We start from the raw sequence: 72,089 nt of genomic DNA, 5'->3' as shown, positions 1-72,089 counted from the left end.
TGCATTTGCCAACTATTATTAATAACAATTTAATAATTATTAAATTATTATCTCTTATAAAGAATATTATAGGAATACCTTTTACTCAAATTATTATTATGTGTTCACTCATCTCTAAGTTTCTGGCTTCTTCTTTTTCTTCTTCTTTTTTTTTTTTTAAACTATTTTGACAGTAACAATCAGCCCCCTCACGCAAGTGTGTAGAGTTGAAAGGCACACCGGGCCTAATGAGAGATCTTACTTTCTGGCCTCCCTTGGGTCGAAGTGTGGCCATATGACCAGGTCTCTCCAGCTGAACGTGAGTGGAAGTTGGTGAATGTCCCTTCCCTTTCAGGCAGATGGGGCTGATTTACATAGACACCAAGGCCCAAGCCATATATCGGCTGGACAGAGCCTGGCCCCATGAGTCAACATGTGGTTGAAAGCCATTTGCTGATTAGAACACCCAAATTGGAGTCTTTGGTGAGTAAGCAATAGCATTCTATTCTGATAAGCCACTGAAATATATTTATTTCTGCTGCTAGAGTTACCCTGATTAATACACTATTTCATCCCATGGTTATTCATGCATTCACTCATACAATAAATATTCATAAAATCTTCTCATATGCAAGGCACTGTGCCAGCTTTCTGACTTCAAGGATTTTATACGCTGGCTTAAAAATAAGGACAGGCTACTAATGCTTGCTTGCTTCACTATGTGGCAGACCATGTATAAGACATTATAACATGTGATCTTCACACTTATTACAATATAGGCATAATAGTCTCAGTTACCTGAGGCTTACAGAGTCTGGGAACATAGAACTTCCTGAGTTAAACACCTGTGTTTTTCCCAAGACATCATTCCACTTCCTAGAAGGGACATGAGGCGTGCTCATAGGAACTTTAGGCAAGTGCTTGAGGATTCAATGGCACGAGAGGGCAATGCTGAAATGCTGACAATATTCAGCAATCACTAATTACTTTGATATTCACACTTTCTCCTGGCGAGGCTGCCCACTAATGAGTCTTCTTCTGTCTGTGTTGTGACTGAGCCCCATCCTTGACTTCTCTGATGGCGATGCTTAGGGGGACAAAGAGGTGCAGAAAGGTCCACGCAGCTACCAAAGTGCAATGTGCCAAAAAAGCACCATGTGTAAGCACTCAGTGAGTCAGTAAGTGCTGCATCCCTCTGCACTGAGTGACTGCTCTTGGTGTTGCTTTTTTTAAACACTCCCTTTATTCCTCCATGAAATTGACTTGGTAAAGCCTGCCTGGGTGAGACTGCATTTGATATGTTCAGTAAAACCATCGACAGCATAAAGCAATCTTAGCAGTTATCCCATCCATTCATTCATTCAACAAATAATAATTCAATACATCCCCTGTCCCTGGTGATGTGCCCAAATTTTCTACATATCTTAATTAATTTCAGGCATATTCCACTCAGGAACATTCTCAGCATCCTAACTTGGCTGTAAAATCCAAGGCTTTGCATTGCCTTAGATGTAAATACCAGGGGGGCGGGGGTGGGGTGGGGAAAGGGGGAACCGCATGCAGTTAACAGCACACAAGATCTTCAGATCTGACACCTTTCCCCGCGACTGGTTTGGAGTCTTACGGAAGTGGACAACCCACAGACTTCAAGGCTTCCTGTCTTAGTTAAAAGATATACAAATTGCTTCCCCAGTGCATCTTCTCAGGGGAGCTGCTCAGGATAAAATGCTGAGATTGCATGAATCCATCTCCAAGCAGAAACCTGAGGCAGATGCCATTATTTTTTCATGTCATCTTAATAGACTTGCTTTAAGAAAACAGTGGCGTGTTTGTGCCAGGGTCCTTGGTATTTTAAATTGGCTTCTGTAAGGATGCTTTATGATGGCAGAATATGCTGTTTGGGGAACCAAATGTTCCCTCAACATTTCACAAGAGTTCCTTTACTCATAGTTCCTTTACTCATAGTTTTCCTTCTCTTCTGATCCACGCCTTTACTTTTGCCCTGGCTCAGAACAATCTCTGTTTCCTCTACTCAAAAAATACTTCTGAGCACCTGTTTCATGCCAGGCTCTGAGCAGGGCTCTGGGGATAGGGTGGTGTGCAGACGGCAGTCACTGCCCCTGACTCTTAAGGGGCTTGCCACTGAGGCTGCGTTCTGCTAATGACGCTTCTCCATTATTTAATTTGTCAGTGCCCTCTAAACAATGACTCCTTGAACACTGTCTAGGTTGTGTCTACCTCACTGTCCCCAGTCAGAATTACAGTGGCAGGTTTGTAGGGTGAGGGCAGGTGCTCAGCCCATGGCATTGAAGGAATAATTGAATGTTCGATAGGGTAGTTTGCCTGAATGTTATAACAAGAACAGTCTACTTTGTATTTCACACTAACAGCCTTGGTTTTGTTGCCCAGGGCCTGGAGATGAAGAATAAAAGGATTGAAATACTCTCCCAGGAACTCTTATTTCTGTTCTACAAGGGAAAAGATCTTTATTCATTCACTCATTCAGCAAATATTTATTGACGGCCTGCTATGTGCCACAACTGTTCTAGGTCTAAGACAGATAAGCCCTTGCACTAAAAGAGCTAACTTGCAACTCTGTAGGAATGATAGGCTATCGGTAAATAAATCATAAATAAACAATATAATTTCTGACCATGATAAGTACTGCTATGGAAAAGATATTAAGCAGGGTGTTCCAGTTACTACTTCATCATAACAAACCACCCCCAAAAGTAAATGGCAATAAACAAACCATTTGAGTATGCTCGTGGATTCGGTAGTTCAGGAATTTAACAGGGCACAATATAGATAGTTTCTGTCATGATATCTCCTCATCTGGGAAGATTCTAAGACTGGGGTGCTTGGCTGCTGCAGGCTAAACCCTCTGAAGGCACCTTGTGCACATCTGGTGGCTGAGGCTGGTTGTCACCAAGGATATGGGCTGTAAGTGCCAACTGGAGCCCTGGCCCATAGCCTTTCTATGTGGTTTGGGCTTCCTCCCACCATGGCGGCAGCCTCAGGATAGCTGGTCTTTATTCCTGCTGGCTCAGAGCTCCAAAAGCAAGTGTCCCAGCAGACACTGTGTAAATTCTATCACCTTTAATAACTTGACCCCAGAAATTACTGTGAGTTATGCAGTGTCATTTCTGCTATGTTTCGTTGGTTTTAACAGAGTCTTTGAGACTGGCTCAGATTCAAGGGGTGGGGATTTAAGCCCCATCTCAGATGAAAGCAGTGTCTAAGAATGTGTAGACATGTCATAGAGCTGCCAGAGATGATAGAGAGTGGCCAAGGAGTCAGAGAAGACCACCCTCAGAAGGTCAGTTTGGGGCTAGGATGTAAGTGACAAGAAAGCCATCCATACAACAGTTATGGGAGAAATGCCTTCCAGACACATGAAATGTCCAGCCCCCTGAGTAGGGAGCCTACCCAGTGCATTCTACCACATCGGGGGCACTGAGCCTGCCTGAGTGTGAGGCTCAGTGTTCAGAAACCCACCTTCTCATAGATATAAGCCAAAGTCTCCATCACCAACTGCATTTTAGAACATTTACCTCCATCTGCCATCTATTTAGTTTTTTCAGTGGGTTCAGAATGTAGGTGGGGAGATACCCTTTATTGGCACCCTCCACCCCCTAATAACCTGCAGCAACTGAGCAACTGGTCCAGGAACCTGGAAGCATGTCAAGGGTGTGCGATTGGTGGGTCACAATAACAAATGGAGATGCTTAGGATGGGTCTGTGACACAGTGTGGGGTTGCGAACCCAGCAAATTACAGATGCTTATGTTAGCCCTGGGGCTTGGTTTTACTATTCTGTGATTGGGCCCTAAGTGCTATGACCCAGGCAGGTGGCTTTAAGCCTAAAGTGCCAGTTTCACAAGACTTCACCATGGCAGAGGCTTTGTCCACAGGTGAACAGATATATTCTTGGAGGCAAGGTAGTGAGCAAAAGTGAGTGCCTCGGCAAAGATGCTTACCTTTGCTCCAAGGCACAACCTTAATCCTATGCCAAGAGGGCAGCAAACACCAGTCAACTGTCAGGAGCCTAAGAAGCAAATACTGTCCTAGACTCAACAAGGAAAAGCCTCAAGAAAGGTAGGGCCACATGGGTCCTATGCCAGCTCTGACCCAACCTACTCAGTGTCTTCAAGTTCAATTCTCTCATATTACAAAAGAGGGAAGAAAAGCACAATGGCAGGCACAGAGTATGTGCTAAGTAAATGATCACATTATTATCTGGGAAGACAAAACTAGTGTTCCTTAAGAGTGGATGGAATGAAAAGAGAGTGGGGCAAGGACACCTCATTAGCAGTGACAAGTATTAATGGAACTGATTCACTGACAATGGGAAGGACTTGATGAATATTTAAGCCAACAGTCTTTACTAGGATGAAGAAACACTCTCAAGAAGGAGAACTGCCTGCATTTGGCTGATGAGCTGACTGGTTGATTTGAAATGGAGGCCGCTCTTTCCCTTTGTACTGTCGTGCTCCCAGGAGAGGTTCAATGGGGAAAGATTTAGGGATTGGGTCCTTAGGCTCAGAGCAACCAAGGGGTAATGATATTCCAGGACCAGTTTTTCCTTAATAGGGAAAAGCTTACGCTGGAACACTAAACAGCCAGAGAAAATAGATATACAGCTTCTGAAATTAGACAGGACTTGTATCAACCCAATTAATAAATGACAGAAGGGATTTGAGTGCAGGGATGTCACATACAAAAGTGTATATTATGTCAGAGGATAAGGCCCAAAGGAGCTATTGATACCACAGACTGTGAACAGCAATCTTTGATGTTGTGCAGTGTACAAGTTGCACAGCTGTACATGTGACCCTGCTTAGGTGGAAACTTGTAACTTATTAAGCTAATGTGGAAATTCTGAGATCTTATTCCTTTGTCTTTGGAACAGTGGCAACTTTCTCTAGACTAGGCCTTGATGCAACATTTTTCCTTCCTGAGAATTAGGGCAGATTTGAGTTTCTACATGATTTCCCATGCTCTTTGAGAGTGTTTCCATCAATGTTTGATTTCCCATGACAGTGGAGTGACACCCTGCACCTTCCAAGTTGGATCACATGACTTTACTGCTTCTGTTGGTACTCTAAACTTCTGTACTTCACAGCCATTCAGGAATACAACTGGGTCCAGAAGCTATATCCCTGGACTTCTTCCCAGGGTTCTTTCCACTGGAATTTGAAAGTATTAATACATCACCTAGCAAATGGTGACTACATTAAGCTTCATATATCCACTTACTGTTTAAATGAATGAATAGAATAGACATTCGACACTTAGGGAAGATTATGTCCCAAGGTCCTTCGTAAATCTACAAATCTTCAAATGCTATTAAAGCTATAATTCTCAAACTGGCTAAGGAGGGTATGAGCTCAATACCCCCCATTAAATTTTTTGTTGGAATCATGAAGGATTGTGTACAGTTTAGGAAAAGCAAATTCAACATACCGATAGATAGTATTTTTAACATAAGCCATAGAGCACAAAGGTCAATAAAATTGTGGTAGAAATAGAAAGTAAACTGAGAGAGCATTTCAAAAGATATAATTAAAAAAAACAGACTGAGTAACTGTCTACTAAAACATGTAATTTTTTTTCCATAAGAGACAGTAAATTATAACTGGAAATTTTAAGTGACCCATTCAGACTCCTGAATATTCCATAAATATAGGATTAAAATCACAGATGCAAACTTCTGCTGAATAAGACATTTCACTCTTTAATTTATAGGAAACTTTGACTTTCTGACTAAGAACTGTCTCCTACATATCTATGCATTCTTTTCCTAGAAGCACTAGTAGCTGAATTTTTGGGATGAGGTGCAATTTTAAGGGAGGAGCAAAGCACTGTTCTGTTGAATCTCAGTTGAGTTTCTCCAAAGAGAAAACTCCAATCACACAGGCTGGAATGACATCAGAATTCACTGGCTTATGTGTCTCTAAAGTCCGGGGGTGCTGGCTTGATGCAGATGTCTTCAGGATCCTGAGAGCTGTGACATGGTTCTTCTGCAATTCTTTTGGTTCTGTCTTCCCTTGTATACTGTCCTTGTCCTCAGGCTGGCTTCCCCTGTATAGCAAGAAGGCTGCAAGGAGCTCTGGGGACTTCCGTCCACTTCCTTATTCGTATCCAGAAGTGAGCAAAGACATTTCACTCTGACGCTGGTAGACTGATTGTAAAAATGGCTCCAATTCTTTACCTCCACATCCCAGAAACCATGCCCTTGGCAATGTGAGCTTGTAGTTCCCCTCATCATGAAGTGGAGTCTGTTTCTCCACCCCATGAATGTGGGCTGGCCTCACGCCTCTTTTGCCAATGGAATAAGGTGGAAGTAACAAGGTGCCAGTTCTGAGCCTGGGCCTCAGAAGAGGGTCACCTTTCACTCTCACTTGGAATCCTGGCTCCGCTAAAAGAACAAACCTCGGCTGCCCTTCTGGGCAATGAAAGACCACATGAGGCAGAAACAATCTATCTCAGTTGAGCCCGACCTATGCTAATCTCCAGCCAGCTGACCTCCGTACACATGGGAGAGCCTAACCTGGAACAGCACAGCCACGTGCAGACCTGCAGCTAACTACAGACACATAGAGAAGCTCAGCTGAGATCAGAAGAACCACACAGCTGACTTGGAGAGCTATAACAAATTGTTGGAAGCAACTCTGAGTTTTTGGGTGGTTTGTTACACAGCAATAGCTAAATGATACCCAGATTTTCTAAGGTTGCCTTGATTAATTACATTGTTTTAAGCCACATGGTCACTCCCAAACCAATGACGATGGTTGACTCTCATCCAATCAAGGCCCACCTTAACCTGTAATGGGGAAGGAGAAGTGGAAAACTGAAGGAACATAAAAATGATCAGGAGGCAGAGAGGAGGAAGGTGGGGATGAATGCATTATGAGCAAACAACTGCTACCATCGCTGCAAAATAATTCCCAGGTGGGTGATGATGGAATGAGGCAAGGGCGATGAGGTGGCCCACTGGGTGCACACTCTTCCCCTTCACAGTACATTCAGAGTAAATGGCCTGCTTCAGCAAAATTACAAGTCACTAACTTCCCTGAAATTTCTTGAACATTTTTAAAACCACGTCAAATCCACAAAGCCAATGTTTTAAGTACTAATGGTTTCTCCCACTCCACATAAAATATATAAATAGATCAAATCCCATGGTTTTAAGCTCAGAAATACTTCAAAGAAGAGAGCTGATGCACTAAGTAGGGCACATTTCCCCACGAGTATCTACTGTAGGCCCATAACTCACACATCATTTTCTCCAGGTGCCCTTTGCAACAAGGGATCCCTCCTGCAATACATCTAGTGCAATGGAGCCACTTTGTAACTCTGTTTGGAGGTAAGTTACAACACCAGGTTTTACTTAAATATGCTTTTAAAATGCTATGTTCTAAGTCTTTTTGAAATGCAACTGGAAAGGGATTAAAATCATCCTTAAAGAAAGAAAAAGAAAAAACCATATGCAATAGAAGGATACTAAGCAATGGGTATAAATGTTGTGAAAGAATCATCTAATATAAAATCAGTAATGGCAGTAGGACTTCAAAGAGCAAAGAGCTACTACTAAAGGGAAAGTGAGTAGTGTTTCCTTTTCAATCAGGGGTAAAGATAATCACGGGTAACAAACATCCCATGCTCTGCATTTTCTTTTTTGAATCTCCCTTTTACTTTTGTAAGATAAAGAGCCAAGGAATGTATGTGAGGAGGAAAGTCATCTACAGTTCTAAAAAAACAAAACAAAACACCAATTTTATTGACATTTTAAAAATAGTATTTGGAAGTAGTCAGGTTTTTATTACTAGATAGCATACTAAAGCTTAGGGGAAGCCTCTGGCAACCAACAAAACAAGGTAACTCCAAGAGATTTTGGTGTGAAAACTGTCCAAATATGCTGGAGAGGATTTAACAAGAACAATTCTGTGTACATTTAAGAAATCATTTGTTAAAACTTAAGGAAAATTGGGTTGGATTAAAGAGCTGTAGAAAACAGGGACACATGAATGAGGGGTTTGCCATCTTGAAAATATTCCTATAACTTGACATATTTAAAGCAACCTTAGTGGATTGTGGTGGTACATTAACTGTATTAACAGCCCCAGTTTATAACAACTGCCTCATCCATGCCCTTGAGTACCACCCTCCCAGGTGACTCTGTGCTTGGACATGTGATTCTTTGGCCAACAGGACAGTAGCAAATTTCACTCAAGTAGAGGCTTGAAAAATGCTTGTGTATTTTCTCTTCCTCTCTTGGATTCCTGTCACCCTCATGCTTGCAAGTCCAGGCCAGCCTGCTGCAGCCATGTGAAGCTGGCTGAGTCAATGCAGCCTAGAGGGGTTTGAACCCATGAGAATATTATGCTCATAGAATCAAGGAGAAGACAGACACATTCTTAAAATCCTTAAAGGACCTGTTGTCCGACTTCATTTCTGGTGCCAAAATCTGTACTAGCTATCTCTTGGGGCATAACAAAGTAACCTAACATGTAAGGGCTTAAAAATAATGAATATTTATTATTCTATGCAGTTTTTGTGTGGGTCGGAAACCTTGATGCAGCTTAACAGGGTAGTTCTGGTTTGGGGTCTCCAAAGAGGTTGAAGTCACGATGTGGACTGAAGCTATAGTCAGCTGAAAACTTGACCGAGGCTGGAATATCTGCTTCCAAGATGGCACATGTACAAGGCTATTGCCAAGACACTTCAATTCCACACCACTTGGAACTTCCCATAGGATAGCCTGAGGGTCCTTACCACATGACTGCTGGCTGCCCACCGACTGAGTGATCCAAAAGAGTAGCTCAGAGGCTATGATGTATTTTACGGCCTAGCAGCTAAAATCACACATCGTAGGGGCGCCTGGGTGGCTTGTCGGTTAAGCGTCCGACTTCGGTTCAGGTCATGATCTTACAGTCTGTGGGTTCGAGCCCCGCATCGGGCTCTGTGCTGACAGCTCAGAGCCTGGAGCCTGCTTCCGATTCTGTGTCTCCCTCTCTTTCTGGCCCTCCCCTGCTCATGTTCTGTCTCTCTCTGTCGCAAAAATAAATAAAAACATTTAAAAAAAAATTTAAAATCACACACCGTTATTTGTGTGATAGCCTACTGGTTTCCCAGGTCAGCCTATCTAGTGTGTGCCGAATCCCACAACGGTTTGAATACCCAGATGTGGGGATCATTGGAGGCCGTCTTGGAGGCTGACTGCCATAATGGTTTTACAGAATTAGATTTACAATTTAGTGTTCAAAGACCTGTGTATTTTTTTCCAGATCAGTCTCTCGTATTACCTGAATTTCCTCTTGGCCTCCCCAGCTTGCAGCACCAAGGGAATACTACTTCAGTGGTTTCTCCTAATATCCGTGGACTCATTGGCTACCACAGCCAAAGGGTAGCATCTCATCCCACCCCTTTCCTTATATCTCTCCAACAGTCAACAGAGTTGGTAGTGGCTAGTTTTCTTTGTCTCATGTTTAATTTGTTGTAACCTCCTCTTCCGTTACGGAAGACATCTGTAGATGCCTCTCCTACTTTACTGGTCCACATAGCTGTTTCTGCAGGAACCTCTCCTGGGCACCTTTTCTCTCTGATGCTACTGCTGTTGCTGTCACTGCTACCTGAACTTCCACCCCCAGATACCCCCAGATGCCCTGGTGTTGAAAAGCCTTCCAGTGGGTCATGTTCTCAGAGGCACCAGGCAATCCATGAACTCGTGTGTTCATCTCTCCAGCAGATTGGAAGGAACTTTCCTTCTGCTCACATGTGTGTGTGTGTGTGTGTGTGTGTGTGTGTGTGTGCACGCATGCATGTATCCACACTTGCATGTGGAAAAAACTGCACAGTCCCTTAGTGAAATGTATTTTCACATTTTAAGCTACATCTTGCTCCTAACCATGGTGCAGAGGAGACCCCACCTATTGGAGCTTTCATACTAACCTAACACTTCTGGTCTCCTCTCCCAGCCCAGTCCCATTACTGAGAGTGAACAGTAACCTTCCTTACTTATGGTGATTTTGTTTTCCACTCCTGACCCCAATGCCACTTCCTGCAATCTGGCTTCAACTGTCCCACCTTTCAAGTCTATCAAATGTGTCTCTGTGTATTTGAAACTTGATTGTGGTCCATAAATTCTTACTTTCTTTCTAGTGCAAACAGATCTATCTACTGGACACATAGATCTTAGTACTGAAAGTTTTTGTGGGAATATTTTATAAAATTGTTTAAAGCAACTGAGTTTTGGGGTGACATGTTATTACATAGCAATAACTAACTGATACACAAATCTTCTAAGAGTGAATTTACATTCTAATGTTTTATCTTATTGTCTCTCTTAGCACTAGATTATTTCACATGTATAGGACTTTTAGTTTACAGGTTTATTTTAATGGGAGATCCTCCCCCAGTACACACCTCTTTCCTTCTGTGTGTCTCTCTCATTGTCTAATACTACAGTTGCCTGCACCTGGACCTCCACTGCCACCAGTTAGAACTAGATCTCAGATGGTGGTGCAGAGCCAGTGGCGGCTTGGCTCTCAAGGATGTGCCTGTATCATCCACTTTCCCATGCCTTTACTTGGCAGGAGCTATCATCAGTGGCAGTAGTGGGATGGTCTTTTTCCACCTCATTTTATGACTCTGAAGACAACGCCCAGTCTATATACTTCAAGCAGGGGTCTCCTCAGAAGAAATAGCTCATGGAGCCCATATGCCTTTCCAGGACCTACTTACTGCTTGCTTTGACTGCAAGACTGGAGCTGCCATCGCATGCACTCTGTGCATGTGCATGTGTGTGAGTGTGTGTTTCATTCCATTTCCTTTTCCTGGGTTTGTTTATTCTGTATGTAATCCCAGCTTTGCTGTTCAATTTTTCACATGTAATATATACGTTCATTACTATTTGTTTAGAGAAGTGGGTAGTTGGGGAGAGAGTGGTGGTTGGGAAGCACTGAAGTCTTCACTCACTACACCATCCTTTGCCTGAAAATCCTGATTTATGTTTTTGAAAGAAGTTCCTCGTTGCTATTGGGAAAACATTCTAGAGTGGCTAGGTTTGGATACCAGGAACGTGTTAGGGGGCTGTTTCAGGTGAAAGACAGTGGTGATTAGGGCTAGCCTATGGGCAGTGGAGTTGAGGCAAAATAGATGAGAGGTCTATTTTCAATGTCAAAACAGCGAGATTTCTTAACAGATTAGATGTGGGAAATGATGCAAAAAGAATCTAGGATGACTGTGTCTTAAGTATTTAGATGGGAGCTCGTGACCTGTACTAATACTGGGAAGATGGGCAAGTTGTTTTTGTTTGTTTGTTGCTGGGAGGCAGTGGTGACAATCGAGACTTTCATTTTGGAAGTGGACATTTTTAGATGCTCACTTAGAAATCCCAATGGAGGGGCGCCTGGGTGGCTCAGTTGGTTCAGCGTCCAACTTTGGCTCAGGTCGTGATCTCACGGTTCGTGGGTTCAAGCCCCGCGTTGGGCTCTGTGCTGACAGCTCAGAGCCTGGAGCCTGCTTTGGAGCCTGGAGCCTGCTTCGGATTCTGCGTCTCCCTCTGTCTCTGCCCCTCCCCACTCACACTCTGTCTCTCTCTCTCTCTCTCTCTCTTTTTCTCTCTCTCAAAAAATAAACATTAAAAAAAATTAAAAAAAAGAAAGGAAAGAAATCCCAGCGGAGTTATGAGAAGGCAGCTGAACACACTGGGGACATACATTTAGAAGTCACTGTATGTCCTGACCCAAATCTTAGTGGAGTAACAAAAACCACTTCATTCTGCTCACAGATATTGTGGGTCAGTACTGGAAAATGCACAGTGAGGACAGAACCTCGCTGTTCCCTAAAGTCCGGGCCTCCGTTGGGAGTGACATAAGTGGCTGAGGCTGAAACAGCTGGACCAGGAGGATCCACTTCCAAGGTAGCTTTTCCCACTCCTGTGTCGTGCCTGGGCTAAAGGACTCACTCAGCAGGGAATGTCAACCAGAATACCAACATGTGACTCTCCAGCATGGTGGTCTATTTCTTATGTGACCATGCAGAGCTCCAGGAGTGAGCGTTTCCAGTGACCAGTGTCATGGCCTTGGATGACCTATCCTCGGAAGTCACCCAGCATCCCTTTCATTAGGCTCTATGGACCACCCAAGTTCAAGAGATCAGAATTTGACTCTACTTTGCATTGGATGGAATACCAAAGAATTTAGGATCATGGTTAAAATGGCCACATCTTCCTTATCAACTGTTTACTCATGAGAAAATGAGCTCTATGACATAGATTTTTGTCTTCTGTTCTGTATTCTACTGTATCCCCAGTACCTAGAAATAGGAATATTTGTTGGATGAATGAATGAGGAATATAAAGCCATGGAACCAGATTAGATCACTGAGGAATAAAGGATGAGAGGAAAGATTACCGAGCCCTGGGTATGAGAGGAAAGATTATGGAGCCAACATTTAGGACCTGATGGAGGAGAAGCAGACAAAGTTCTTTGCCAAGGATTTCATTAACTCTTTGCAAATCAATCCAGGGGACATGCTTACCTAAAACCCATGCCTCAATCTCTGCATCGTGCAGTACCTGGGAGCCTAGAATTCTCTGTCTTCACGGCTTCAAAGCCACTTCCTCACAAGGAAAGATATACCACCATTATGTGTACCCTTAGCCCCCAGGGGTTGCTCTTTGCTGTTGGATTGGGATAGACAACATTGCATGTATGGGCCTGAGGAGACATACAATCAAGGTTTATAAGAGAAAAGAAATACACTATGGGAAGGGACCCATAAGCTCTTAATAACCACATTCCCCAGTACAGAACCCTGAAGGGCCAAGAATTTAAAATTTGAACCTGGCCTTCCAGGTTGCTATGAAGTCCTATTTGTCAAGATAGAATGCTTATTTAGCATGTGTTCGTTTGATATGTAACTTTTAATATTTAAAGAATATATAGGTAACTTTGTTTTAATCGCTCTGGGCCCTATAACTGTTAAGGTCAGGCATGGCTAAATGGAGGATCTGAGGTGTAGGGGACAGTGGTGCTACTTAAGGAAGCTAGAATATCTCATACTCAACTCCAATCCACATAAATCCTTTCTGCACTTGCAATTAAAATTTGCTAAAATTAGATCATGTTGCCACCAGGGGAACTGTAAGAATGCCCTAATTAAATCATGATCTAAACTTCCAGGCTTCTCCCAGATATGATTAGCAAAGATCAAGAATTTAGAATGCCTTTCCCATTTAATTAGGAATCTTATGAAGTAGGAGTCTTCATTTAAGCAACTAAACATAACTGTCAATCCCTGCATCTAAGAAGATGCATAATTTAAGTTTTAAAATTCGGACATCTAGCATTTGTGAAAACCTTAGTCTGTGTTTATGCGACTCCAGAGGTGGGCTGATCACAGAGAAGCCTTTGTCTACGTGTATGTCTAAAACAAACTAAGTTGACTTTCAAACATGCTTTCAGCTGTACGTTATTGGAATGGGTCCCGCTGGCACTGCAGATTTAAATGTAGGGGGAAAGGGGCCTCTGCCTAGGACCTACCTGACAGGTATGAGCTCATTGATCTATTCCTACCTGAATTAAAATAATTTTTTCTTGTGGGAATTCTCAAACATACACAAATGTAGACTGTACAACACAATGAAAGCCAAGTGTTCCTCACCTCGTTCAATGATAATCAACATTCTCTTCAGTTTTTTGTTTGGTGGTAATTCTCTAATAGCCTCAAATCAAATCCTTTTCTTTGACTGAAGGCAATGGGTTTCTTCTTGGTTTGGACTTGCTTTTCATTTTATTTCTTTATTTTTCTTTCCTTATCTTAGTACCTGAATGAGATTCATCCTTCTTTGTGTCATCCAGAATGATGGGATACGCAGATAAATAAATGCATTCATCCCACTGAGGGGTTTTCACAGCATTCGTGTTTGGCCACTTTTCTCCCTTGATTATTGCACAAATGTTTCCATTGTTAACCAGAAAGGAAAATGCTTCTGGGAAGAAATTGGAAAGATGACATCAATTTAACACTGCCTTTTGGGGTTAGCACAGAATGACAGGACAGCAGGAAGCAGTTAAAAAGCTTCCCCTGACAAGAGACAGAAACTAAATGATTCTGAGAGCCTCTCCCAATCAGGCATGGTATTGACAAGAGACCCACTCTGATAATGACCTATGAAAGACTGCATTCTGGACGCATGCAGTAATTTGTTTTTCTAACCAGGGCATCTTAGTGGGAGTTTGGGAAGACTGCACAGCCCTTGTGTAAATGGCAGTCACATGGCAAAGCCTGACAAGTGGCACATGTAGGCTGTAAGAAGCCACTCGTCTTTTCTTGTCTATGGGTCAGGGATTAGGTGTCTGGTGACATTCACCTCTTTGTTCTGACCTATCTTCATTACTGTGACAACATGGCACCTCTGGGCTCTTCTACCTGCTTTGTCCCTACCTATTCCCCCACCGCCTGTTAAGTGGCCTTTTAGCTGTGAGAGGTGAACACAGTTCTGGTAGTAAAGAACTCCCTCACCTTTGACATCTTCATGAATGAATGTGGGGATAGCAGGCAGGAAATGAGATGGATTGTTCAAGTTCAAAAGCTATAGGTGGAGTCCGTGAGCAGCAGAGGAACGGTGCCTTTGAGGCAAGAAGGATAGAAAAGGAAGGATGAACACATGCATGCCAAGAAGACCTCTGGCTCCCCATGCAGGGCAGACTCCACCCAGCCTGAGGGTTGGGCACAGCAGAGCAGTAAGGAAACTTCAACACCATCTTCTGGATTCCAAGTATGTCTGAAGCTGCCATGAACCAGACGTGGCTCTTCCTGGTGAAGGACAAAGCTTGTACATCTTTCCAGCTGCTACATGGCCTGAGGGAAATACGTGATGCAAAGGAAGCCCTAGTTTCTGGCCTCACTCCTCTACTCTGAATGGTTGGTGGGTCTGGCCTGCACTCTGGGCTCGATTTGGAGGCCCAGAAGCTAAAAAGCCTCTAAGAAACAGACCTGAGAAAGTCACCCATGGGGCTCTCACAGAAAGCTTAGCAAACCCACAAAGACTCGTTACAGAGTGTGGGTGGTAGACGAGGGGGGTCTAACAGAGCCCCACCTCCTCTCCCTCTGGCCACCTGTCACTACTGGACATCACTCACTCACTCCACCCAAAGAACTCCTTTCCTTCTTCATCCAAAGGCTTTGTTTGCATCTCAGAGGAAATGGGGAGGCACCAGTGTACTTTCTCTCACCCCCACCCCCCATTCTGACCCTGTACTATCTTGTTTCTAGTCCCATTCATGCTCACTTCTGAAGCTTTCTTGGAGGCCAAGGTGACTTGCATATATGGAGGATTTGGTGTTATCAATCCAACAACTGTTTACCTGAAAAGGTAGGTAGGTGTTTCTTTGCCCTTGTAAGGAAGGGCTTAGTTCATTTCCCACATGACTTCTGAACTCTGAATAAATGAAACATTAAAGAATGGCAATAAAACCTACCACAGACATCTACAAAACACCCCCAAACAGAGTGTTTTTGCACACCACATTGGTCTGTGCACTGTAATCTTACTGGAAATGGCAGTAGTTCAATCTGCTTGACTATACTCCCTTGGAAGGTACATTCTTCCTGAATGCAGTTGAGGAGGGAGGAAAAGGGGATGAGAAACTTTAACATGAAGAAGTTTGTCCCAAGAGGTGCTCAAATTCAGCCAGTTTTGTGATTGGGGTGAATGACAGAGTCAGTCTCTGGGAAGCCACCATGTGACATGATTCCCACTCACACTGAATGTTACCTCCAACCCAAATTATGCCTATAGTCTGGAATTTTTACAAGGGGTAATGACACTCTTACTGGGTGAATGTGAAAATATTTAAAGTCTATCACAATTGTTCTATTTCTGTAATTCTTTCTTTATCTAAGGCAAATAAGCCTAAACGAAAGGAATGGCATGAGGTTTCTGATAAACCTATTTGTCAAGTAAATCTGAAATGTGAGGAAGGAGTGGACCGATTTAGCAACTCTTTCAGCAATCAAGACTTTGGTTACTAGCAGTAACCAAGTATACTGTCTCTGTAGGGAATGAAAGATCTGGGACACTCCAGTAGTTAAAATTTTCTGTCCTGTAGAAAAAAAACAGATACAAAGTGGCCAGGGCTTTCCTCCAAGAGCACTGGTGAGGGAGGGGTTCTTCAGAGAAGAAAGGAATGGAAGTAGGGTCAAGGGCACTGTCATATTCCCCCAAAGACCAGAGAGTACACAGCTGGCTTATGAATGTTCACGTGAGGTGACAAAGCACTGCTGGAAAGATTAGATAAGTAAATGTTCTGTTGATGAGGCCTTGGTGATATGGTCACAATATGCAGAGAAGATTAAGAAAGCCCTTGGCAAAAAGACCTTAGAGGAATACAAGTGATATGCCCATCCCACCGGCCTAAACAGTCCTTTCTGCTGAACTTCCCCAGATCAAACACTGTGTGGTCCCAGGTCAGGGATTCCCAAAGAGTTGAGAAATGGGAGAGAGGCTCCAGGTAGAAAAGCTGTGTGAGGTTTCCTGCTCACCTGAGTGAGACCCCATCCTTGCTCCCTGCTCCAACCAACCCTCTCCCTCCAGTTCCTTCTGGCCCCAAGGGATGGCTGAGCTGTTGTATCAACCTACGACTTCCTCTTTTCTTCCTGACCCTGAGGGCCTACCCAGTCTCTCTCCATCCACCTGTACCCGGAAGAAGATCATGAATCATCTAAAGTTTCCTAAGGGTGTTGCTGTTAATGATAATGAAGAAACACACAAGGGAAAGGCTCCTTCCTCTCCACCTCCACAACCTTTTTTTTGCTTTACTAGGGCCTGGTTTTCTGAGTTGAATCATACAGCAATGCTAATGGGGAAGTATACAAGAGTGGAAGTGATTTCAGTGACAATATTACATCTAACAAGGTGTTTAATACTCCAGGTGAAGGCTCCAGTTTGAGGAGCTGGAGCTAGGGGATGAGATGTGGTCTGATGAGAAGACAGTTTTGCCTGGGGAATTGAGGCCAAGAAGCAACGCGTTAGCAGAACCAACTACGTGGTGAGGACCCTTGCCAAATGGATATTTGGGAAGTATATGCTATGAGTATGAGAAAGATTCCTCCTCCTCTCCCCTATGAAATCCTCATGTTCACTTAATGCCTTTGGGGATTGTGGATTCTCTGTGGGTAACTTCAAGTGGCACTGACTCTGAGGTCCTGGTTAGAAAGGAGCACAGGGTCTGCATGTTAGGTACCTCCAACACTGATGGCATAAATGGCCCAATACGATACTCATCTTTTTATCCACAGCCCTTGCTACATGACTCTGCAGCTCTTCTCAGTAAAGAGGTAGAGTCTCATTCACCACCCCTTGCATAAATGGCCCAATACGATACTCATCTTTTTATCCACAGCCCTTGCTACATGACTCTGCAGCTCTTCTCAGTAAAGAGGTAGAGTCTCATTCACCACCCCTTGCTTCTGGGTGGTCTTGTGACATCTTCTGGCCAACACAACGCAGAAGTGATGGTGCACAAATTCTGAGCCCAAGCCCCCAGAGGCCAGGCACGTTCCTTCCTGTTGTAGGTAATTCTCTTGTGCCTTGGCCACTGGCCTGAAACCACCCAGACCAGCTTGCTGGAGGATAAGAGACAATCGGAGCAAAGTTGCCCCAGCGAAGACAGCCAGTACCCAAATGTGAATGAACCCAATCAAGTATGTGTCGCTGCCAAGACAACCCACAGCCGTTCTTAGGCACCAGAGCATAAATGTATTGCCGTGCACTCCTGAGGTTTTGTATTTGTTATGTGATACTTGTGCAACACAAAGCTGCCAAAAATCTATTTTAAGTATGCCATTGTGGGGGTCTGGTGGAAGATGAGAAGAAGAGAACAGAGAGTGAGGGCTACAGAAGAGGCTGGGCACAGGGCTCTGTCAGGACCAGTGGCCAGGAATATCAGCCTGGAAGAGGAGATGCTGCACGCTGAATGAACAGGCTGGCACATGTCTGAAGGAAGTGGAATGGTTACAGAGACAGGACTCAGAAGTGGGGTTCCAAACATGGGTGGGCACCAAGACCACTTAATAAAGGTGATTAGAACTTAAGCAGGGGACATGGTCAAGTGGACTAGAGATGGGACCAGGACATTGCTGAAAAAACTGGATCTTTGAGCTTTTGAGGTGCAGATGGAGGGCTGGGGGGGTATAGGGAGACTGATGAGAGCAAGAATAACAAGCAGAGGTCAGTGTCAAGCAGTCAGGGAGTCAGAGAATAGGCCTTCCGATTCCCCTGGTTTACTTTATCCACTAATGCTGACTGTGGCCTTGCTTGGGGCCAGTTCCAAGATTCATTGAGTTCAGGGCATATGCATGAGACTGATTTCTGAGAGTCTGTGGTGCCAGGGTCCCCAGCAAAGAGCAGGGTGCTGAAGCTAAATGTCCATGTGGGTGTAAGAAAAGGTTCCAAGAGGCTTGTCTATACCAGTGGTTCCCAAATTTTCATGCGCATCAGGATCCCCACACACCTGCTCTGAGCTTCACATAAAAGTGACTGGTCCCTGAATGAGAATCTCTGGAGAGTGAGGCTCCTAAAAGCGTATTTTGCAAAACAGAGAATCCAGCCCTAAACCAGGGACCAAAAATTAGCTGATGTCAGGGCCCTTGTCAAATGAGGCCCCGGCACTGGCTTAGGAGGTGAGCCCACAAAACGGGAGACATTCACAGGGAGGGCAGTAGAAAGGAGGTAAAGTGCCAGCAAGACTGTGGGGGGAGGCAGGCAAACTCAAATTCTCCTGGCACACCTGTGTTTACCTGAAGAAAGACAATTAGCCATTCAGTGACTCCTTGTGACATTCACATCACTCATCAGGTCAAACCTCCTTTCAACATGCAACAAATAATTTCAATGCTAAAAATGATTTTAATCCCCAAATATTTGGAGAAGGGGTGATATCCAAAATTGTCTAAGATTGTAAGCCAAGAATAAAGAGCATATTTTGACTCTAGCAGAACAAATACAGGGGATTTTTTTTTTTTTTTTTTACCAGCAAACAGACTCCTCTTGGAAAATGTTTTCAAAGGGTCTCTCACACACCTGTTGTGTACTCCCAGTCAGCTTTTACACAGCAGTTTTGAGAAATTCTAACTGGTGTGCTAGAATCCATCTACATCATGTCTCTCATTAACATGACAAAGTTGAAATACTTATTAGAAATTTGGTTAAAGTAAGAAATTCCTCAACAATATAGCTCTTTGTAGCTCTATATACTCCTTAGCTATTCACTTGAAAGAACAACAAAATGATTTTTTTAAAATTTATTTTGAAAGAGACAGAGACAGTGCAAGTGGGGGAGGAGCAGAGAGAGAGGGAGACAGAGAATACCAAGCAGGCTCTACACGGTCAGCGCAGAACCTGAAGCAGGGCTCGAACCCATGAAACTGCAAGACCATGCATGACCTGAGCCAAAACGGAGTCAGACGCTTAACTGACTGAGCCAGCCGGGTACCCCCAAAATGATGCTTTTTTTAATTGTCTGCACTGACAACTTATGTGTGTGTAAAATGAAAGTAAACTGGTTCTCATAAGGGCATATATGAGGAAAATGCATAGGTTTAATTTGTGGCCTTTTAGACTTTGTTTTACTTAATCAACATATAACACTTCCTGTTTGCCAGGTACTGTTATAAGTGCTTTAGAAACTTTAATTTACTTAATCATCATAATAATTACCTAAAGAAGGCACTATTATTATTGCCATCTTTCTTGAGCAAACTGAGGTTCAGAGAGGTTAAGTGACTGGCTTGGAGTCACATGCAGCTTAGAGCCGTGGTAGTCTTGCTCCAGCGTGTTATTAACCAGTACAGTCTGTTGACTTTTTTCCCTTCCTTTTTTTTTTTTTTTTAAATGTTTATTTTATTTTTGAGAGAGAGAGAGAGAGACAGTGTGAGCAGGGGAGGGGCAGAGAGAGAAGGAGACACAGAATCCGAAGCAGGCTCCAGGCTCTGAGCTGTCAGCGCAGAGCCCAACACGGGGCTCAAACTCACAAGCTGTGAGATCATGACCTGAGCTGAAGTCAGATATTTAACTGACTGAGCCACCCAGGCGCCCTCCTTTTCCCTTCTTTCTAAAAGAATCTTAGAATCAAGAGAGGGTATCTATAAATCAATTATCTACACAGGATGGTAGAGTCAAAACAAAAAAACAAAACACTTCTTCTCCTTTAGGATAAATGTAAGGCAAGACATCTTCACCAAGCCCTCTTTTAAGTGGATGTCACAACCACCACACGCTGGGGATCACCCTTCCACTTTCCAGAATCTTTGTCATTCTCTCCAATCCCTGGCCCCCTTCGGTACTCATTTGCATTACTCACAGCCTAGCCCTAAGTACTTCTGTTTTCATTCTGAGCTAGCCTGTACTTCCCAGAGCTCAGAAAGATGTTTCGAAAACACAAAATTGTGTTCTGGTCTATTTCAAATCTCTTTAATGTCACTGCTTCATTCTGTGATAAAAGCCAGGTTATTTAGCCTAGCAGATGGAAGCGTGTGTTCAGGTCCAGTTCATTAGCTGGCTCCATACGGGGCACACAGTTAGGTGGCTTCGTTCTCCCACATGCCCCTTTTCTTAAGCCACGTGGAGCTGTTTGCCCTTCTATCTGCTCTGCTGTTTTTCTAGAATTCCCTTCGCCCTTCCCTGCTCCCTCCAACTTGCATCACACCAAGCTTCACTAGATAATTCTAATGCATCCTTCAAAACCCAGCTCAAGCATCACCTCTTCTTCCACTGATGTGGATGCCCTTTGCAGTGCTCCTGTCGTAGCCAAGGCATTTCTCTCCTGCCCTGCACAGGCCTCTCCAAGTGTGAACTGCAGATAGCAGCAGCAGCAGCAGCAGCAGCAGCAGCAGCAGCAGCAGCATATGGAAGCCTGTTGGATGTGCAATTTCTCAGGCCCCACTTAAGACCTAGCAAATCAGAACTTCTGGGGACAGAGCCTGGCAATTCATGATAATTCTTGTGCATGCTAAGGGCGGAGCAGCACTGCCCTGGACCTTTTGAGAGCACACACCATGTCTTAATGGGTCTCTCTACTGACCGGGATGAAGCAAAGGATCAATAAATGACCAATGAGTGAATGAACATTGGGCTAATCCTTTCACTAATTAAACCTTATGTCTTTCATCTAAGAAACACTGAATAGTCCCTTGATGCCGCCAAATGTTCTTAGAGTTGGAATTTGTCTTTAATTTCACATTGGTTAAGGCTCAGGTGTACTGTTTGTTTTGGCACTATTATACAGGACACTGAAATAAACTTTAGAGCTGGTTAAGACAAGCACAAAAATGTATAGAATCTCTCTCAAAAGTACATTTTTACGTATTCTACTGTACAGCAGAAGGTGGTCCCCTCTGCTTCAAGCTTTAAAAGATTATTTGCAGCTTTCCTTAAATAGTCATCTTTCTTTAGACTATTTTTTGAATATAGTTTAGGAAGGAAAATGCAAATTGTACAGCTACAGTGAAGACTGCTACATATCAAAATATCTCATAGACTCTTCTGGTTTCTCACAACAGTCCTTATGCTATCTGTGCTCAGAAAGCTTTACTGCAGCACTTAATGTTAAAATTAGGAAGGCCACTAGTAGGACTTATTTTTAAACGTTTTTCGGGTATAATATCACTCCTCTAAAACAAACCGATGTAAGAGATAGTCTATTAAATATGAACTGCTTGCCAACATCATAAACACAAAAAAGTACCTTAAATTTTGAAATAATTTTCTGTACTATTGCTCCACAAAGTGGAAAAGGACACCATTCTTGAAGTCTAATACAGCCCCTCCCCCTCCTTCATAGCCTCTGACTGGTTACGACTGAAGCCAGCTTAAAGGAAAATCAGTGGGAGTAAACGGACATTGAAGTTCTGGTAGTCGAACGGGTAACTATAATTGTGCCCTGTATACAGAACTGTTTAAAGCACAGCTTTGACAAAGTAAAGAGCAGATGTTTTGTTTAACTATTTATCTTGAGGTTAAGAACTTTATAGACAGAGTATAAAACAACAGCATCTGCTAGTGAAACTGCTGTCGATTGGACATTTAAGTAAACAGGCAAATAGAAAACAAGGGTCATAAGGACAGTTAGGGTTGGCATAGATGGGAATTACACCTCTCCCACCACTCTCCCTCAAAAAAGGCTCAAGAGAGGCAAAAGAGAGAGATGCCCAAGTTAGAAATGTACCCAAAGGTTCTTCAGCAACTGATCTATGCTGCTGGCTAGTGTCTTATGCTGCTTGGTATTTGGCAGAGTCAACCACTGTCTTCATCCCTTCCTCACAAATATTTCCATCTCACCAACCTGACCATATCTTGAGAAGGTCTTCTCACCAGTGTCTATATTGCTTATAGAAATACATGCGGAATTTCTTTTGAAATATCTCCCCAGTTTCAGTTTTGTTATATTTTTAAAAGTGAAGATGAATGAAGAATAAGAGGAAATGCTGAACAAAGAGAATACCTGGTCAATAAATGTAAATGGCTCAGAATTAAAAGGCTGAAATGTATTAATTAGAAATCAAAAGTGTACTCAACTTCCATTGAGGCATCTCAAGGACACCCAAAGTGCTCCTCTAACAAAGACTTAGGGTAACCACACATTTTCAGGGCCATTTGCTTGTTTCAGCCTCTACATTGCATGATTTAGGTCCTCAAGAGTGCTTTCTCCCTTCCTATTTCTTCCCTTTTGTAGGCAAGCCATAGAGTCCACTGAGAAGAATGTGTAATTTCAGTGACATGTTGATCCTGGGTGCCAGCAAAGGAGCTCATTTCCATTGTTCTGGGATATTGAAAACAACCATATGGACTACGTTTAAATAGTGACAGAGAAAACAGATGACTTTCCCGGATTAGAGACCTTTGCAATTTAGGTTGTATCTGTAATTAAATCTGATTAGAACAAATATTTCCAGTTTCTTTATTCTCTGGAATAATTCCAAAAATTTTTTAAGAGGTACGCTTTAGAAATTGAACCCTGAGTAGATGAAGTGATTAAGCAAATATATAGGATTTCACAATCAACTATAGTAGAAGAGCAAAAGAAGGCTGCAGAGAAAAAATATAGTACACGTGTATATAATTATGTGTGAATGTGTGTGTGTGTATATATATATTACTTGATATGGACAAATATAATTGAAAACTAGTTGAGCATGTAAAAATTATATTCAAAATTCTCACATGACATTTATTTTTTTCATTCAGAGACTTAAGCTATTATAACACAGCAAGAACAAGCAGCACTGGTTACATCTAAAGCTAGATGTGATTCAGTATCAACACCCCCTTAGTATGGCCAGAACCACAGACATTTGAGCAACTATAGCATCAGAATGCCAGCAAACCACAAATTCCATATAGGGAATATAAATGCATCCATTCACTTCCTCTCATTAACTTAACAGTCAGGCTTTGAACAATGAGATTGATTAACATATCCATTGTTCTCCTACGCTTTTGCCTCAAATTCTTACTTCTTTAGGGATCAAAGATATCTGAATTCTTAGCAAACAAATGACCCAGCAAAACCAGCTCTGTAAAATGTAGTGGCACCAAAAGTGCCAGAATGGATTTTTTACTGTTTCAAGGGACCTACAAAAATGCTAAGGAAAACAAATCTATGAACCAATTTTATTTTTATTTGCATTTAACATGATTATACACATTCATGTGTCTAACAAGATCTGCACTGTTACATTAAAAATACAGTACAATAACATTCAACATGAGGTACTTCATATTTATATATTTTTCCTTCATAAATAATGCTGTAAGCTACTAAATTCAAGCACTCTGATGCACAAGTGCCTAGTGTCTTGAATTAGCTGAGCTTATTTAAACACCTTAAAAAACAAAAAAGACAGTTCAGTGCAATAATTATGTAGAAATTAGACCATTTACTTAAATACTATATTAAGATATGCTTAAAGAATGTTACATTAGAACTGCTAGCCTAGTTCCCCTTTATCCCCAGTATGAACAACAACAAAGACTGCCAGATACATTGGGAAAAGCATCTACAGAGTATTCTGTTTAATAAAGTTGTGTTTATACACTAGAGTTGCCTGCCTTGTCAGAACAGTAAAAGCTACAAAATTCGAGATTACCAAAGAAAATAAAGCAAGCACATTAGCTTTCATTCCATGTTGTTGAAAATGCAAAAGGGAGAACAGGATTTAAAATACAAAATTTCTCAGTCTAAATACAATTTTCAAATTTAACCCACAGCTCTTGACACCAGCCAATCAGGTGGTGGATGTGTCTTTTCTTTTTAAGTAATAGTAATTAACATAAAATGAAGCGCTGACACCCCCAGTGTACAGGATCTCCCTCTGCTCTCTACCAGCTGTTCCCTAGCCACGTGGAGGGCATCTTGCTAACAGGAGCACTGACAGTGAGCGTTACCAAATGAGCAATCTTCACTCTGAGGTTATCACACCCACCTCAACAATCTGAGATGATGAAATTAGTGCTAAATCAAGTTTTTTCTCCTCTGGCTTAAAAATGAGTGCCTTCTAAACAGGTACATAGTCTACCAATTTGCATGGTAGCTATGAGTTACTGAAATGTTTAACCATAATTTAAAAGCAAAGTCCTTTATAGAAGTATTTCTTAAATTGAAAACATACCTTTGTTTCATAGATACTTTGCCAAAACTACTGTGTGTCATCTCCCTAATAAGAAATAATTGTTAGATAATTTTGGAAAGTTGTCCTGGGAATACTCATCTATAATCACCAGTAACAGCTTCTGATCATCTATGCTAACAGGCATAGGTAATGGCAAACATGATTAAAACATTTCCCATAATCCAGTGTTCTCCTCCGTCAGGGAAGCCGGCCAAAAGCAACAAGCCCACGTCTACAGGGGAAAAAGTGGCCCAGAAGCACAGTGAATAAGATCAGGGTAGTCACTCACTGGGGCCTTCCTCAGGCCAGCAGGGGGACCATTTGTGTCTCACCTCTTACTGGCCAGGCAGGGAGGAGACAATTCCTGAGTCGGCAGACATACCTGCATGCACACGGACGCGCACCGACGCCCACAACGCGCACACGCCCACCCACCCCAGGACTAACCCCTGGCTCCAGACAAGCCAGCATGGGGCTCACAGAGCAGGAGAAGGAGGCGGCCAGGGACCACACTCTGGGTGGTGGGGGAAGCCATCTCAGGATCACACTGAGCAGAAAAGCTGCTCAGAAACACATGGATACTTTAGCTGGAAGTGAACACACTGGACACTCCCAGGGTCACAGGCACTAAACCATCACAAGCCGTCACTGAAGGAGAATTTGTGGATGAGCTTTCCCCTCCTTTGTTTACATTAGCCACGTACAAATAAGAGGGCTGGATGGGATGCTGATACAATGAATATTAGGTACAATCAAGTATATCACTCCAAACCTTTTTTTTAAAACCCTGCAGGCATATATTGGCACTTTAAGATGGCCAAAGGCCAAATTCTAGCAGTCTAGGAACAGGACATAATTATAACTAACTAAGAAGATAGTATGTATGTGGTCAAAGTAGATCAGATAAAATGTATTTCAGATTAAAAAAAAGAAAATCAACAAATAAAAGTATCTTATTACATTAACACGTAGTGCTACAAAACTAATTGTTACTCCATACGTTTGAAGAACTTTTGGTCCTCTTTTCATGGGAAAAGGGGAATAAGATTCTATACAGTGTGATTTATAAAAACAAGCATATGGTGACGATCAGAAGCAAAGTGGGGAGAAGACTGGCTTTTTTCAAATGGTGCAGTCTACCATGCCATCAAATAAACTATTTGTAGAATGGGACTTTTTTAGGTTTACTTTATAAGCTGTTTTAGTTTAAATTAATAGGCCTGTGATTTCTTCCCTACTGACAATAAAAATTTGTAATTTAGTTAGTTCTAAAAGAAGTAATAGTTTATCTCCTAAACTAAAAGAATAAAAAACTGCTTGTAGAAGTCATGGCCCAAGCAAACATCCAATTTCCTTTGCAGTGTTTAACATTTAACAATCTTATGAATTTAGGATTTGAGAAAAAATAATGCCCAGAGTAAAATATTTAAAATGAAATAAGAGCTAAACATGACTGTCTACTTTCTAAATGTTACTTATTATGAAGCAAAACTTCTTTCAGAAATTGTACACTGAGATTTACCTATAATTTTTGCGGGGGGTGGGGGGGGGAGAGGGAGTTCTCTTAAAAATAACTCTTATCATTGTTGTTCTGGACTATTTATTTCTATTTGTCAAAATAAAGCCCTAGAGGAAATTCAAGGTGATCCAAACGCTTTAAGTGGGACAAAGCTGGGAGGTCAGTGGGCAGCTGGAAAAGAGCACAAATTCTCCCCAGGTGTATAGATGCAACTCTAAAAACCACAAAGGCTTAATAAGAACTTGGCTCTTTTAAGCATATAGTTAAAAGCTGAATGCTGCATTTTTGCCTGTACATAATTAAAAGGTTGAAAGAAATTAGAAACTGCCTACAGCTTCATTCATTATGAACTACCTGCGTGGATCATGTATCTGCAGATGAGCTAAGCATCAAGCAAGTAGGAACCAGATGTGCACCTCAGAGCTCACACTGCTTCAGGAGGTGTTTTCAAGCATAGAATATAAGTTCAGGGATCTGCCCTCCCTGCACCCCAGTGCCATTGGTGCTATCTGAGGAGCACTGGAACTGGACAGTCACCTTGCCACACTGAACTTCCGTCATGCCTTCTTGTCCGAAGTAGCTGAGTTCATTGCCATCCAGTATCACGCTGGCCGTGTAGAAGGTGTCTGGCTCAATCTGCACTGGGTACTCAAACCACACGGGGAAGGTATTGCTGGAGCCATCTGAGAAGTACTTGCTCAAGTTCTGCCCCAGAACAACGCCCTGCCGCTTGAGTTCAATCTTGGCACTGTACTCTGCAGAGCCACAGCTGGAGCCGTACAGCCCAAAGCCGGCGATGAACACTCTCTTGTCAACTGCAAACTGGATGCTGTCGCAGCGGCCCCGGTAACGCCACTGGTTGCTCCGATAGGCACATGACTGGAAGCGGTGACAGCGCTGGGGCACGAGGCCCTTGCGGGCTTTACTCACAAACTGCAACTCAGGCTTTTTGGCTGCAGTGTACCAGAGGAAGATGTCATTGGTCTCATTGAGAGTTAAAACTCCAGACTGTGCAGCACCATTTGCAAAATCATCCAGGGCCATCGTGGGTATGCGGATCAAGTAAAGCGCCTTTCCGAGGACCTTGCGTTTATTTTCAATGCTCAAAGCTAGATCTTGTCGCTGGCATTCCACTTCAGCCCAGTTGAGAGCTGCCTCAAAAACCACAATTTCTTTGGCATTCAGAGTTTCCCTGCGGAGGATACTTTCTAGAGTTTGGAAGTCAATATCGCAGAATCCCTCAGACTTGAGAGCTAACTCAGCCTGGGCATCGATCACCTCCCAGCAACGCTGGGTCAGGTCTGGCTCCTCAAACAGGCAGCTCTGGGAGAGGAGCACACAGGCGTTCTTGGCGCTCAGGCTGGTCTCCAGGAAATTAACGCAGGCTCTGGCGAGGTGAGGGACAATGTACTTTTTGGCAGCATAAAGAGTGGCCAGCACTGTGTCAGCAGCCAAGTCAATTTCATCACAATAGATATATCTGAAAGACAGCGCACAGCATATAAATGGAATTTTCACAAAATGAGCGTGTCCAGCAAGAAAAGATGCAACTACTTTCAAGTTAGTTCCAAGAAAATTGTCTTATGTGATAGTTATTACAAAAATGATTAGGGATTAAAGAAACCTCTGAAATATGTTAATAAATTATTAATATTTCAACTCAGCAGTAACTTTGTATAATTAAAGACATTAACTTTGTGTTACCATTCTAGCCTCTATTTTATAACCTGCATTCAATGTCTTCAAAAAAAAAAAAATAGAAGATATTAGAACTGTTTGAAAAAGAACTGCATGTCAGAGTTAATATTAGCGAAAAACAGCAAAGTTTCTGTTATATACATCATATTATATTTAATCAAAGAATAATCTCCCTATGTTCTAGATGCTATATATATAGTTTTATTTTATAATTTTCTGCATTCATATAGAAACAAATGCCTTCAATACTATAATGTTGGCAATGACTGCATCTTAATGCTATTAACAAAGTATGACTTGAATTTTTCCTAAACACAAAATAAGACCTGAAATTAAACAAGATATTTTGCAAGTAGTTCTAACCTCAAAAGATTATCAAACATGGATTTCAACAATATCTTCCAGTTGCCTTTACATAGAATCCAACATACACTTTGTATCTGGCTCTTCTTTTTTTAAACCCTAAATTCTTTCCTCTCTCTCTCCCCTACGCATTTCTTCTACCTTCAGAATTAAAGAATATATTGTTTCCAGATATATTTAATTAAAAGACGAAAGCAAGAAGGCCTAAATATGCACTATTTTTAGGATTCTGTGAAGTATCCTTATGTCAGGAGATAAAACACTTCTTGGTGATTTGGGGGGGATGGTGGCAGTCTCTCTAAATGGTATGTAAAGGTAAAAAAAAATCATCTGCTTCTCTTAGATTGCTATGGTTGAGTACAAGAGTCAGTGAGAAGTACGTATGGGTGAAAAATACAAACTGATAACACTTAAATTTTAAAATTTTTCTAGCTAAGGTGTTTAGCTACTTGCTGTGAAGTTTTCCTTTTGTTACTATATTTTAACTTCATGAAACACTTTTAACAAAAGATTAGCAATGGCTTCTGTGAACAAAGTAAAAAAACCCCACAATAATGACAATAAGTAAAATGCCCACAACCACAAATGAAACCTCCAGTTTTGCTCCCAGGAAGCTCTTTTTCTTCCGACAGGCTAAGCCATGTACCACCACTGGCAAGACTGATTTCACAAAATACCGGCAGCTTAGTGATGCCCTGACCTGAGAACCAGGACCTTGGGGAGGAATCTGGAACACAGTCAGCACTTTGTAGTTCTTACCCTGAACACTGAGCAGTAAGCAGTGTTCCCTTTTTCTTGACAATTCCCTTTCTAGGAATACTGGCTACTCAGCCACACAGTGCACTTGTCTGGAAGACCTGGCCTCCACTACTCTGGAGACAGTGCAGTACTGATCAACAGTGGCCCAAGGGCAAACAGCACCCTACTACATTTCTTATTCTTACCGCTTTTGTTGGACTGCATGTATAATTTTAAAAAGCTGTATTGAGATATATTCTAGGTAATACATCTGTAAGAAAAGATGCTTAGCAAATGACTTAGGTAAAATGTAACTTTGTAATTTCTTATTCATGTTTCCTAATTATGTATACATGTGGCTGAATCAACAACACAACACTACTGGACTGCAGTGCAGTCAAAATGCTGAACTCGTGTTGCCGTTCTCCTCCGCCAGAGACAATGTCAAATATACAAAGCTGACTTTATGGGGGAAACAAAACAAAACAAAACAAAACAGAACAAAACCCTTTCCAGGTAAAACTGGTTTCTGTACACATCCCTCGTCACTAACTGTTGGTTGTTAAAAAGTGGTGAATTAGTTTCACCTTTTGGTAGGTACTTCATGTGCTCACTTATCTTTAATTTCCCTATTTCCCACTGTCAAAGTTTCAGTTAGAAGAAATTAGATTTCAAAACTACAACATAAATAGAGAATTGAATACTTCAAGTGCTAGAACTATAGCACTTATTTTTCAGTAGAAGCAGACAATAAATATATTGCAACATTTTAACTATTTGTGGGATTATTGTCCAACTTGTTGACACACAGAATAATTTTTTTCAACAAACCTATTTATTCCAGTGAACCAAAATCCCTACAGCAGCAGATATCCTTGAATTCCTGATACACTTGGTGTGCTAGAATAAGGATTTAACACAAATCATTAAGTATTATTTAAAATTATCATCAGATTTTAATCACACTGTCTAGCGCCAATACACATCAAAGAAGCGGATTCTATTTAGCTGATCAACATGTACTGGATCCTGAAAAGCACCATGAGACATAAAAAAACTATTTTTTAAAGAAGTATGTACCTTACAGCTTTACATTTTTATATTACCCATTAAATACATATAAAACTATAGAAAACTATTCATCTGTCTCAAAAATGTCTCCTCTGCTACCAAATGCAAATGCCTCTTATCCTTGAGAAATGGTATGTGATTTTATGTAAGAGTATATATATGCATGTATATATAAAGATCAGATTATTTCAACACAGTAAGTTTTACATTTGTTGACAGAAAACAGTAACTCCTGGAAAACTCAAAAATCTCCTAACTGGTGGTACTTAAATGAGGTATACAATTTCTGGAACTGTGAAACAAAAATATAATATATGTCTCTAAAGACTTCTTCATACATGATGCTGTCAGAGATAATATGCTCTATTAGACAATGCCTACTCTAGGAAGTTATTTTTCTTTAAGTCATTAAAAATGAAATCACTGTACATGCCACTTGCTCCCAAAAATCTCACGCCAAAGTGTTATTATAAATGCCTGCACCATTCCACATGCTTTCCACCGAAAGATGCACAGCAGTTTTCTCCAAAAACATTTACAAGGTAAGCAGCTCCCTCTTTCTTCATCATTCTCCCTTTCTGTTACACAGAACTTACATTTAACTGTGAAACCAGCGGAGTACAGACATGGCATAAACAAACTCTAAACAAACGAACGGTGCTTACTTCAGCATAGCGAGAAAAGCAGCAGGCTCGACATCTGGTATACGGATTTCATCTTTGTCCTCAGCAAGTTCTCCGTAGAACATTGCATGGAACACAGAGCTCCCAACAGCTAAAACATACTGTGGAGAAAGGGAAATCATTTCATGCACTAAACTACAAGCATTTTCAGTAAATCAATCCAGAAAAACAAGTCTAGGCAATCAGGTTCAGTGGACATAGAGCACCTACACCTGCTCTTTTTTCAAAGCCAAGGTACAGTGTATCTTGCCGTGAAAGCATGATAGATGTTCACGCAAGCCAGTCTTTACGCTGCTAATTACCTCAAGGCTTTAAGAGATTAATGGACAAGTTCCCTCATTACAAAATAAATAAATAAATGCATAAATAAAATAAAAACGTATCTAACCAATTTCTAAGGGAAGAGTAATAAACATGACTTTCCTAACCTGTCCCAACAACTTTCCATGACTGGAGAGTTAAGAGGGCATGTTTTTGTGTGGGACGTAAAGCAGGGTAGAGAGAAACAAAGAAAAAAAATTAAGCGTGGCCAAGACCCTTTGGAGAGGCTGTGCCTTCTCTGTGATGGGTGAAACACGCACTGCCTGCCATCGGCAAGCTGCCCACCCCAACCAAGTTTCATTTCAGGCTCATGGAAAGGGTCCCTCTTTGTAAACCTCAGGACTAAACCAGTAATGCAGCTGTTGCTTACTTTGTGTCCTGGCAACCGCTGAGTCCCACCTGGTGGCCCAACCACAAAATGTACATCTGCCATCAAATCATTATTGAACATCACTGCATTTCTATAAACAGAGGCAATTCATTAATTCACAGCAGCCGGCATTTTTAAAACCCCTCCCCAACATACAAAGCCCACAAAAGAGTCACAAGCTAAAGCAACAGTTTAGTAACTTCGGGGTAAAACTACAAATAAAGATTCCAACTAAACAACTCTGTGATCATTGCAAACACATGGGAAGTAACAACAACAAAAAAAAGTTACACAAACTTTTCATCAGGCTAAGGACAAATAAAAGGTTTCTATCTTCAAACCTTCTGTGGTCCACAGACACAATCCTGTCACTTAAATGTTACAGCTTGCAAAAACATTTTTATCTAAGAGGAAAACAGCTGTACTGTTTTGGAAAAGATACAAGGCAGTTTTCCATTACCAGTAAAGCTTCTGGGAAAAGAGGAAACACAGATTTATGTTAAAATCCATTACAGGTTATGCAAAAGCAGAAACTTCAACACAGGAAAACTTTGCAAGTAAATGTGCTGGCCCGGCACTTACCTCTCTCGAATGGTAGGATAAAGACCCTGCCAGTTTGGGGCCGGAATAAGGTTGTTGTTACTGAGGTTCTGCTGGTGGTACTGCTGGACAGTGGTGCTGCTGGAGCTGGCTGGTTTTTTACGAGGGAATATATCAGCAGCCATCTTCTTCTTCTTTTTAGTCTTCAAGGTAATTATTTCATAACAAACTGGGGGCAACTTGCTGTTGCTGCCGCCGCTGCTGTTGCCGCTGCTGCTGCTGCTATTTGTTTTCTTCGAGCTTTTCTTGGACCTATTCTTTACCGTCTCTGGAAGCATCAAGAAGAAGGTGAGACATTTCATGTTCTTTTCCTTGTCATCTACCATGAGTACAGTGTGTCTCTCTTTACGGCTAGAGATCCCAAATTGGTGTAAACATCAAGGAAAGGAGGCTAGCACGAGCCAAGATGTTAACAGAAACCAACAAGCTGATGTTTTGCTTCTTTTCTCAGCCGGACAAGGTGACCTTTTCACTATGTTGAATAGAAACTGCCTTTAAGTTTTATCCAGTACTGGGTCTGCTAAATACATCTCCATCATGATTCCTATTTCTCTTATTTGCTCATAAAAACAACCCAGTTTCCTAGATCACCTGCAAATGCTACACTGAGCGAAGATGACAGGCAGAGAGCCGCACTGCTTGTTCTCTGAATTAGGTTAGCAAGATGTGCTGGAGCCGCGCGAGTCTGTTCAGCCGGCTGAAGTTGTGTGGTGAATGGATCGGAGGAGAGTAGGTATTACAGCCCTGCAGATGGAGTCAGACAGCCAGTGCTCCGAGCCAATAGCTGAAGTCACCAATCATGATTGGACCAAGCAAAACAGTGACACCTATTGTAACGTGCATAGCTCTCATATTAAAGGAACAGCAGTTGCATTCTGTTGCCTCCTGTATTATTGCATATTTAAATAAGATAAACAACCTATGAAATATATCTGCAAACCGGAAAGGAACAGTTTGTGCCCACGGATTTCCCTTCAGTAGACATACATTTTAATTTCCCTAGCTCAATAAGCAGGATCAATTAACAAAGGGTAGGGACTGATATGTACTCTGTATTTCTAGTAAAATCTTTATCCCGGCAGCACTTAGTTTCAAATACTTCAAACAAAATCCTCCATTCTTCCAGCTAAAATGGATTATTAATAGCAAAACCATACTAAACAACACATTTATTACAGCTTAATGGAAAGGAATGTTGTTTTTCTTTTTCCAGTCTCTTTGAATGCAAGTTATAGTCTAGTGCAAAATAAGAGAGATGAGGTCATGTGTTCATTTTACCTCCCAACATTTTCTAGTTCCTATAATGATCTTTGACAGGAGTTTCAGGTCAGAAAATACTTTTAAATTAGTCTAAGATTATACCAGTAGTAGTTTAGCAGCACTGAAACTACAAATAAAAATAAGATTCAAATGAGACAAGTCTGCTAATCAGTTTTTAAAAGCTGTAATTCACTAAAAATATGTCAGATGGGGGGCCCTGTTCAGGACCTCAAAATCCAGCCTAAATGTTATGGCTACATTTAATTTGTCATAATTTTGAAGAATATAATCCACATCTTCTAACAGAAAACAATAATAAGGCCATTCAAGATGATACATGTTCTGATGCCGCCTACTTAAAATGCAAACAGGTTCTCTCTGCCTGGAATCAGAAGAACATAAACTACTACCTATATGGTTTTCATAGATGTGAACCCCTCAACAATTTCTAGCTTTGTTGAACAAGAAAAAACAAAACACCTGCTGTAAGATCCACACATGTTTGTTTATTTTTAAAGAGGGACTAATCAGGAGACTTAATCTCACCCCTAGCTATCTGGACTACTCTCATTTGTTCCAGGTACAGCCGCTATTTGCTACTCCCCCCAGCCCCCTCCGCGACCCCCGAACGCAGACTTCATGGCCATGGTCCTGCTTGTTGCACAGCATTCATCTGAATAATGAGTACCTGACAGAGTGAGGGCTCAACGAATGGAGCTATGATGATGATTATAACTAGTAATCTGCTGCAGATAACACACCGAAATCAAACTTTAATCCCTGGGACCCTCGGTCATGAGACTGAGCCAAGGAATATCCTCTGTATTGTCATCATTATTACCCTTAAATCCCTTACATCATTATTGCAAAGCTAGTGCAAGGCAGACTGTGTATGTAGGAACACGGCCTTTACCACAGGTTATTCACCCCCATTTTAGATGGACCCTGAAGTGCTGCTTATTTACTACAATTATTGTGTTCCCCATCACAAGGCTACCACAAGCGTATATATATATATATATATATATATATATACATACACACACACACACACACACATATACATACACACATACTTTCAAATCACACAACGTTACAGGAAGAGAGCTCTAGAGACTCATTTTTAAAGCCCATGGTGAAAGGTATAAAGAAGGAACAAATGAGCTCCTATTTGAACTAACTCCCAGACTGACGTTAAAATCAAAGGATTTCTCTCCTTGCTGGTCGGCTACAGAACTTCCTGACAACAACCTCCTAGGAAAGCCCCCACGACGGGATGACAGGAAGGTCCTTGGTCCTTCTGACCAGGATAGTCCCACACATACCTGGCTTTCAGGTCTGACAGTAACCAATTAGAATGAAAAGGGAAACGAGCTGCTACAAGACAGACTCACTAATAATTGTTAACTGGACAGACAAAATAGAAAAAGCACAGGGGCACCTGGGTGGCTCAGTTGGTTAAGCATTTGACTCTTGGTTTTGGGCTCAACTCATGATCTCCCAGTTTGTGGGCTCCAAGCTGCTAGTGTGGAGTCTGCTTGGGATTCTCTCTCTCCCTCCCTCTTTCTCTCTGCCCCTGCCCTGCTTGTGCATGTTCTCTCTCAAAATACATAAATAAACTTAAAAAAAAAAAAAAAACAGGAAAAGCATAAAAAGTAGAAGACTTCGTGGTTTTTGCTCATTTCACATGTTGTTCAACACCTTTTACCAAGAAAGCCTCAAACAAACACTGCTCTTACACCACTAAAATAAAAAGTGCACCTAATAGTTTGAGCGAAAATTACAGAATATTTTAAAAACTGCTCTTTCTGAAATTAAAGGTTTCAGGTATTTGGACAATTAAGTTTCGTGGAAATATTTTGTGAATATACTAGTTACAAGAAGCAGTCCTAAACTGGAGTCCCCTAAAACCGTGCTGCAAAGAGGGTGTTGCCCTTCATGAGGTGTGTGGGGGCTGATGAGCATGGCTGTGAAAGATGTGTTCTTCACTACAAAAAAAGTAATCCAATTAAAAGATAAAAATGACATTTCAATTTTTGTGGTCAATCTGAAAAGCATGAAAATGATAATAAAATCAAGACATGGAAAACTTCTTAAGAGCTTCATTTTCCTACCACGGTTTAAAAGACAGGTAGTATAAAGTCCTTGCTACTACAAGTGTGGTCCACAGAACAGCAGCATCAGCAGCAACACCATCTCCTGGGAGCCTGTTAGAAATCCAGAGTCTGCATTTTAATAAGACCCTCCAGGTAATAAGTATGATGTTCAAGTTTGACAACACCTCATGTAAGATTAAAATAAGAGGGTTACAGGGTCTCCCAAAGATCCAGTATCAACACCTGGTGCCATGTTTTGCATTCCATTATCAAGTAAATGGAGAAAAAATACAAAATGATTTAATTTGGCTTGGTCATAAAACTTAACCTTCATGTCTTACTCTGAAATTCTTCTGATTAGGCCCAAAATGTCAAAATTCTAGGATTCACGTGTGTGCACAGCCAACTGAGAGGCTTCAAAATATTCTTCAATGCTCTGGAAAAGCTCATGCCCAGATTATTTTACAGGACAACGACAGAGACCATTTTAGTCAGAAACATTAAGGATTAAAGAATGCCAAGATGAACGACTTAATATTTATACAATAATCTACTTCATAATTCTGTTTCAAAAAATTAGTATTGTGACACAGCAAAACTAGTAATCAAATAATGTGGTTCAGTCCTGGTGCAGCCACAAAAGACTGTGTGTATGTGTGTTGAAGGTGAGGGGTGCCTGAACAAATCATTTAGCCTTAAAGGGCCTCAAGTTCCTCAGCTACAATATGAAGAGGTTCTCTAGAATAGATGACTGTTTTTCAACCTGTACCTTCAATCCACTTTAGTAAGAAATGCATTTTATATTCAGACTCAGTATTAGCACAAATGTGAAAACACACACAAAAATGGAAAGACCGTTCACAAAACAAAAACTCGTAGCATGTTACGACAGTATAGATATTATCTTATTTTTCTCTTTTATTTTTATTGTTGGTCTGGATTCATTCCATTGATTTCATGACCACAGTTTAAGTAATAACGGTCTAGCTTTATTTTTAATAGCTTTCAAGGTTTCATATTCTAGGGTTCTTTTCTATCAAGAACTTGCACTTGAAGGAGGATATGGCAGCTCAACAAATAACATGCACAACTGGGAGTGTGCATTTATTTTTCTAGAAAGAGAAGCCATAGTTATCATCTGTCCTTCAGAGTAATCCATGATCCAGAACACAATAAAATATTATGAAAATCTAAGACTGATGTGAATATACAAAGTATTTATATCACTTTCCTCTCTGCTTTCTTTTTTACAGTCTAGTTCATTAAACACAAATTATAGCTTCTTTTTCTCCCTTGAAATTAAATGTAAAGAGTTCAAACTCCATCTGTTGAATCTACAACCCAGAAACATTACCCACTATGTTGAAGAGTGAATAAATCAAGGATATCAGCTCGAAATCTATTGTCATATTCCACCTCTAAAATTTCCTTACAACAACTAGCGTTACATCTCCTGAATTTTAAAGCTGTTATGAGACATGGTTAATCCGCCCTAATATATTGGTCAAGGAGCCACCAATCTTTTATGAAGTATACGCATGTATCTCCCACTTTTCAAAAGTTCACATTATGGACTTCGCTCTTATGAAGGACCTACATTAATACATGTTTTCACTAGCCAGAGGAAATACAAAGAGAAATTTTGCTTTTATGAAAAAAAGCACAACAGGCCTTCAGCATTTGTTTTGCAGTGAGCCATTCCAGAGGCAGTACATTTTGAGAAAAGTGGCACCACCACTCACTCCCCTTCCCCAGGAACTCTACTCAGCATCAAGCTCCATAGCTCTGAACTCTATGAGCATCTGTGCTTTACACCTTGATTTATTTTGTGCATCCATTAGCAACATGTGTCCTAAAGTATCAGAAAAGCCAAAGAGAGGCTATTTTTTGGGGTCTGGGAACACTCAAGACTTTTTCCAAATAAACTAATGGTAATTGCTTCTTCTTTGTGCCATTTTGGCCTACAAAAGGTTTCACAGGTACACTGTACTTCTGGATAGTAGGGGAAACATGTGCTCTTAAAATACAACATGCTAATCATGTAACATGTTAAATGACTGGCATACGATAGTGAGCAAGATTATGAACCAAACTTAACAAGTTAGCTAGTAAAAGTGGATTTTAGATAATTTTTACAATTGTCAGAAAGTTCAATCATCTTTCTCTCTTTTCATTCAATTCCCAATAATAACAAAATTATCAACAGAATTTAAGTTCACTTAGATCATCCTCTTCACCACTGGAAGGTTTGCCAGACATCCCTCTTTATTTTAGTAGAAACCTGTATATTCAGTTTGGGACCTGAATGAGATTTGGAACAGAGAGGGACAATACAAATTAATACATTTAATGCAACTCTGTCCACAGATAAAGTGACTAGGTGTCCAGAAGATTAAGGGAGTTGTGAATAGTTAGGGAGGGGGGCAATGTCTGGACTAGAATAAAGATTTCCAGACTGCTTGCCTAATGTTGTCTGTTCCGCTCTGATTTCCATCCACAGTTAATTATCCCCACATTTTTACATAATGCTTTATTTTCATATTTTTATCTACTTTAAAAGAAAAAAAATATATGCAAAAATTACAGATATGAAAACCATGAACATGTGTATGTGTGTGTGTACACACACACACACACACACACACACACACACTCCATACCCTGCAGAAAGAATTCTAGGGCATTTTCTGGAAAGAAATGGAGAGGAACTCTAACAGGAAGGAACATAAATGCCTAACAGCCATGAGGAAGCTGCTGAAACACACAGAAGAGGCTCTCCAGGTAAAACGAAAGTTGGAAAAACCAGGCACTCGTGGTCTACCCCAACAAATCCTATGTCAACAACCAAGAATGCTGGCAACTCTTGTTTAACTTGCTCTAACTCTGGACTCCTTGTCTGAACTTGCATTTGGTTTACCACAAGATACCTAAACAGCTACAAGTGAAGTTAACATGATAAACTGTGGAAAGGATCACTTCTAAAAATTACTGATAGACCATCACAGAGGAGAGAAATTTCAATCTAACCTGATTAAGTCACAATGGAACAGGGTATTGTTTTTGCTTACTTTTCAATACTGAGCAAAAAATACGCTTGTGATATAAGAGATAAAAAAGATAAGCAGCAAAATGTTGGCAGTTCCTAAAAATAGCAACAGCTGTTGGAAAATAGACGATATACTTTCTAAATTTAGAAATAAATATGGAGCCAAGCATTGGCAGCATGGTATAGTGAAAAAAGCAAGAGCCATCAAGAAGTGACCTTAAGGTACTGAATATCCATGAGTCTCATTTTATTCATCTGCTAAATGGGGTAATTATACCCATTCAGCCCTTTCAGGTTTACTGTGAAGGCAAGATTACATGTTTGTGAAAGCGTTTTGATAAAAGTCTAAAACGCTTCCCAAAAGGTAAGCTTTCACTATTAGTAACAACTGTACCCAAAGCAGGAAATATTTGTGATACAATCTTCCAAAACAACAAAAACCCAAAAATTAATCTGGCTCCCTGCCCTTATAATCTTCCAGGCCTCACAACTAATGACATTCCATCCCCATCTGCAGGCTTGCTCTAGCCTCACTCACAGGCCAAGAGGTCCTGGGTTGCTGAGGCTCTTTGTGGGGATTTTGCAGGTGAGGTTGTGTTGTACACTGTGATTAGGTCCCCACCTGATGCCTAAATCTACACCTGGAACCCATACTCCAGGCCAGATGTCCCCTGGAGTTCACGCCTATGAGACCGCCTGTTGGCAGATGCCCTGCTGGACCCCTTTTCTGAGAGGGCCCAAAGCTAAAAACTTACCCATCTACGGAACTAGCAACTCGACTTGACCTCTCTCAGCCATGACCTAGTTTGAATTATAGCACCAAGGGTGAGAACACAAGCATCTCGGCGAAGCATACCTCAGTGTGGCTGGAAGGATAAGGCTCGTGGACAATTTCATTAAGTTATTTCCTTCTCACCACACAGAGCTCCAGTTAACCTTCACTTGTTCTTTAAACTTAGAAAATATGCCCAAAGGTAGAATGTGACTATCTCTGAAGGCAGGAACAATGATTTCTTTTTAAAATTTTGTATGATATTTAACATGATATTTGATGCTTATATAAGCTGTGTCTGTATACACTTGTTTGGAATACTAAACACCTCACTGAAATCCCAAGTCATTCTCTATCATGTTAAATGAGGTGATCGTGAGAAGAAACAGTATATAAAATTTATCATATGAGATACTCTAAAGATAACTATTTTTTTTTATTTTTTAATGTTTTTATTTATTTTTGAGACAGAGAGAGACAGAGCATGAGCAGGGGAGGGGCAGAGAAAGAGGTTGATACAGAATCCGAAGCAGGCTCCAGGTTCTGAGCTGTCAGCACAGAGCCCGACGCAGGGCTCAAACTCACAGACTGTGTGTGTGTGTGTGTGTGTGTGTGTGTGTGTGTGTGTGTGTGTGAGAGAGAGAGAGAGAGAGAGAGAGAGAGAGAGAGAGAGAGAAAGAGAATCCCAACCAGGCTTTGCACTTACTGTCAGTACAGAGCTCAATGCAGGGCTTGATCTCACAAAACTTGAGATCATGACCTTGAGTCAGACGCCCAACTGAATGTGCCATTATTTAATTATTAAGACCTCCCCTGTTTTAACGTCTCTGAAATTGGATTTATCTTATAATTGATGGCAGCTAATAGTACAACTAGTAGGACTTTTTCTTCCCTTTCTTATTTGTACATAAAATAATACCATGTCTTACAGCTGATGACACCTTATAATCAGTGAAATAAGGTAAAAGATACACAAGTCAATGGAAAGAAAGGATTCTCTTTAGATTGGTTAATTATTCCCCCAACCAGGCAAGATGGCCTCTCAAAATTCTGGCTCAACTACACTAGAATAACTAAGCTTTCATCAAGAAGTCCTTTGTTAAAGTTTATAATCACAATTCTCAATTGAGTTTGCTACTTTGACAACCAATAATATGCAGAGAGTCTAGATGGAAATTCCAAAATGAGAATTTCCATCGGTAAGAGATCCAGCATTAATGCAATGCATTTCTCCTATTTTCTCAGGGCACAACAACTATACATGTACACACACCTGGTTAATAGAAGCCTGTTAATTCTTTGGGTAATGTTTACTAAAGATATTTTACCAATCAATGTAAGATTAACTTACAACATCATTACACATAGATTAAACCTGGAGCTAAATGAGTCCTTAGAAATCATTATTTTCAAACAAATAGAATCTACATTAAAATGCTAAAGAGGGAGACATATTGTTACTATAATACAATGATTCTATTCTATGTATTACTTTCACCTAGGTACCTAAAAACAACTTATCCAAAGAAAAGTAAAATCAGGCCTCAAGAAGTCTCTTGTGAGAAGGCCAGAAAGAAGACTACAGTGATCCAACAGGGGACATTAATCCTACTAGAAATGCTGGAATGGAACAATCTTGCTGTGACCTTCTGTAGGTTGGCTGTTGGCTTCAGTTCACAGGAAGAAAATCGTGTGCTAGTCAAAGAAAAACATTTTTTCTTAGTTTTTTTTTTTTTTAACTTCAGTGGGTGATTTTTTTTTCCTGATATTAGGAATAACTAAAAACATTTCCATAGTCAGATCATTAAAATAAAATCCAAAGCCCTTCTTCATTAAGGCCTAACCTAAACTTAACCAAAGAATGTCTTGCTGTATTTGGGAAAGTCACTTTTCCAATAAGCACATGGAATGGGACAATGCTCTAATCATCAGATACTGTATATCAATACTGGTTATTAATGGGGTAAATATCGCAGACCAATTTCCCTAACATTCACAATTCTACTGGTAAAAAAAACTCTACAAGATGAAAAAAAAAAGATTACCAAATACCAGTCATCTAAATATGTGTTGTGCCCTTAGTCACTAAAAGGTGCTTAGAAATGAACACTGCTCTCCTACCATTCAATTTACCACTACCTCCTAAAACACCTGAAGTAATGATATACATGATATTAGGTTTAAAATTTTTATCACTCTAAAGTGAACAGAATTAGGTTTGGTAAAGGCAAGGCTGAGGGCGGCGGGGGTGGGGGGTTGGCAAGTGAGCATGACTTTTATTTCTTATTTTAACAAAATCACATAGAAAAAGACTAGTTACCAATGTGGTGATTATGTCATCATAATAAATACATCGACAAGGGTTCTCAATTAATTACTATTTAATGAAATGCCTTCCTTCACTTTTACAATGTATGTGTCTGGAATGAAATATAGTTATTTTAAGCAAACAGTGCAAGATCTAAAAATAAGAAATCTGCTCCACTGAGATAAATTGTGCCACGGGAAAATACAAACATATGAGAAGTTATACAAGGCATCTTCACACCCAATTTCTAACCTATCTTTTCTAGAGTAGGGACCACCAAATGAAAATGAAAAAGGCACATACATTCTAAACTAAGCCACAAAAATGTTTCCTAACAAAAAATTCAAGTAGAATTAGAAGCCTGTGACAGAGGATGATTATAGAAACCAGCTTCTGGCAAAAACTCACAGTAAAATCTATCCTAAACCCAAATTTAAAAAATAGGTTTTATGCTAATTTTAATTAGCTGTTAAGTACACAATTCTCCATGACTGTTGTGAAGGACACTGTCCTATAAAGGTTGGCAAAACCCTCACTATATCAACACCAAGTAACATTCAGAAATTGCCCCCATTTGCTGCAGAAAATAATAATTTGGCACTGATAAAGTATTCCCTTGTTGTTTCCATCCCTCATGCTTCTGTAATTGGAATAAAGTTGAGAGGGTTCTGTACTTAGTTTCACTGCATGCACCAGAAGTAGAAAAATAAGGTATTTCAAAGAAAAATTCAATTGTAATATATATTCAGCAAGCATTTCTTTTTTTAATTAAGAGCTACTATATAAGTAGGTCAGTACTTGAACTGCCCAGAGGTACAGAATAAAAGAAGTTAATTTCTCATAAAATAATGCTCCAATGAGTCTCACTTAGAAAGTCAAAAGTATTCATAAGAGTATGTTTTTAAATTTGGGTTTCCTGAATCTCTGCATCACAAAACAACAGGTAGACAGTGTTTACATGTGTATGTTAACTATAATGCAATTAAAGATTAATGAACATTCAAATCCAAATATATCCTCAACAAGTGGCAATTCAACTGTTTAATTCTGTTGTTGTTGTTTCAATAACAGAGAAACAGCCAGTTCACCATAATTCAGAGGTACATGGACCCATACATGGGTTTCAGACCGTCTCTGAAAATGTTGATCACAATTTACAGGAGTTAGGTCTCTGCATACGCATTCTAATAGCCAGCTATAGGGAAGCCGTGATCCACTAAGACTTTAGAATTGGAAACGTGGTTGATATCACTATTTAAGGTAACATTCTCTCATAAAGTTTAAAATATAGCATCAAACAGGAAACAAAAAGGAATATTAGGTGGCATGTGGCCAAGTGCATGTCAGGACTGCAGACCAAATATCTCTCCAGGAAGAAATGAAGAAATTCTGTCTCATCTTTCTCAGAGAGAGGAAGCCTCATGTTTTGCAATGCGTTCTGAATCGCCATGACATGGCTGTGAGCTAACTTGTCCTCTTCATGAGCTCACTTTGCAAACAAGACTATTCCCACACTGCAGATGAACTAATTGTCTCCTGCCATCCTCACTGCTCTTTCTTCCCTACAAATCTACCCACCAGAAGCCTATCTATCCTTCAATGTAGTCCAAAGACACCTCAACAAGGAAGATTTTCTGGTGCTTAGAAACTACCCATGCAGTACTTTCTCACATTCCATTTTGCCTTATGGTGTCTGATTAGAAGACGTTCTCTGAGGGCTGCATCTCTGCATCTCCCAAAGAGAGCTAAGAGCACCACACCCACACCAGGCTTTCAATCACTTTGTAACAGGAAGGACCTAGTCCAACACATCCAAGTCCATCTAGAACCCTAGATGGCATTTGTGGAGTACAACTGGTCCTGGGCTTAAAATGGTCTGAAACTAAGGTCTATGATGTTTCTAGCTGCCTGAGCTGCAGGCTTGTGCTAGGTACAGTGGTAAAGAACCTAGACATCTATTAAATGTGTCCCCAGGCTCTCCTGAACATGTCTAAGCATAAATGTGGTTTTGTAATATCACATTCATCTTGCAGCTAGGCCAACTGACAATACTAAAGTTCAACTTAAAGCATGTCCCCACATGTGCTTAAAAAGCAAGGCTTTACTTTACCAGAAGTGTAAAACTTACTGGAGTAAGGATATTCACATATTCAAAGTGTGAGTTAACCATGGCAAGACCCAGTTACTAGGACAAAGCTGCCTTTATCAACTAGTCTCAATTCATGGTCTGGCATATTTATTTATAGCACCAGTAGAGAATTTTAGTGATTTAATGAACTGGAAAGGATAATAAATTCTCGGCAATTCACATGAAAGGAAGAAAGCAGTCATATGAATAATCTAAAAAAACAGATAATTAAAGAGACTTTTCCTTTGAAATGTGTTTCGTCTATATTTAACATTGAATGGATAAATTTCCACTACATTAGACACACCCAATCTTCAAACAAAGTAATAAAACAGGCTTGTGTGTACAGGGCTCGGTATATGAACAGTCTGGAAACTCACGCCTACATGGCAAACAAACACAGTGCCAGGGATGGGCAATGTCACATTAAGATTACTGCAGAGCATGAGCACAAGTAGAAAAGTACACTTCTTACACATGTCTCTACACCATGCTTTACAAAGAACCAAAGTGTTAGGTAAAAAAAGTATTTGTTTTTTTTCCCAAAAAAATAAAGAATTCTCAACTTCGGTCTATATATTCTCTTACAATATTGGAGTAAGAATAAATGGAGATAGTAATATCAATAGTGGAATAACTGAATATATTAACTGTGGCTGCAAAAGCTCTTGCATGTTTATAAAGGAAACTTTTACCACCAGCAAGGATTTTAAAAATCATTAGTAGGGTTGACAACATTAACAAACTGTTATAAACCAATGGCTTGAATTGTGTGTTGGCAAAAAATAAAAAACGTGGATTTCTAAATAAGTTAAATTTGTTATAAAAATGTATTTTTTGGAAGGTGGGATAAGGTAACTATATTGTTTTGTGCCTGCTGTGTGAGTATGCATGATTTTAAAGTATTAAATAGCATTGTAAGCAGTTTTGAAATGTACTGGTGAAGAAAGTATTTGAAGTAGGTACAAGTGACTGAAGCCCTCTGAACCCCCCTAGAAACATCTGGTAGTGGCGATGCATAACCAAGAACCCTCATGAGAGGAGCCATCTGCTCCAATTAGAAAAGGGAAGGTTTTGTCCAGAAGCTCCAAAGAACTGGTCCACAGCCTGGCTGTGTGACTCTTTTCACTACTGATGCTGCTAGTTCTGAAGCCACCTAAAGATCATTCCAGTGAATCCTGAGCAGCCAAAGGACCAGTCAAATCACCCTTCTTTCCCCATTCTTCCCTGCCCAAACCTAGGGAATGGGAGTATTTATGAATAGTGGTGAAACAGCTTGGGCAAATGCAGATTAGCTACTGTGCATACCTTTGCCTTAATCAATGCAGTTTCATGGGGAATCTCTGGGAGATGCAGCAGTAAAAACTGTTGATTTAATTACGCCTTAACCCTTGAGCACACATCTTTTTAATATTCTGTGTGATGAAATGGGAAGTATGCTTAAAGCATTTCTAGTGAAACTGAAATAGAACGGTTGCCTTGAGGAAAAAAAAAAAAAAAATACTCCTGCAATTGTTTGTGTTAGAGCTGAACCAGCCACTTTTTCCATGGAACACCAATGAACTTGAGAAAATTTGCCAAATATGCTTATTCACATTTAAATATCTACCAGACATTTTCTCAAAAATGAAGTGAGACTGTCACTTAAAACAAAACAAAATTATTGCCAATGATAAAATTCAAACGTTCGAGCAAAACTTAAAATTTTGGAAATCTTGATTACACCACAGTGAGTTTGAGTTTGATAGCTTCCCAATACTTAAAGACTGTTTCTAATGAGATTGGTGATGCTGTTAAATGAATGTAATTTTTTTATATTGTATTATGAAACATAACATTTGAAGGATTTGCATAACACACTGATCCAATGTTTTCTAATAATAATGTAATTACAGTAAAGAATCATGCACGGGGGGGGGGGGGGGGGAATGGTCCATTCAAAGTAAAAGACCAATGAATTTCAGTATAACAAGAGTACACTGATGGTTTTACATTTCACATGGCAATTAACCTTTAAAACTACCATTCAGGGGGGCCTGAATGGCTCAGTCTGTTGAGCGTCTGACTCTTGATCTTGGTCCAGGTCATGATCTCCCAGTTTATGAGTTCAAGCCTGCCATAAGGCTCTGTGCTGACAGCACAGAGCCTGCTTAGAATTCTCTCTCTCTGCCTCTTCCGCACTCATGCTCTCTCTCTCAAAGTAAATAAACTTAAAAAAAAATTTTTTTTTAAATAAAAATAAAAATCTACCATTCAAATTTTGATGAGGTATCAAACATTCACAATAATCTGAAAAGGATATTAAAATGTCTTTTCTTTTCCGGTTGCCTATCTATAAGACCAGATTTCTGTCATAGGATTCAAACCAAAATATTTATTTTTATGTTTTTAATCTTTATTTATTTTTGAGGGAGGGAGAGAGAGACAGAGAGAGAGCGTGCACGCACATGAATGCGGGAGGGGCAGAGAGTGAGACATAGACTCTGAAGTAGGCTCCAGGTTGTCAGAAAGGAGCCCGACACAGGGCCTGAACCCATGAATTGTGAGATCATGACCTGAGCCAAAGCTGGATGCTTAACCAACTGAGCCACCTAGGTGCCAGAAAATATTTATTTTTAAACATGTAAGTAAATATATAAAATTTATCTTTGCTTTCATTTCTGCACCAATAAATAACAACAGATATAACCCCTATAAACAAAAGTTCTCTGGATTTCTCAAAATAAAAGAATCCTGAGACCAAAAAGTATGAGAACTATGGATGCCTGCCTAGCATCCTAAGGAATTTGGATTTTACTGTAAGCATATAACGTGGTCAGTCATTAGAGGTTTTTAACAGAGAGTCTTTTAAAAAGGTGTTTATGGGGCGCCTGGGTGGCGCAGTCGGTTAAGCCTCCGACTTCAGCCAGGTCACGATCTCACGGTCTGGGAGTTCGAGCCCCGCGTCAGGCTCTGGGCTGATGGCTCAGAGCCTGGAGCCTGTTTCTGATTCTGTGTCTCCCTCTCTCTCTGCCCCTCCCCCGTTCATGCTGTGTCTCTCTCTGTCCCAAAAATAAATAAACGTTGAAAAAAAAAATTTTTTTTTAAAAATAATAAAAAAAATAAAAAGGTGTTTATACATACCAACTTTTGGTTTTACTCTTCTAGAAAACAATAATCCTCAAAACATAATTCTCAACTGCTCACTCCCCAAAAAAGTTTTTTTGTAGATAGAGGACGCAAGAATAACATGACAATCTCTGCCACAAAAATTAACAGCGAAGAACTATTATTCTACTTTTTCTACGAGTTTGGCAACTTAGCTTTGCTCCAGCCTCCCAAAATTCACAGAACATGAAGTGCATGATTTATTAATTGACACCTTCATGATATTGAGATCTTCTAATAAAAATAGATTTTGAGCAAATGTCCCTAGAAACTTCACATAAAGCAGTAAGAAAGATGCAGATATGTCTCCCCAATAATCTACTTTCTCCTATATTACATTCCCTTAGGAGAATTAGAAGTAGCAACCTCTGCTGTTTCCCGATGGGAAGCATGGCTGCCAACATTAAGAGAATTTGCTGTTCAACTTTTTAAACCATGTTTATTTTATTTCTGGGAGACAGGGGGAGTGGAGGAGAGGCAGAGAGAAGGGGACAGAGGCTCTGAAGCAGGCTTCATGCTGACAGCAGCAGGTCTATACGGGGCTTGAACTTAGAAACCGAACCATGAAATCATGACCGGAGCTGAAGTCCACCGCTCAACCAAGTGAGCCACACAGGAGCCCCCCTGTTCACTTTTGACCTTCATTTAAAGACAGACACATTAAGTTACAACATGCCTCTTTCACACTAATTTAATACCTTCCTATAAACTACAGTATTTGAGGTTATAGAATATCAAAATCTGTATACGTATTAAGTAGTAGAGAAGTTGTTGGAAATAAAATTTAGGTTAGGACTTTGATGAAGTCAAAAGGAAATATTTAATCTACCATCAGTAACTTTTCATTTAAAAATAGCCTTTTCTAGGGCACCTGGCTGGCTCAGTTGGTGAAGCACGCGACTCTTGATCTCAGGGTTATGAGTTCGAGCCCCACGCTGGGTGCAGACCTTACTTAAAAATAAAATCTTAAAAAAAACCCAGCCTTTTACTAAAGAGCTGGTGTTCAAACACCTTCTTAGCTTCACTCATAAAAGGATTTCAGGGGTTGTGTATGTTGGTAGAATTGTGATCCTCATAATTACTCTATACCCAACAATTATATGTTATTACAAAGACAGTAAAATCAGAATACAGGTTGTCTGAACTTGAGCATCTGATTTTCCTATAACTTAAGACAGATACCATTATATATTGACATCCCCAACCAATACTCACCTGGTAGAATATATCACTGCCTGGTGATGATTTTAAGTACCTGCCGGCAGCTGTATGCTAGCAAGAACTCAGGATCAAATTTGGCATTTTGAGGAGTCTTTCATGGCACTGACAAGAGAAAGTAGATAATAAAGTAACCTAGAATTTCAGGTAAGCATGGGCTGGTCCTGTAGGTCCCAGAGAAATACTGTTGAATAGTATTAAGTTAACTAGAAAATCTACTAATTCACATAAAGAAGCTCCACAACACTTATTGAAAGATGTGAAGCCATCTGGGGGAGAGGGTGGGGAGTCCACCATAAGAAATGACCAGCAGGGACTGGAAGTGACTGACTGCACACTGCACACTATCCCTCCAGTGCTGATTGCCTGCCCTCCAACAGATGGGTGCTAGCTTCTAGCACTTACTTACCCTGTCTCCTAAGATCCCAGAAGAAATCATGGGAAGGGAGGGAGCACTCTGGGATACACCCATGGAGAATGGATGTCCCACGTGGGAGGTGGGGGGAAGGCTATAGGCAAGAAATAGCAACATTCAGCAATAGCTGTTTGGAGCCTGAACCTGCATCTTGAGCAGGAGGTACTTCTGGGTAGATTCTCGCCATTTTTAATGTTGACAATAAGATTTTGGGAAAAGAAGCCTGCTGTAGGTCTAACTTAAAACATTACCATCTTCTAGACTTTCCAGGAATATAGATCATTCCCCAAATAAGATATCTAAATGTAGTTTGACTATTACACTTGACTTTTTACTACATTTTCCATGAACAAGGGTATGAAAATAGGTGGGAGTCTTGGTAATCTCTTATCTGTCCAGAGACCTAAAGTAAAATAATTAGTCCCTCACTATAGAGTAGGTATGTTTGCTGGTGCTGAGTAGGCAAGAGCACCACTTCCAAAACAAAACAAAACAAAACTGAATGCATATAAAAGGTGGCAATTAAAAAAAAAAAATCTTTAGAAAGAAAACAAATGTTTACATATGTTCCCAAACCAAGTGTAGAACTTTAAAAACATGGCATGTTTTCTAACTGGGCTATCAATTAATAAATAGCCTAAATTAAGGGTTATTTTGTGATTCAGCAACAGAGAGGCAGGTCAATGCTCTCCATTCAGACTTGGCCAATAAGACCTTGTTTGGGGTTCAAAATAAAATAATTGTAATAAAACCCAGATGCTAATATGAGTTTCAAAGGCAGAGCAAATTTATCAGGAAGATGCATTCAGAACAGTGTTGCTTCAGAAATTTTATTTCTAATGTGTAAAGATAATCACGGCTAAAACGTTTACGCCCTCTAACTGAATATGGGGATTGCTCTTGCTCATATACTACTACAGAAAAATTAAGTAGATAAAATACAAGGAACTAGATATGCCTAGGGAAAAAGAAAGTAAAGACAGAAGAAAAATTGCACATTTTTGTATTTAGGTAACAGCTATTGGGTTTATGCATTTCTGGAGATACATTTTGGTTTACTGTCTATTCTTTGGTTGCTTATATGATCTCTAAAAAATCATCTTTTTCCTGCACATGACATTTATTTGCACAGCAAATGCAACAGGATAAACCATACAAACACTTCCTGCTCTATCAAAAGAGAAGGGAAGGGAGTCTGATGTTTTTGAGGTACTATGGAATTGGAAGGACACAAAAGGAGGCTCTAGAAACACCGTAAGCAAAACTCTAAAATGACTGCTATAATGATTGCTGTGGGGATTGTAGTCCGGGAAGCTGAAGGTAAAGGACTTGAGATGCTTTGATTCTGTGGATTCAATATCATGTTCAATTATGTGCTTCTCTGCGGCTCTGAGTGGTTTCAAAATCACTTTATAAAAGAATTTATTTCAACCTTAAGGAATAAAGTTTAAAGGGGACATAAGAGATAGAGAGATGTCCTGAACAGCAAGAAGGCGCAAAAGGAGAAAACAAAAAATGGCTACATTCTATTTTAACAGATTGGTTAAAAAACAAATATAGTAACAGTTAATCACTGATATTTACCAGGGAGTTCAGACAGGTAATTTGAAAAGTTCCCAAAGTGAGGCTGCTGCCCACCCTTGGTTAAGAGCTGAAATCCGAGAGCAGGTTCTAGAATATAATTCACCTGATTCAAATATGAATAAAGGCTGTTGGCTAGGCTTTTCTGACAATTAAGAGACTTGTCCCTACACATTGGCACAATTTAGCACTTAACAGGCAGTATCCTACTTAATCCTCATAACCAGTGTATTACTACATCCATTGTAAATTATACATGTTCTGGAACTTCTCCATTGCCGGTAGGGTGTTAAATCATTAATGTTGGACCCAATAATGCCAAGGACTATGCTACTTTATAAGAAAATCATTGAAAAAGAAAAAAACAAAACAAACCAGAACGCAGACTGCATTCATTCATACAAAAATATTTACTGAACACCTTCTATGTACTGGACGCGTGTGGCACCTTAATGAACAGACATAAGATATTTGCCCACACAGAACTTACAGCCTAGCAGGAGTGGGGAAAGACAATTCACCATCAGTCAGTCAGTCAGTCAGTCAGGTTGTATTTTAGAAGGTAATAGATGCTACAGAAAAAGAAAATGCAGAGCACTGTAAGAGGGATCCAGGCCATAACTTGCAATTATATATAAGGTAGACCTCACTGCCAAAGTGATATTTTAGTGAAGACTCACTCAAAGGAGGTGAGGAAACTGGCCATGAATGTATCTGGGGAGAAAATATTACTGGCACAGGAAAAACCCAACACAAAGACTTGAAAGTGGGAATGTGCCTGATGTGTTTCAGGATCAGCAAGGAGGTGAAGATGACTAGCATGGAAAGCAAGAGAGGGAGGGAAGTGGGGAAGAGGTCAGAGTTAGGGCTAGCCAGATTGTACTGGGCTTTGTGAATCATTATGAGGAAATCTGACTTTTATTCTAAGTAAGATGGAATGCCATGGAACGGTTTTAAGTGTAACCTGACTTCTGTTTTAAAAAGATCGCTCTGGGGGAGCCTGGGTGGCTCAGTCAGTTAAGCACCTGACTCTTCAAAATTTCGGCTCAGGTCATGATCTCCTGGTTTCTGTGTGTTTCCGTAGTGTAGAGGTTATCACGTTCACCTGACGTGATCTCCTGGTCTGTGAAATGGAGCCCTGTGTCTGGCTCTGCACTGGCAGCACAGAGCCTGTTTGGGATTCTCTGTCTTTTCTGCTCCTCCCTCACTAGCACTCGCCCTCTCACTCTCTCTCAAGATAAATAAACATTAAAAAAAAAAATCACTCTGGGTGGCTCAGTCAGTTAAACACTCTTGACTTCGGCTCAGGTCATGATCTCACAGTTTGTGGGATTAAGCCCCATGTCAGGTTCTGCACTGACAGCACAGAGCCTGCTTGGGATTCTCTCTCCACCAACCCCCATTCATTCTCTCTCTCTCTCTCTCTCTCTCTCTCAAAATAAAATAAACCTAAAAAAAAAAAAAAAAGATCACTCTGGTTGTTATTCAGATAACTTGTTAAAAGGAAGCCAGGGAAGGAGAAAAGAGAGGTCACTGTAATAGTCAAGAGGCCTGGAAACTTAGACAAAGATGCGAACAATAAAGGTGAGGAAAGGGGCTGAAATCCTGGATTTACTTGGAAAACAGCATTCTAGGTACATTTGAAGATAAGTAGGATTTGCTGGTAGTCTTGATGTGGAAAGAAAGAGAAGAGTCAGGATGATTCCAAAGTTTTTGGCTTGAATAATCTGAAAACTGTACCTACCACCCACCAAAACGGGGCAGGCTGCAAGGAGAGTAGGTGTGTAAAGAAAAACAAAAAATCAGTTTTAATCCTGTTAAAATGGAAGTACCTTTTATGTATTCAAGTTAAGAAGTCAAAAAGGTAGTTGATATGTGCTCCAGAAGTTTCAGAGCACTATCCCTGCTGGAGATATCCATTGGGGAGTCTTAAACAGCTACGTGGTATTTTATTGAAGTCTCCCAACTGTTTATGACAAAAGTCCTACAGGAACTGAGCCCTGAAGCATTCCAAATTAATAGGTTGGTGAGGAAAACCCAGTGCAAATTTTTAAAAATGACAGAAAAAGTGAAACTGGTGGTCTAGTAGTTTAAGGAGGAAAAGTAGCTGCATGTGGAATCTTCAAAATCAAATGACATATGTCAAAAGAGAGGGGATGACCAATTATATCAATGCAGGCAATAGGTAAAGATGAGAACTGACTGCTGGATTTAGCAACTTGGAATAGTTTCTTTAGAAAAAGTCCTAGTGACTCTATCCTCCCTCACCCCAGAGGACAATTACAGATTGAATATGATGTTATAGTTCAATCTGCTCATGAATTGAATTTGTTTTTCTAAAGAATTATCCAAAGGAGGGGAGCCTGGGGGGCTCAGTCAGTTGAGCCTCCGACTTCAGCTCAGGTCATGATCTCATCGTTTGTGGGTTTGAGTCCCGCATCGGGCTCTGTGCTGACAGCTCAGAGCCTGGAGCCTGCTTCGGATTCTGTGTCTCCCTCTCTCTCTGACCCTCGCCGCTCACGCTCCATCTCTTTCCCACAAAATAAATAAACAAACAAACAAAAAAAAAAGAATTATCCAAAAGAAAGGATTTACTGCAATTTAATATTTGGGACTCAAATCACTTGATCCATTAAGAAATACCAGTGATACGGGCACTTGGGTGGCTCAGCAGGTTAAGAGTCCACCTCTTCATTTCACCTAAGGCCAAGATCTCATGGCTTGTGAATTCAAGCCCACATCTGGCTCTGTACTGACAGTGCAGAGCCTGCTTGGGATTCTCTCTGCCCCTCCCTGCTCACACTCTCTCTCAAAAATAAACATTAATAACAAAAAGAACTACCAGTGATAATCTTTTACTAACAGTAATTTGTTAATATATAATTCCTATCCCTTCACAAAACAAGACAAAAGAAAGCAACCTCTAGGTAAATTGGAAACAGAATATATATTTCATTTCTACTGATGAGGAATTATGATAAACCAAAAACCAATATTTTACTACTGTTTTTCCTATTAAAGAACACAGGTTTGCACATTACCACCATTACTATTGATAACAAATGCTCCAGAAACATTTTATAACGTTCCAGAATGTTAACATTAGTCAGCATGCCATAAAACCAAAATATAAGGTATAATTATTAGAAAGAAGTAGATTTAAGTATCATTATCGGTAACTGATTATATAACGAGGAAACCCAAGAGAATAAACTGCTCTTAGATTAAAAGCTCTTAGAATAGCCAGCTATAAATAAATACACAAAAATCAACAACCATCTTATACTAACAATAACCAATTTGAAGAATCCATCACAATGGCAACAGAAAGATAAATACTGAAGAAAAACATTAACAAGAAATATCAGGACTTCAGTGAAAAACAAACAAACAAACAAAAACCCTCTGTTAGGACAGCTAGAAGGTCTGAATAACAACTTTTCAGGTCCCTTAATAGAGACACTGACTACTGTACATGTAGATGAGAGTCCTCACCAAAAATCAAAAATGCACCTAACTGTAGTGGAAAACTGCAACAAAATCACAAATGTGGATAGCAGAAAGACAAGTCGCAACTTACCTGACCTAGAAGAGTGACATAGGGTGGCAAGCTACAATTAGGTTAATAAAGTTTGTTTAGGAAGCTCTACATCCCTGGATGCCCTTCCAACCTAACTTGCTGCAAAGGTCTGGCTGACAGTCCCAGAACCCATCAAGAATGGAGATGGATTCCTGACAAAGTAGATGAAACAGTTAAGTCTTTGGGTTGTAAACCCACAGGAACCTTCCCCAAAGTGACCTCTATACAAAGAGGATTCTGAAACCTCTGCCAGATCCCTCCGGGAACACTAGCAGCTAGATCCTTTCCTCAGCTCAGGATGCTGGAAGACAATCCTCTGACCAGACCAAGAGGAAAAAGCCTACAGTAGGCCCCAGTGAACAACTCAGAAGAAACAGTAAACAGTCAAAAGGCTGCCACTTGGGGAGGAAGACTCAGGGGATTGGGGCTGGTGGGGAGAGGGGCAAGGGACCATTTATTTTACAGTAAGCCTTTTGGATTTAAACTATGTGCCTGTATTAGTTTAAAGACAGCAAGATGGTAATTTTTATCTGAAAGGACAGATGAATGTACTTCTGACTTTTAAAAGAATATCGTGACTTGCTCTACCAGGTATTTTCATGTATGCTAAATCCACAGTACAAAATATTTGGCATTAAGTTTAGAGATCAGTGCATAGATGAGTAAGGCCTAAAACAGAAGCAGACCCAAGATTAAGTCAAGATCTTAATAAAGGAAAAGACCATAACCAATGAGGAAAGGATGGACTTTTAAGAATTGGTGTTGGGGGGTGCCTGGGTGGCTCAGTCAGTTAAGCATCCAACTTTGGCTCAGGTCATGATCTCGCAGTTAGTAGTTACTAAGTTCAAGCCCAGCTTGGGGCTCTGTGCTGACAGCTCAGAGCCTGGAGCCTGCTTTGGAATCTGTGTCTCCCTTGCTCTCTGCCCCTCCCCCACTCATGCTCTGTCTCTCTGGTCTCTCAAAAATAAATTAAAAAAAAAAAACCTTAAAAAATTTTAAAAAAATGGTGTTGGTAGAACTGGTAAGGAGGAGGTGGTATAAGACAATTCATATACATACATTAATACAGAATTAAACCTAAAAATCTAATATATTTCCAAAATTTCAGTTATATTTACCTCACTTCTGGGTTTTTCAAACATAAATGTGTATAAGAAAAATCATAAAAGACAAGACAAAGCTCGACTACATTAAAGTAAAACTATTTTGCTGTTTGGAAAACACCATTAAGTAAATTAAGAGACAAACAATGAGCTGTGGGGGGAAAATCACTGCAAATATGATAAAGGCAGAATACTATATAAAACAGGTATTCAAAATTATTTTTCTAAATCACCAACTAAGAGTGAAGAGGGCAAAGTACCTGAACAGACAGCTTTGAAAAGGTAAACAAGAAGCAAATCACTAAGTTCACTACTTACCAAAGAAGATAAGTTAAAATAAGATCGCATTTTTATAGAAAATTAGGAAAGATTAAGCACTGGAATGCTGACACAGTGGGAGACCATTAGGTGCATAAGGGAATCAATGTGTCTTAGCATAAGCAGTTTGGCACTGTGCCTCAAGAGTCATAAAAGAGTTCACCTCTGCCTCAGGAATTCTGCTATAAATCCAGCCCAAGCAAGTCAGAGACCCCAAGACTTTCAGGCATAGGCATTTATCCCAGCTCTGCCTCCAAGTCTGTTCTTACTTTCTGAGCCTACTTCCTTTGCCAGACAGACTCTGTTGAAGGCCTTCCTCTATGATTCATTCCATCTCTCCAAATCTCTATGCTGTAGGCATTATTAGGTAGAATTGGGTAATTAATAAAGTTCACTCCAACCCAAAGTGATCAAGGTCAGATTTGCAACCAGTATTTCATACCAAATTTTCAACCACTAAAATGGAAATATGTTAAACAACAGAAAACTCATTAAATAAACTTTGGCATATCCATCATTAGAAAATCTTACGTTCAGGGGCACCTGGGTGGCTCGGTTGATTGAGCATTCGACTTTGGATCAGGTCATCATGTCGTGGTTCCTGAGTTTGAGCCCTGCACAGGGCTCACTGCTATCAGGGCAGAGCTTCCAATACTCTGACCCCCTCTCTCTCTGCCCCTCCCCCACTGGTGCCCTCTCTCTCCAAAATAAGTAAACAAAAAAATATTTTTAAAACTTATGTTCAAAGATTTAAAGGCACAGAAAAGGTGAAGCGAAAAGGTCATATTTAAAACTACAGATGAAACTGAAATGCCTTTTTTTTTTTTTAATATGCAGACAAAGAAAAAGGGACAAATGGAAACATACCATCACATGAACAGTTCTATTTCTGGATGATGTGATTGTGAGTTTTATTTTCTTTGGTTTTTTTTTTTTTTTTAATTCCCTAAATGTCTACAGCAAGAATAATTTATTTTAAAATGTTTAAAAGCCATAGAAACAATAGATCCTCTCAAATGGGAGTTGCTTAGAAGCCCTCAATTTTGAAGCATGTGATCCAAAAAGGAAAGATTAGGTGAGAAGTTACTATCTTAGCAGAGCATTACTGTTGAACTACAAGGTCCATCAAATGAGAGGGATTTCCATCATTATTTTCTCAGAGTAAAATGGGAAAAATCAGCCTTTCAGAATCTGCTTGATAGTCCAGTTAACAGTTTAATTACCACATAGAACAGGGGATAGTTGCAAGAGAAAACCTCTTCAACTCTCAACGCATGCTCAGTATCACTGGCCTACTAAAAGCATTTTGTAATTGATGGGATTGAATTCTGATATTTACACAGTAAAGTTTGAAAGGTTTCAAAAAGCAAAAAGCTTAAGACATGTAAATGATATTTCTGTACTTTTTTGTTCAGAACTGTTTTAACAGTTCCTTGAAAGGCAAACTGGAATTCGATGGCTATAGGATACCTGTTTTGAGCATAAAATTATCTGTTTGGATGTGTTTTCTGTGTTGGGGAAGGGAAAACAGTGGGCAAATTTGTAGACAAACTGTGTCTTTCCTTTGTTAAAGTATAACACTACAACTGGTTTAATTTATGTAAAGAATCTAGGCAAAGCACTTTCTAGGAACCAAACTGTTTAAAGGCTGATAATGACTTTTTTTTTGCCACAAATTACCAGAGATTTTTTGCATGACTGTAGGATTATATTTCACTTTTAAAATTTCTTAAATGTAAGATGTCTTAGGACTTTGGAGAAATGATGTATGCAATTCTTAGGTCTGTGTGCCCCAAAGGAAAAAACTGTTTCAGAAAACATCGTTTCCACCTCATTTTGGAACTTTCTTAAACAAGTTCTCAGCGCAAAAACAGGGAAAAATGAACATTCCTCGTAGCTGCTAGCAGTATTAATGCCAAGCAACAGCATTAATAGTTATGTAATTACTTAGAAAGAAAAACTGGAACTGTATGAGCTCACCCTTACCTGCGCTGAGGCCAAGAACTGAAAGAGTGATTCAAATTCTTCAGAAAAGGAAGAGTCCTATTCTGAAACCCAAAGGTAGGAGGACCCGCCCACTTCCCCTGGAGGACTCGTTGCTATAGGAACCCGCAGTAACCCTTCAGAGCCAGAACAGGCCGGGGGAGGGGGATCCTCCCAGGGATTGGGGGATGGTTAAAAAAAAAGGGAACGGAGAAAGGGTAAAGATGGGGGGGGGGAGTTGAGAGGTTAAAAGACAATGAAACCCCTTGGGTATGACAGGGTCAGAGAAGAAGGGCTGAGGAGCCCCAAAGGAAACTCAAAACATCAGTTAGAACAATGTCCTGGACGCTACAGTCACATTATAGTTAAGTTTAAGTTTGAACCATTAGAGACACTTCCCTCCCTCCCCGGTGGCAAACAAACCACCCTTTGTCGATTCCTGTGTTTGGAAAATGAAGCTAGACTTTTATCTCCTCCATTACAAACTGAATGCTACTTCGTAAAACTGAAATCTTGACTTTCTTATATTAAACTACCGGTTCCCAAACTATGCTTGCACATTGGAATCACCTAGGGACCTTTAAAATATACGTTGTTTTAATTGGTCTTGGGTGTGCTACTTGAGCATAGTTTTAAAACTCTCCAGTGGTTCTCTTCTTCAGTCAATTTTGGGAACTACTGTACTCCGTGATTTGGTGAGGTGGTAAAGAGTATTTTTAAAAGAGGGGAAAAAAAGAAAAAGAAAGCACAATTATCTCCCTTTGTCTTTTTAAGGCTAATAATAGAATTACTGGCTTTCCCCAAGCACACACAGGACAATAGGTTTCTTGATAAATAGGAATCCCCAGAATGCTCTAACAATACTTTCTTTGAGATAAAAAGACTAGGCAGCATAATCTTTTTCTTCCCAAGACAGCAAACACCGTTCTTACCCAAACACCAAACTTATACACCTATTTTAAGAGCGAATGGGCCATGAATGACGCTCACAACTTGGGAGTACGAGCTCCAGCACCAGAAGAAAAACAGACCCCCAGTAGCCCACCATCATTCGCTGGGGTTCTGCGGCGACCAGGGCTGGGCAAGGACGGGGTGTGGGTCTCTGAAGCCCCCAATCCGGGCCCCGCTGGCAGCGCCTCAATAAAGTTACTCAGGGAAGTTTGTTCGCGTTTCCAAGCAGGCGCCTCCCCGGGCCAGGGGCGCGGCCCCCGCCACCTGCTCGGCGCCAAAGCTCTCCGGCCGCGCCCCCTCCCTGGACCTCCGCCACCTCCGCGGGTCGCGCACACTGCGGGCGCCCGTGTGACCGGCTGGTGCCCGGGTGGGCTCGCTTCGCCCCCCAACCCCCGCGTCCCTCGGCTGCAGCTGGCCCAGCCCCTCGGGCCACAGCGCCAGGACCTCTTCTCGGGCCCGGCACCATCCCGCCTGGAACCCCTCGGGAAGGCTTCCCGCGCGTCCAGCGTTTCCCGAGCGAAGGCGGGATATCCGGGCACCCCGCATCCCGGAGCCCGACGCCGACCGGCGGACCCGTCCCAGCCCAGCCGCGCACGGCCCCTTCGGCCCGGGGCCGGGAGCGCGCCCCTGGCCAGGCGGTCCGGTGCTGCGCACGCGCGGAGGCGCCCGCCCGCTCACCCGCGGCGCCCTCACTCACCGTCCGTGCTCTTCGTCACCTCTGGCGTCGCCGCCGCCTGCGGTGCTTGCTGCTCGCCGCTCGCCACCCCGGCCCGGTGCCCACTCCTCAGGCCCCGGCCCGGGCACTCGGGGATCCAGCGCCCGGCGGGCTTGGCGGGCACCCGCACGCAGGGCACGCTCCGCGGGGCCGCGCGCGCGCGCCCGGGAGCCGGGAGGGGGTGGGGCCAAGCTGGCCACGCGCCTGGAGGCAGCCCTGGATAAATAAGGGGCATGCGCACTGCCTGTCCCTTCCTGGGGTCCTGTTTCTGGGAGACTGGTGACCCTGGACCAATGAAAGGGAGAAGAGGCGAAGAAGGCCAGGAGACCTCCTCACTGTGAGGCGCATTCGCCCTTGTCCCACAGACTGCAGGTGTTTTTCTCGGGTGCCTTCATCTAATGTGTTAAACATTTATTGAGCACCTACTTTGGCAGACCCTTTGTGCAGGACCAGGGCGGTCTCCATTAACGGGGGAACCATTGGCTTGAGATTGCTTTTCCTGCAGTGATTGCATCCTTCTCTTTGAACAGATAAGGCGAATGCACTACACTCTTCGACAGTTTGGGGAAGGAGAGTTGCTGCTGGATCGGGGTGATGATAAAACTTCACTGAGAAGCCTGAAAGAATAAGAGCTGGAGTCAGAAGTTCACCTGGAGAGAAAGGTGAATGAATACAAAGGAATAAGTGGAAAAAAATTATATATGTGTGTATACATATGTGTATACATATATATGTATACACATATATATACGTGTATATGTACATAAATACACACACACACACATACACACCCTGCACACCCTGTTGGGGGTTAAAACCTTAATGTATCATTCATAGAGCCGAAACGATGGGTGGAAGAGTAGTTGAAGCTCCTCTGGAAATCATTTTTAACGCTTAACCTCAAAATTTTGCTTTTTTTCGTGAGTACTTGAAAAATGTTAAAGATGGGGGGAGAGGGGAGGCGGTGGTCTGATTAACTTAAATATATGAAGACTGGAGACCTACAATGTAGTATATATTCTGGTACGAAGTGATAGTGTCCTAAATTCTAGTGTTGGCACCAGGAATGGAAAGCACGGAAAAGTTTTCAGAGATTGTGAAGAACAAGATTCCCTAGCTTTTGTCACTGCCTTTTTGGGGATACGGAGCTGTTTACAATGACAGACACCTACTTCATTCAATTAGATCATCATCTTTGGTAGGTATTTATTAGTGGATAAATTAGACCTCTAAGATATACAGCCACAGTTACTAAATGTTTCTTTTAACATGAGATGAGTCCTGGAAAAACCTAGTTCTACTCAGTTGAAAAACATATGTGTGGGGGCGCCTGGGTGGCGCAGTCGGTTAAGCGTCCGACTTCAGCCAGGTCACGATCTCGCGGTCCGTGAGTTCGAGCCCCGCGTCAGGCTCTGGGCTGATGGCTCGGAGCCTGGAGCCTGTTTCCGATTCTGTGTCTCCCTCTCTCTCTGCCCCTCCCCCGTTCATGCTCTGTCTCTCTCTGTCCCAAAAATTAAAAAAAAAAAAGTTGAAAGAAAAACATATGTGTGTGTGTACACACACACACGTATGCATATATGTATACATATATGTGTATATATACATATATGTGTATATATGTATACATATGTGTGTGTATATATATGTATATGTATATGTATATGTATATGTATATGTATATGTATAGGCTTTGGAAAACAAAAACCCCTTTTTCTAAAGCCCAAATGTTTCATAACAAACTGCTGATACTGTGCAAATTACTAGTGTCTCTGAGTCTTACTGTGCTCATCTGTAAAATGGAATTATGATTGATATGGAATTAAATGGAATAATGGAACACATTAATTTTAATGTGTTACTTGGGCTCTGCCACAGTACTCAGATATTCGGTCAAGCATATTCTAGATGTTTCTGTGAACAGGTGTTTTTTCAAGGTAAGATTAACATTTAAATCAGTGGACTTCAAGTGAGGTAGATTGCTCTCCATGATGTGGGTAGGGCTCATACAATCAGTTGAAGGACCTAATAGAAAAAGACAGACATCCCCTGAATAAGAAGGAATTCTGCCAGCAGAGTGCCTGTGGATGTGAGCTGCAATCTTTCCCTTGGGTGTCCAGTCTGCCAGCCCACCCTCCAGATTTTGGACTTGCCAACCTCCACAATCATGTGAGTATAAGTCTCTCTCTCTCTCTTGTGATAGGTAGGTAGGCAGGTAGATAGATAGACAGCCATGTTGGTTCTGTTTTTCTGCAGAAACCTGACTAATATCCCTTGCAAGTCTCTGAAGATTATGTAAGTTAATTACCATCTGAATCTGAAAAAAAGAGATTATAATCTTTAATTTGTGAGGTTATGAAAAATTAAATGAAAATAGGTAAAGCATGCAGCATGTATTAGGGTCTGAATTACTTATGAATGAATAGCAGAGGCAAAACCAAAAGAGGAGAAAAGGTAGATATTGGCACTGTGGTAGCATTTCCTCAGTTCACTGAGTAATAATTTTAAATTTAATAAATGGACTTTAGAGATGACAGAAAATTTTGGTCTTCCTAACTCTGACCTGCTAAAAAAGTGATACATATGAATATTTTAATTATTTGCAAGTAAATGCCAAATGAGCTATTAAGATAGACTTAGTTATACTTTTAAAACACTGGACATGCAAGGCAGAGATATGAATTCACATCTGAATATTTTATTCCAATTTAAGTGTCAGTTCAATTCACTCTACTTGCTACTCTGGAAGGAGAAATCTAAGAAAAGTTTACTTTTGAAATAATTCCCAGTCCCAGAGTAGTGCATGATACAGTATTGAGTGTATTATTGAATTCCTTTTGGGGCAGGCCCATAGCTATTGCGAGCTTGCAAAAATGGATAAAATATTCCATTTAATCTACAAATATTGCCACTTATTATGTACTAGGCAACATCTCTGCCCTCAGGGAATTTATCAAACAGCCTAGAAAAAAATGAATAATCATAACTAAAAGGCAGAATGTGGCAAATTCTTTAGGAGGAACATAAATGAATGGGTCAATCTTACCTTGTTCAAGAGATTGATGCTGGGGGCTCTCTCTCCTAAACCTGCCTCCGTTGTGGCCCCCAGCTTTGTGCTGTTTCCTGTGGCGCAAGCCAGAGGGGCACAGCAGCAAGCATCTTTTAAAACTGTTTTGAGCAAAGTTGATAAATATCAAATAAAATAACATTCCACATTCCACTGCCTCACTTGCTTCTGAGCTGTCAGAGGTGGTAGGGTTGAAGAGACATTACCACTCATTCAGGTTGTGAGAGCTCCTGTTCTCTTTGTTTTCTCTGTATTGTTGTGGCTGTTATTTTGTTTAAAGGAGAATTTAACTTTAAGTGAGAATTTAACTTTGGAGTTAAAAAAAAAAAAACATAAATTTTTCCTGACCTAATGGAGATTTATGAGGAAAAACAAAAACAAAAACAACCTAAAATGAAAATAACAAAAGGTGGGGTTTGGGTTCATAAAAAGATAAGGAATGATTGAGTTGGAAACTATTACACAGGTTGACAAAGATGACCCTACTGTTTGTCCGATAACAGTCCTGTCATAACGTGACCTCCTTTTTCCTTTTGGCTATAAATGAAATATTCCACCATGGGTGAGAGTAAACTAACTCCAGGATTTACAAAATGTAATGATTCTGGGGAAACTACCTAGCATTTTAGTAATCATTAAATACTGAGGATGGGGTGCCTGGGTGGCTCAGTGGGTTAAGAGTCAGGTCTTGATCTCATGGTTCGTGGGTTCGAGCCTCACGTCGGGCTCTGTGCTGACAGCTGGAGCCTGGAGCCTGTTTCAGATTCTGTGTCTCCCTCCCTCTCTGCCTCTCCCCTGCTCATGCTGTGCCTCTCAAAAATGAATAAATGTTAAAAAAGAAAAATTTAAATACTCAGGATATTTTATTTTGAGAGTTTGTGAATATATTCATTTCAGGAGCTTTGCCACGGTGAATGCGAAATAAATTAATCTGGGATTAAAGAAAACCCTATACTAGAAAAGGAAGAGTTTTAATAAAATCGAAAGGAATGGCCTCCAGCCATGGATGTTAATTATCATCTGATGAATAATAATGATGATAATAGGAGATGTGAAATAAGTTAAAATACATCCTGGGCCAGATTTTTTTTTTTTTAAATTACAAACCCTGGAATGTTGCCTTATAAATTTAACCAGTGTGCTAGCATTAAATGGTTTAAAATTAGACTTAAAACACAATGAGCTCTGTGCTATTCATATGTAGCACTCACCATGCGATTTTTTAGTAACGCTATTCAAATGAATTCAATTTTGATCAGTATCACAAGTAGAATGTCGATCACCCAGTAGAGAGAATGGCAGTATAAATGTTTCTTCCTATAAGCATATTCGATCATGAGAAATCAGAATTTAATAATGTGGCACAATATTGGTTATTCTTTACAGGCTTTACCTCCCTCTTTAATATTTTATGCCACTGATAAAATGTGATCAATTGACACTTTTCAATATGCTGACTTTTGCACATTTTAATTATACGTTTATTTTTGAATATTAAATAAACTTTACATCAGCATGCCCTTTAAAATATTAAATTGAGGGGCACCTGGGTGGGTTAGTTGGTTACACGTCTGAATTTGTCTTAGGTCATGATCTCGCGGTTTGTGGGTTCAAGCCCCACATCGGGCTGTGTGCTGACAGGTCAGAGCCTGCAGCCTGCTTCGGATTCTGTGTCTCCCTCTCTCTCTGTATCTCCCCTGCTCACACTGTCTCTCTTTCTCTCTCTCTCAAAAATAAATAAAACATAAAAAAATTTAATATAAAATTGAGTATAATCATAAAAATTAAATGCATATAAATGATTTTGCATAAGCAATGATAAAAACACTGTAATAAATGCAATATTGGGTTAAAGAGGGTTTTTTTCTTTAAAAATGAAACTCCTACAGAACATTATATCCAGTTTTGTGGAATGTAAACCCACACTGCATTAGGGAAGGTTTCGTAAAGTCATATGAATATTAAAATAATTATTTCCATACCTTATAGTCTAGTTTAGTGGGACAGTCTAGGTCAGTGCTATCTAACAGAAGAAAAAAAGCCACAAATGCAAATACATATGTAATACTAAGTTTCCTGGTAGTCTCATTTTAAAAAGTAAAACCAAACAGGTGAAATTAACTTTAATAATATATTTTACTTAATCCACATGTTCAAAATATTATCATTTCAGCATGTAATAACTATAAAAATTGTTTATGACATATTTTACATTTGTTTTAATACTATGTCTTCAAAATCTGGTGTGTATTTTCCACTTACAGCTCACCTCTATTTAAACTAGTCAAATTTCAAATAATTAGTAGCCACATGTGACTAGTGGCTATCATATTGGACAGCGTGGATCTAGGACTAAGGTCACTGGTTCTCAAACGTGGCTCCACATGGGAATCACCTGAGAAGCCTGAAAAAACTTTCGATGTCTGGGTCACAGTCCCATGATCCTAGTGTATTTGCTCTGGGGTGTCACTTCGGCATTGGGATTTAAAGAAAAAAAAACTCTTCAGGTGATTCTAATACACAGCAAAGTTTGAGATTTACTAGTCTTGTTTATTTTTTTTAAGTATTACCAAAACAATATTATGAAAGCAATGGCAATTGTACTTTACTTGAAATCAATAGCATTTAAAAATCATGCTGAAACATACTAACGGTGTAATATATATAATAGCATAGATGACATATTTACATTACTACTATTTCTAAATATAATTAATAATTGCTAGTAAAATTCCAAAGCTTTTATTAATTTCGCCAGGAGTTCAAATGTAACATGAAGATTTCAGGTGAGGATTTAATCTCAGTACTGAGTGAGATTTGTTGAATAGTGGCATTTCTGTATGTCTTCTCTGAATTTTTTACTTTGTGTTTGTTTAGCAAATGTCCTAATAGAGAAATCACCTCTGACAATGGGGTCATAAAAACTTTCTGTGATGGCTACATTTGTTTCATATGTTTAACTCTTGTGTCCAGTATCCTATTGTTAGTATAAGAGCTAACCCACACCCATGACAAATATTTCTCCTCTTGTTTTTTATTCTAGCAGTCTTTGTCCATCTGTACTTAATATATTGGTACATCTAGTATTTCTCAGTGACAAACCATCCTAAGACTTAGTGGCTTTAAAACAACAACCTTTAGGGGCGCCTGGGTGGCTCAGTCGGTTAAATGTCCAACTTCGGCTCAGGTCACGCATGATCTTGCAGTCTTTGGGTTTGAGCCCTGGGTCAGGCTCTCTGCTGAGAGCTCAGAGCCTGGAGTCTACTTTGGATTCTGTGTATCCCTCTATCTCTCTGCCCCTCCCCTGCTTGTGCCGTTGTCTCTCTCTCTCTCTCTCTCTCTCTCTCTCTCTGTTTCTCTCTCTAAAATAAATGTTAATTTTTTTTAAACAGCAAAAAATAAAATAAAATAACAACCTTTATTACTTCCATTAAGTCTGTGGGTCCACTGTGCCATTCTGTGTCTGGGCCAGGCTTGGCTAACTTGTCTGAGCTCTCAAGCATCCACATTTAGCTAGTGGGGTACGTAGAGGCTGGTCGATCTAGCATGGTCTCAGCTAGAACAGCTCAGCTCTGCTCTTTGTGGTCTCTTATCCTCTAGCAGGCTAGTACAGGTTTGTTCTGAGAGCAGTGGTGGCCCTGCAGAGATGGTGTAAAACTACACAAGCATATTTTCAAGCCTCTGTATCAAGTTGACACTGTTTCACTGGCCAAAGCAAGCCACAGGGGCAAACCCAGAGTCAGTGCAGGAGGGTACTACCAAAGGGCACAGGCATTAGTGCAGTCAGTCTGCCATGTCTGGTGTTTGATTTGATTCGTCCTATCATGTTTTATTCTGTTCATTGCCAGTTGTTCTTACTCTGCAATGTTTTTTGTTTTTTTTTTTTTAACTATCTTAGCTGCAGTGTTGAATATCTCTACCTGTTATAAATGAAATCTTTCTCTCAAAGTTTTCTTAGTATCTGCCTTTAGGAACTTTCCTTTGTGGTTTAGTCATTTTTATGCTTTTAAAGCCTCTTTTTAAATTTGATTGTGTAGATAAATAATGAAAATAAATATGATCTTTGATCAAGTAGACAATCAGTAAATAGATACAATGTGTTTAAAAGACTTCATGCATTATCTTGAGATCAAAAAAAGTTTTAAATGCTTTATATTTTGCCAAAGTTCTAAACCTGATTTCAGAACAATTAAATAAGTGAAAAAATGTTTGTATGAATAAAATATTGATGCTCACTTCCTGCTTGTCCATTGTCTACTTAACACTTGTATTTCAGCATGCATTTTTCACTGCATTTCTTTACAATAGATGGTTTAATTCATCATGTAAAACCATTCTGATTGAATTTTGAGGAAAATATACTAAAGGGTTATATATGGAGAGCTTCGTAAACCCAGACATTAAATAAAAGCCATCGTATTTTGTCAGTTGGGGATGTGACTAAGCTATGTTTTAAGAAATAAAACAAGTACATTTCTGTCTCTGGGGTTACTTATTTGGTGGAGGTTCAGAGTCCTATAGAAACATTTTTTTCTTTTTCCCTATAAACAAGCATTATACATTGTTTGTTACTAGATTATAACCTTGTAAGAGTAAATTACAGTTGATAGAGCTTTGAATTACCATGCAACATTTTGTGCCTACATCAGTAAATGACAAAAAATAGACTAAGAAAACGCCACATACTTATGTTGTGCTGTTTGCCCTTTTAAAAAGGATCATTACTATGTAACTCCTCATAAAGCTGGAGAATATATTCTTTCTTGGATCAGGGGAAGCCTTATGGATTCTAATTTTCCCAAGGTTAGCTTTGTGGGTTTGGAATATTCTGAAACCTAATGTGACAGCATTAAGCTGTATCTTACCAGACTCTCTTGCACTGATTTTCCTTAGAATCAAACTTCCAAACAGGATTTGGTACAAGTAGTTTACTTGGAGGTGATCCAGGGAAGCACTGGTTGTGAAGTAGGAAAGGAAAACAATGAAGGGGAGGCAGCCAAGTTACAGGCTGGAGTTCAGTCATGCAGGGAAAACTCGGAGCCAGCATGGAACACGTACTCCAGGGATATTCCAGTCAAGGACAAGGGAGCTGGGATCATTATCTACTAACCCCCATTCATCAAGGGATGAGAGAGCTGGAATCATTATTTACCCATCTAGTCTATCAGAGACTGAGGGCTGCTCCCAAGGAGACCCTTCCCTGCACTTTGATTTAGCCCTTGCGCATAAGCTGAAGGTGGTTTTGTGGCCAGAAAAAAAGGCAAAGAATGTCAAGTGCTACCAATTGTAAGGCATCTTGCACCAGTGAATGTAAAGAAATATGAGCATGGCAGCACCAGTATGCACCAGGTACAGGGGGACACAAAGTGGCATCATGCCTTCCCAGGCAGACCTGAATATACTCTCCATCCTCTTCAACGATTACCTCTTTTTCCATGTTTTCTGTTTTCTTGTCCTCTCTGATCCTCTCAGAATTCAATACCTTCAATAATGGTGTGCTCTAAAGAAATGCATACCACACAGTGACCCACTGTGCCCGCAGGACAATAGGGTTTGTCAACCCCACAGGCTATTTTCACATCCTTGGTGCACCTTACATCCAAACTGTATCTAGAAAGTTTGGAAGAACTTGTATGAAGGCATAGACAGCTTGGAGAAGACCCAAAGACTGAAGCATTAGCAGCTATTCCATCTGAAGCTCAGTTCTCAACTGGAGTTAATTTTACCCCCCCATCCACTTCCCTCCTTGGAAATGTTTGGCAGTGACTGGAGACATTTTTGCTTGTCACCACTTTGGGGGAGGGTACTGTTGGCCTCAGGTGGTTGGAGGTCAGCCATGCTGCTAAATAACCCCTTCCACCCAACAAGGAATTAGTATCCTAAGAGTTCTTTTGTGATGCTATTCAGACACTTGATCTCGAGAAACATCAGTGGGAAAGGAAGATGCTATAGGTCATGCTTTACAATTTCCTTTCCTAATCTTTACTCCCCATTTTTACTCTGACAAAGTTTCCATTGATTTGTAAAGGTGTTGCTAAGCATGTTGGGAGGCACAGAAAGGAAGCTCATTATGCTTCCTGAAATTTTGCTAAATTGAATAAGGGAGTAGCAATCTGACCTTTTAAAATGTTTCCAGATGCTAAGCCACAGATTGAAATGCTAAACCCAGAGAACCAACTACTACTGATTAGTAGTGCTGTGGCAAAAAGGGCAGTTTTCTTTTGACAAACCAAGTCATGAAGGACGGAAAGATACTGACACTCAGTGATTAATTTCTGGGAATGTGTTGAACGAATCAAATTATGTATCATTTGATGCCATTAAATTTGAGTTCCTGCATTATACGTGGACCTTTCACTTTTCAGACATTCTCAGTGTGTGAAATTGAATGTGCCATTTACAAGCTATCATGTAATTTTCTGTTTTCTGAAACAAAAGCAACAATCTGGGTACATTAAAGACCATTATATAATTGACAAACCTGCTTTTTAAAACTTGACCCAAAACACTTAAAATTACTATCATTTGTCAAAGGGAGTTATTCTTTAACAGTGCAAAATCATTTAAAAATTAGAATTAAAACCTCCTTTTGCTTTGTTCCAACAAGAATACCTTCCATGTGTATACATTTTCACAGTTTACAAAGTTACTTTTCATGCCCACTAACTCACTTGATGTTCAAATCAACCCTATGAACAGGTAGCATTTTCCCCATTTTTAAAATGAGGACGGTAAAACTCAGAGATCATAATTTACTGATTCAGTTATGAGGACAGAATATCCACTATTTGTAATATATATATATATATATATATATATCACTTTATATTACTTTGACTTGATGTTTAATATCAAGATTTAAATGTTTTATCAAAGTAAAACATACACATAAGAAAGCATGCAAATTATTAGTATTCAACTCAATGAATTTTCCCAATTTAAAAACATCCAGGTAACCAGCACTCAGACCCTCCCTCTTCCCAAAAGTTTACTTTATGCACCTTGTGAACACTACTGACCATTTCACCCAGGATAACACTATCCTTTATTCTGACAGCATTCATTTATTTTTGCCTGTTTTGAACTTTATGTAAGTGGAATCATGGTATGTATCTTTTGTGTCTTCTTTTGCTCAATGTTAAGTTTGTGAGCTCCATCCAGATTATTCAGTGTGGTTGTAAGTTGTTCTTTCTCATCATTGTATAGTATCCTGTGTGTGACTGTTTCAAAGTTTATTCATCCATATGATCATTGATGGGCATTTTTGTCCTTTCTAGTTTTTTTTCCTATTACAAACAGTGGTGCTCTGAATTTACTTATACATGTCTTTTGATGGCCACAGGTGCATATTGCTGTTGGACTTAAACATACATGTAGGATTGTTGGGTCAGAGGATATGCATATACTCTGCTCTGGTACACATCTCCCAACAGTGGTTGTATACATCTACAATCCCACCAGCATCATGTGAGTTGTCATTTCTCATCCTCACCAAAACTTCACGCTGTCTTTTCCATCTTACTCATTCTTTTAGGTATGGTATTTTGTCATCGAGATACTAGATTTCAATTTTAATTTTATTTCTTTTAAAGTTTTATTTATTTTGAGGGGGCAGGGAGAGGGAGGACGAGCTGGGGAGGGGCAGAGAGAAAGAGGGACAGAGGATCAGAAGCGGGCTCTGTGCTGACAGCAGAGGGTCCGATGCGAGACTCCATCTCTCAAATTGTAGGATCATGACCTGAGCCGAAGTCGGATGCTTAACCAAATGAGCCACCCAGGTGCCCCCTCAATTTTAATTTTAATAGTTGGAACCTGAGCCTCTTGGGATCACTAACCTGTAGGTTAAACACTGATTTTAACACTGAAATTTGCTTTGTTTTCCCGTGTCCCCAGCTACATAAATGCAGGGCCTGAACACACTTCACAACAACCCAATTATTTCCAACTGTCCATTTAGCCCAGAGGGACTTTCTTCTGGATTTTGTCTCTGACCACTCATTAGTGTTTGGTGCCCACAAGGTGTGTGGCAAGTGGTTTAACCAGTACCATGGATACCAAGCCCTTTAGGTAAGTGCTGTGTCTCTACCGAGAGGGATTTTGCCCAGCATGTCAGATGCCAGAAAGTTAAGTGAGGCTGAAGAGCATGTGCTACGTTCCATTCTGTTTTCCCTGTATGGGAGTACTATTCCACGTTCCACTAGAAAAGTCTTTGTTATCCGGTCTTCACAGCATTGTCTCTGCCTCTGCTTCTATCCCCTTACCTTGATCCAGTTGGCCAATCCCCATCCCAATCCCACATTCCAGCTCATGTCTCATGGCTTTCCTCTCTTTCTCTTCGGGGTCATTATACTTGATTGCTAGAGAGAGCTTGGAAAAAACATCCCCCCATTGACCTTTCTACACATCTCTTCATCTTTCCCATTTCTGACCCAGGAACTCACAAACAATTTCAATCTAACATAATCCCCTGCCTCCCATGAATGGGTGCCCTCATGACCAGTCACAACTGGTCTCCACATCACAGTTTAGCTTGGTCTTGGATAATGTGCTATAAAAATATTTTTTTTTTTTCATAAGAAAGACGCTTTGGAAGTCAGAAAATCATGAGCCATTCATGATAAAAAGAAGTATCTCTACACTCTCCCTGAGAAGTCACAGAACTACTCAGGGTGGATAGTCACTTAATCTTTCTAAGCCTCAGTTCCCTTCTCAATAAATTAGAGATCATTATAACCCAGAACCCTCCTCTCAAATACTTGTAATGATTTAAAATGTGATAAATAGCTTGCAAACACCTAAGTGCTTCACAAACTGTTCAGCGATGTATACATATAAGACATAATTATTGTGGACATTATTCTCTATTTTGTTTACATGTTGGCCCTAATCATTGGCATATGTTGGCCCTTAGCAGAATTCTGACTTGGCTTTCAATGCTTCTGGCCCTGATGAATGGAGTGGCCTTCTTTTTTTTTTTTTTTTTTTTTTTTAATGTTTATTATTTATTTTTGAGAGACAGAGTGCGAGCAGGGGAGGGTGAGAGAGAAAGACACACAGAATCCGAAGCAGGCTCCAGGCTCTGAACTGTCAGCATGGAGCCCGATGTGCAGCTCAAACTCATGAACCATAAGATCATGACCTGAGCCAAAATCGGAAGTTTAATTGACTGAGCCACCCAGGTGCCCCTGGCCTCGTTTTTTATTAAGCCTCCCAGAGGTTTCCATTACAATAGCCTATCCATTTTTAGGAAGTACCCAATGAATGAATGAATGAAGTTTTCAAGGAAATGACCAGTCAACCTTGTCCTTTCTTGCATTCAATCAAAATGAATTGAGTGTCTTCTCTGTGTACACCTCCCATGACTAGTCAGTAACAAGTACCAGGATGCAAATAAGAATAGAGACAGCTGCCTCCTTGGAGGAATTCACAGTTTAGGAGTAAGAAACCCTTCCAAATAAGTTTTATTACCGTGTGGGGAATACTGTATTGGGGGTTATGTGCCCGATGAGGTGAAGTCTTTTTAGAGAAGTGAGAGCCAGTTTCAGAGAAGGCCCTTGGATCTGAGAGGAATGAGTGGGAGTTGCCCAGGCCCACAGGCAAAAGGTACACATTCCAAGCCAAAGAAACAGTTTATGTAAAGAAAGAGTCTGAAAGAGATGGCATGTTTGGACACAGTCCAGTAATACTGGAATTTATAATAGGATCATAGGTGTAGTGGGAAATGAAGGTGGGCAGGTGTTAGAGCATTCCTGCAGGGCCTTTTATATTATCCCAAATATTTTAATTTTGTAGGGAGAGGATGGCACTGAAGAGTTTAAAGGGGAGTGATATATTCAGAATTTAGTATTAGAAAGACCACAGTGGCAGGGAGGACAATAAGGACGATATTGCAAGAGTCCAGGTGAGAGATGACCAGTCCCTGATCCTGGTCCGTAGAGGAAGGAATGAAGAGAAGGATGGAAATGACAGAAAATAACTAATGCTAATGGGATATTGTGATTGACTTGATGAGTGAAAGGGATATACCCACCTACAGTAGGAGCATGAAGAGTGTTCAGTCAGGCACTGTGTGAGTAAGTCAACAGATTGGCATTTACTGAGCCCTTACTTTGGGCAGATGAAGGAGCTAGTCACTGTGGTGTATCTATAAAGATGAGGAAGATATAGACCTCTGGCAATTAGTGACCAAATAGCTGTATTAAGTCACAGAATAGTAATAATTTTTTAAAAAAGCTTCTATCAAGGAAAGGTCAATGTGCTATGATACCCTCAAGATAAGGATGAATGACCCTGATTAGTCAGCTTTTATTTTAGGGAGCTGGCAATTATCATTCTAGGCTTGGATTGTTCATGTCTCTATTCTTTGCCATAATAGATTCTATTCC

At 40.5% G+C, this 72,089-nt stretch overlaps 1 protein-coding gene across 2 annotated transcripts; it reads right to left on the bottom strand.

Moving 5' to 3' along the window:
* Positions 1-23,644: 23,644 nt before the first annotated feature.
* On the bottom strand, positions 23,645-58,712 carry BTBD3 (BTB domain containing 3). 2 transcript variants are annotated; one of them, XM_030310102.1, is made up of 5 exons: positions 58,623-58,712; positions 32,002-32,287; positions 31,420-31,510; positions 30,711-30,829; positions 23,645-27,655 (listed from the first exon to the last, which is right to left on the bottom strand). In XM_030310102.1, the coding sequence occupies exons 2-5, from the start codon at positions 32,142-32,144 to the stop codon at positions 26,623-26,625; spliced, it is 1,386 nt and encodes a 461-aa protein (XP_030165962.1). In that variant the 5' UTR covers positions 32,145-32,287; positions 58,623-58,712; the 3' UTR covers positions 23,645-26,622. The 2 variants fall into 2 exon arrangements, with proteins under 2 accessions (XP_030165962.1, XP_030165961.1); XM_030310101.1 differs by lacking the exon at positions 58,623-58,712 and having other exon boundaries at positions 32,002-33,881.
* Between the last annotated feature and the right edge of the window lie 13,377 nt (positions 58,713-72,089).

Source organism: Lynx canadensis, chromosome A3 (genome assembly GCF_007474595.2).
Source record: "Lynx canadensis isolate LIC74 chromosome A3, mLynCan4.pri.v2, whole genome shotgun sequence".
NCBI classification, from domain to species: Eukaryota; Metazoa; Chordata; class Mammalia; order Carnivora; family Felidae; genus Lynx; species Lynx canadensis.
The sequence above is the reverse complement of the archived record's forward strand: the minus strand, read 5'-3'. Positions and strand labels throughout refer to the sequence as shown.

What these genes read in the sequence shown, in the direction of transcription:
- BTBD3 (XM_030310101.1), bottom strand. Translation starts at nt 32,345, where the DNA reads ATGGTAGATGACAAGGAAAAGAACATGAAATGTCTCACCTTCTTCTTG. An exon ending in TATCCTACCATTCGAGAGAG is followed by an intron (nt 31,511 to 32,001) that starts GTAAGTGCCGGG and finishes CTCTGTTTATAG; the next exon opens with AAATGCAGTGATGTTCAATA. An exon ending in AGCGGTTGCCAGGACACAAA is followed by an intron (nt 30,830 to 31,419) that starts GTAAGCAACAGC and finishes CTTTCTCCACAG; the next exon opens with TATGTTTTAGCTGTTGGGAG.